This window comes from Metopolophium dirhodum, chromosome 6, assembly GCF_019925205.1.
Source record: "Metopolophium dirhodum isolate CAU chromosome 6, ASM1992520v1, whole genome shotgun sequence".
NCBI classification, from domain to species: Eukaryota; Metazoa; Arthropoda; class Insecta; order Hemiptera; family Aphididae; genus Metopolophium; species Metopolophium dirhodum.
Genome location: NC_083565.1, coordinates 35,349,533 through 35,421,621, shown reverse-complemented (window position 1 = coordinate 35,421,621; position 72,089 = coordinate 35,349,533). Strand labels below are relative to the sequence as shown.

The 72,089-nt window shown below is 30.2% G+C and overlaps 2 protein-coding genes and 2 long non-coding RNA genes across 4 annotated transcripts; 2 read left to right on the top strand and 2 right to left on the bottom strand.

Moving 5' to 3' along the window:
* Positions 1–28,492: 28,492 nt before the first annotated feature.
* LOC132947764 (uncharacterized protein DDB_G0283697-like) lies at positions 28,493–28,960 on the bottom strand. Its single transcript, XM_061018007.1, has one exon. The coding sequence runs from the start codon at positions 28,958–28,960 to the stop codon at positions 28,493–28,495; it is 468 nt and encodes a 155-aa protein (XP_060873990.1).
* A 6,577-nt stretch (positions 28,961–35,537) lies between these two features.
* On the top strand, positions 35,538–41,267 carry LOC132946325 (uncharacterized). Its single transcript, XR_009664697.1, has 4 exons — positions 35,538–35,617; positions 37,683–37,766; positions 40,172–40,299; positions 41,142–41,267. It is a non-coding gene; the product is annotated as an uncharacterized LOC132946325 (long non-coding RNA).
* Positions 41,268–56,642: 15,375 nt separating this feature from the next.
* On the bottom strand, positions 56,643–57,110 carry LOC132947762 (uncharacterized protein DDB_G0283697-like). Its single transcript, XM_061018006.1, has one exon. The coding sequence runs from the start codon at positions 57,108–57,110 to the stop codon at positions 56,643–56,645; it is 468 nt and encodes a 155-aa protein (XP_060873989.1).
* An 8,431-nt stretch (positions 57,111–65,541) lies between these two features.
* LOC132946348 (uncharacterized) lies at positions 65,542–69,056 on the top strand. Its single transcript, XR_009664701.1, has 3 exons — positions 65,542–65,616; positions 68,022–68,149; positions 68,992–69,056. It is a non-coding gene; the product is annotated as an uncharacterized LOC132946348 (long non-coding RNA).
* Positions 69,057–72,089: the final 3,033 nt, after the last annotated feature.

Sequence of the window (72,089 nt, the reverse complement as noted above, 5' to 3'; positions counted from 1 at the left end):
TATATTATTATGATTGTATTAGTTACAAACTCTCGAATTAAGAGTTATGTTTGAGGATTTAATTAATTTCCTAAAAGGAAATTCCTCAAGCATGCCTCAGTAAGTCGAGGGACCGTAGTTAAAGTGCCGTCCACCAATAAATGACCCTAAAAAAAAACGATTAATTCAAATATAGAAGGTACTTATATCATATACTTTTATCAAAGTAAGATTGTGTTAGCCACAGTCTTGTGTAAATTATATTATCTTATGTTTTCCCAATCTAATAATACAAAATACTGAAAATTAATGAAATCAAAAATATTAGTAGGTACAATAGAGAGACTGTGCATTGATTTACAATTTTGTCTTAAATGTATTTTTTGCATAGAGAATAATATGAAGGTGGGCTGGGCTTATCATTAATAGAGTCGCGTTGATCGCTTTTATGTGCTTCAAATCAGTGGCGTAGCCAGGATTTCTAAAGGGGGGGGGGGGCCAAAAAAAAATATTATAAAAATTAAATTTTTACTGTTTTCATTATAAAAAATAATTGAGATAATTCGTATACTTATTATGTGACCACATAAAACACTAAATACATCCGGCTGAAATTAACAAAATATTTAACAACTTTTTATTTATAATAATTTATTGCAAACAACTTAATAAATATAAGGTAAATATATTTAATACTATTATTATGTCCAATCTACAACTTTCATCCTCCTAGGAGATTTATTTATAAATGCAGTCATTATATCTTTTTCTACGTTTTCATATTCCAATTCATCTTTATTTATTGTAGCTAAGGCCAAACCACATAGCACTCACATATAACGACGCTTTGGTTGACGTTTCAGGATTTGTATCATATTTCTCAAGATGTTCTATAGTAGAAATTATATAAATGTACAGTTCTTTGAATGTTATAAGTGAATCATGTCGATCAACCCATCGTGTTTCACAAAGTTTTTTTAATTTTGTTTTTTTTTGTATTATGACCACTTTTATTAGAATTACTTGCATCAATGAAATGTTTTAATTTATCCATACGTTTCGCTGAATAAGAAAAAAATGTAGCAACTGTACCAATTATACCGTTCATATTTTTAATTGAAGATACCTCGCATGCCTTTGAGAGACAGAGGTTTAAAGAGTGACTAAAACAGTGGGTTACTGGGTAGCCGACGATATATAAAATTCACTGCTGATCGCCTAGACCAGTGGTGGCCAAACTTTTTTTACCTCGGGCCAGAAAAAAAAAAATTTTTTACCGCGGGCCATAAAAATTTTTTTTACTTTTAAGTAATCAGAATTTTAGGTATAGGTATATAATTTCATATTTAACGACGTTTTTATTGTACATAATAATTTTAATGTCTTTATTTAATACTTAACTTAATAATTACTACAAATGAAAAAAAATTAAATCAGCTTACATTTTCAAAAATTATTTTTTAATAAATTATTTTTTTTTTTTTTTTCTGTTTATTACCGACGGCACCGCGGGAACTGCTTTCGCATTACTGCCGCGGCGCCGCCATCGTTTATTATACATAAAGTTAATACAATTTATATAATGTTTTACACCTGTTTTTTTTTTTTTTTTTGGGTCCCCTCAGGGCGCACATTTAAATTAATTTTATTACATTTTATCGGGTGAGGAATAACATTTTGGCTGAAGGCTTGCTGATTTCATTTGTCTGTTCTCGACCCGGCTTCGCTGCCCGCCAGTCTTGACTTCTCGTTCGTCGCGTCTTCTCCTTGAGCTGTTGTGGAGTTCGCGTGTCGCCGTTGTTGATTTCCTAGTTTTCCTTCTGTTTCCTCCGTGTGTCTTGCTACTGCTGCTCGGTGCGTTGGGTCCCCGGTCGGCGGAGCCTTGAGGCGTTCGGCCCGAGCGCCTTTCCACATCAATCGCGATCACCCGGACGGTGACCAAGCCGTGCTGTGGGTGTCCTACTAATGCCCAAGGGCACAATTGCCGCTGTGGGCAGTTTCGGATGATGGTACTGTGGCGCTGGGCGATCTAACCGTTTGGTCCCCGCTTCCCGGTTGTCTTCGCATCGAGCCTTCGGTCTGTTGTCGGTGGTTGGAGGGCGATATTGGCCCTCTGGTCGCTGGTGTTGACCCGCCGGTGTTCGGTTTTATACAGTTTTCCTTCTGTTTCCTCCGTGTCTCTTGCTGCGTGCTGCTCGGTGCGTTGAGTCCCCGGTCGGCAGAGACTTGAGGCGTTCGACCCGAGCGCCCTTCCACATCAATCGCGATCACCCGGACGGTGACCAAGCCGTGTTGTGGGTGTCTTACTAATGCCCAAGGGCACAATTGCCGCTGTGGGCAGTTTCGGATGATGGTACTGAGGCGCTGGGCGATCTAACCGTTTGGTCCCCGCTTCCCGGTTGTCTTCGCGTCGAGCCTTCGGTCGGTTGTCGGTGGTTGGAGGGCGATGTTGGCCCTCTGGTCGCTGGTGTTGACCCGCCGGTGTTCGGTTTTATACAGTTTGCCTTCTGTGCCTCCCCCGTTGGCCGGAACCGGAATTCCGTTTCCAGTCGGCACCGCGTGGAGGTGGGGGTAGGACTCTGCCGACCTAAATAAATTATTAACTACACATATAAAAATAAATATAAAATAGGTATACAAAATATCGTTTTACACTTACAAAACATATTTTAAAATGTATTAATTTGACTGATCACGACTGATCACGATGGCTGTAGAAACTACAATGTATATAAATTTGGTCGCGCAACGAGCACATTAATATTACTCGTTGTAGGTACCTACATTGATGTTTCTACGAAAATAAGATAATATAAGATAATGCTATTTATAATATGTTTATAGAATATATACTGTATTTTTAATTTATCAATTTTTTTCGTAAATGTAAAATATTATGGTTCTTTCGCGGGCCAGATATTAAATGATGGCGGACCGGAGTTGGCCCGCGGGCCGTAGTTTGGCCACTACTGGCCTAGACAAAACGATTGGTAACATTAGACGTGTTAGTAAGTGGTGATACCACGACGTATCACCACACTCACGTTTGTAACCGAATAGGTACAACTACAGTGGCACAGATATATATAATAAACACGATTTAAGAAGACCATCATAAATCGTGATAATGAATAACATTTCTACTTTTTTAATACTATGGACGTACCAATATAAAAACAAAAATAATAAAAACCACGGTCGATGGGGGGGGGGGCATGGCCCCTCTGCCCTCCCCCTTGGCTACGCCACTGCTTCAAATTGTTTACACGAGTGAGCTGGGTATGGCTCCATCATAGATAATAAAGATAACATAATGGTCTTATCAGCGGTCTTCGAGGGGAACAATTGAGGCCAAATAAAGTATACCTATCTCGAGTATCGACTTTCAATATAAAGGAGCCTCAATTGCCTTCCGCGGGAACGCGGCCTAAAATGTATTTAACATAGGCGTGGACTATCCATATCTTTATTATCTATGGGATTCATCCATAGCATGGATTAAGGTGTCAACAATCTAAGGATCAACTTGATAATCAATCACTTAAGTTCAGCAACCTGCAAATCAGGATCTTTTTATTCAATGTGTCCTAATAAGTCATAAGAAGGTTAGTTAGGTAAATCTACGGTTAGTTGAAGCTATGGTAATGATAGACGACTACCATCACCGGTCGTGAGCTTTGCGATGATCTTTTCCTACTAACTATCAAGGTAGTCGATATTGTAAACATAACAATGAAAGGAAATATTTAAATATTATTAATTTAGTTAGGTTAAGATAGGGCAGGAGATTAGATGTTAACTAATTATCATAGTTTTTAACACGGTCTTAAAGACTGTCACCAAGAGTTGTACCAGTATAGTTATTAAAAACTTAAATACAGCCAACATCAAATAATGATTTTTTTACCACATCAAATTATAAAATGTTGTTTAAAATATAACAAAATATTATTTTATCAGGGTTCACAGGGTTCACAGGTGTTCAATACTTATGAGTTTTTGTAAATAGAAAATGTATAAAATCAATAGTTTTAATTTAATATATGGTTTTGTGTTTTAATATCCCATTGTCAAAGAATTCTCAGGGTTTCCTTTCCACATTTTTTTATATTGTACTAAATCCAATTTTTTCCGCACATATTTACAAAGACTAAAACAGATATCTGACTATGTTTTTATTTGCATTTAGACTTTATAGTTTGTAATTTAATATTGACTGTAGACCCACCAAACACAATATTATTTTAAATTAAACATTTTATGTCCTTCATAAATTACGATCACATAGTAGAGTCCGTGCAGCACCTTTTCTCATTTAATTTCTTTGCATCATTTATAATTTACATTCATTTTTATACATTTTCTAATACATATATTACCGTGATACACCTCTGATCATAATAACTGTTCGCATTATTATAATGTAAAGAACAGCTAGTTTTTGGATTGTAGTTAATGTGTATTGCAGTATTTAGCTTCCAGCGTATTCTTTTATTTAGTGTTATTTCACCCAGATTTCTCAAACAATTTTTTTTTCACTTCATTGAACTCTAATAGATTTTTTTGTATAAATATTTTTCAAGATTAACCGGCTATACTTGGGAGTACGCCGAGTACCTGTGTACATAATATATAATTTGAAAAGAGACTGGCTAGGTTCTCTCACGTTCCCCATTCAATTTATTTTTTTTTATATTTAACTTTTTTTGATTCTTTTATATATATCTTTTTTTAAAACACTAACAACCTGGTGCAATATGATTTTTTTTAAATTTTTTATCTGCTTCTTAAAATGCGTTTGCCTGCGGTAGCCCACGTTCCCCTTTCAATTTTTTTTCATAAAATTAAAATTTTTTCTGTTATTTAATTCCTATCTAGATCTTTCTATATACATTTTTTAAACACTGACAAGCCGGCGCCAACACCCTCCTTCAATTTTTTTTTATGATTTAACCTCTAGCCAAATTTTTTAAACATTGACAATCTGGTGCCATTTGATTAATCCTTGTTTAAAGAAATAAATATTTTAAATAGTTATTTCTGTTTAATATTCTGGGCATTTTAGTTTGTACTTTGTAATGTGTATTCCTAGAATTAAATTTTTTCAAAATTTTTTTTTTGGTTTCCTAAAATGCATTTGCCTGCGGGTGCTAATACCCTCCTTCAATTTTTTTTTTAGTAATGCAACTCTTGTTGAAAATTTTGTATTGACTTGAAAATTGAGAACTAGGTGCCCTGTGAATGATCATTCTTGAATGAACTAAATATTTTAAATAGTTTTTTTTGTTTAAGAAGCTGGGCATTTGAGTTTGTACTTTGTAATGTGTGATCATACAGTTAAATTTATTCAACATTTTTTTTTTGGTTTCCTAAAATGCATTTGCCTGCGGGCGCCAACACCATCCTTCATTTTTTCTTTTTGTAATGCAACTCTTGTTGAATATTTTGTATTGACTTGAAAAGTGAGAACTAGGTGCCCTGTGCATGATCATTCTTGAATAAACTAAATATTTTAAATAGTTTTTTTTGTTTAAGAAGCTGGGCATTTTAATATGTACTTTGTAATGTGTAATCATAAAGTTTATATTATTCAACATTTTTTTTTGGTTTCCTAAAATGCATTTGCCTGCGGGCGCCAACACCCTCCTTCAATTTTTTTTTTATGATTAAACATCTAGCCAAATTTTTTTAACATTGACAATCTGGTACCTTTAAATAATCCTTATCATTCATGAACTAAATATTTTGAATAGTTTTTTCTGTTTGAGAAAATGGGCATTTTAGTTTGTACTTTGTAATGTGTGATCATACAGTTAAATTTATTCAACATTTTTTTTTTGGTTTCCTAAAATGCATTTGCCTGCGGGCGCCAACACCATCCTTCATTTTTTCTTTTTGTAATGCAACTCTTGTTGAATATTTTGTATTGACTTGAAAAGTGAGAACTAGGTGCCCTGTGCATGATCATTCTTGAATAAACTAAATATTTTAAATAGTTTTTTTTGTTTAAGAAGCTGGGCATTTTAATATGTACTTTGTAATGTGTAATCATAAAGTTTATATTATTCAACATTTTTTTTTGGTTTACTAAAATGCATTTGCCTGCGGGCGCCAACACCCTCCTTCAATTTTTTTTTTATGATTAAACATCTAGCCAAATGTTTTAAACATTGACAATCCGGTACCATTTGATTAATCCTTGTGTAATGAAATAAATATTTGAAATAGTTTCTTCTGTTTAATATTCTGGGCATTTTAGTTTGTAATTTGTAATGTGTATTCCTAGAGTTAAATTTTTTAAATTTTTTTTTTTGGTTTCCTAAAATGAATTTGCCTGCGGGTGCTAACACCCTCCTTCAATTTTTTTTTTTGGAATGCAACTCTAGTTGAATATTTTGTATTGACTTGAAAATTGAGAACTTAGTGCCCTGTAAATAATCATTCTTGAATGAACTTAATATTTTAAATAGTTTATTTTGTTTAAGAAGCTGGGCATTTGAATTTGTACTTCCTAATGTGTAATCATAAAGTTAAATTTATTCAAAATTTATTTTCGGTTTCCTAAAATGCATTTGCCTGCGGGCGCTAACACCCTCCTTCAATTTTTTTTTTTTGGAATGCAACTCTAGTTGAATATTTTGTATTGACTTGAAAATTGAGAACTAGGTGCCCTATGAATGATCATTCTTGAATGAACTAAATATTTTAAATAGTTTATTTTGTTTAAGAAGCTGGCCATTTGAATTTGTACTTCCTAATGTGTAATCATAAAGTTAAATTTATTCAACATTTTTTTTTCGGTTTCCTAAAATGCATTTGCCTGTGGGCGCTAACACCCTCCTTCAATTTTTTTTTTTGGAATGCAACTCTTGTTGAATATTTTGTATTGACTTGAAAATTGAGAACTTGGTGCCCTGTGAATAATCATTCTTGAATTAACTAAATATTTGGAATATTTTTTTCTGTTAACGATTCTGGGCATTTTAGTTTGAAGTTTGTAATGTGTATTCCCACAATATAATTTATTTAATTTTTTTTTTCTATTTTAAAAAGCATTTGGTTGTAGGCGCCAACAGTCTCCTTCAATTTCTTTTTTTTGATATAACCTCAAACCAAATTTTTTAAACATTGACAATCTGGTACCCTTTGCATAATCCTTGTTTAAAGAATTAAATATTTGAAATAGATTTTTCTGTTAATATTCTGGGCATTTTAGTTTGTACTTTGTAATGTGTATTCCTAGAGTTAAATTTTTTCAACATTTTTTTTTTGGTTTCCTAAAATGCATTTGCCTGCGGGCGCCAACACCATCCTTCATTTTTTCTTTTTGTAATGCAACTCTTGTTGAATATTTTGTATTGACTTGAAAAGTGAGAACTAGGTGCCCTGTGCATGATCATTCTTGAATAAACTAAATATTTTAAATAGTTTTTTTTGTTTAAGAAGCTGGGCATTTTAATATGTACTTTGTAATGTGTAATCATAAAGTTTATATTATTCAACATTTTTTTTTGGTTTCCTAAAATGCATTTGCCTGCGGGCGCCAACACCCTCCTTCAATTTTTTTTTTATGATTAAACATCTAGCCAAATTTTTTTAACATTGACAATCTGGTACCTTTAAATAATCCTTATCATTCATGAACTAAATATTTTGAATAGTTTTTTCTGTTTGAGAAAATGGGCATTTTAGTTTGTACTTTGTAATGTGTGATCATACAGTTAAATTTATTCAACATTTTTTTTTTGGTTTCCTAAAATGCATTTGCCTGCGGGCGCCAACACCATCCTTCATTTTTTCTTTTTGTAATGCAACTCTTGTTGAATATTTTGTATTGACTTGAAAAGTGAGAACTAGGTGCCCTGTGCATGATCATTCTTGAATAAACTAAATATTTTAAATAGTTTTTTTTGTTTAAGAAGCTGGGCATTTTAATATGTACTTTGTAATGTGTAATCATAAAGTTTATATTATTCAACATTTTTTTTTGGTTTACTAAAATGCATTTGCCTGCGGGCGCCAACACCCTCCTTCAATTTTTTTTTTATGATTAAACATCTAGCCAAATGTTTTAAACATTGACAATCCGGTACCATTTGATTAATCCTTGTGTAATGAAATAAATATTTGAAATAGTTTCTTCTGTTTAATATTCTGGGCATTTTAGTTTGTAATTTGTAATGTGTATTCCTAGAGTTAAATTTTTTAAATTTTTTTTTTTGGTTTCCTAAAATGAATTTGCCTGCGGGTGCTAACACCCTCCTTCAATTTTTTTTTTTGGAATGCAACTCTAGTTGAATATTTTGTATTGACTTGAAAATTGAGAACTTAGTGCCCTGTAAATAATCATTCTTGAATGAACTTAATATTTTAAATAGTTTATTTTGTTTAAGAAGCTGGGCATTTGAATTTGTACTTCCTAATGTGTAATCATAAAGTTAAATTTATTCAAAATTTATTTTCGGTTTCCTAAAATGCATTTGCCTGCGGGCGCTAACACCCTCCTTCAATTTTTTTTTTTTGGAATGCAACTCTAGTTGAATATTTTGTATTGACTTGAAAATTGAGAACTAGGTGCCCTATGAATGATCATTCTTGAATGAACTAAATATTTTAAATAGTTTATTTTGTTTAAGAAGCTGGCCATTTGAATTTGTACTTCCTAATGTGTAATCATAAAGTTAAATTTATTCAACATTTTTTTTTCGGTTTCCTAAAATGCATTTGCCTGTGGGCGCTAACACCCTCCTTCAATTTTTTTTTTTGGAATGCAACTCTTGTTGAATATTTTGTATTGACTTGAAAATTGAGAACTTGGTGCCCTGTGAATAATCATTCTTGAATTAACTAAATATTTGGAATATTTTTTTCTGTTAACGATTCTGGGCATTTTAGTTTGAAGTTTGTAATGTGTATTCCCACAATATAATTTATTTAATTTTTTTTTTCTATTTTAAAAAGCATTTGGTTGTAGGCGCCAACAGTCTCCTTCAATTTCTTTTTTTTGATATAACCTCAAACCAAATTTTTTAAACATTGACAATCTGGTACCCTTTGCATAATCCTTGTTTAAAGAATTAAATATTTGAAATAGATTTTTCTGTTAATATTCTGGGCATTTTAGTTTGTACTTTGTAATGTGTATTCCTAGAGTTAAATTTTTTCAAAATTTTTTTTTTTGGTTTCCTAAAATGCATTTGCCTGCGGGCGCTAACACCCTCCTTCAAATTTTTTTTTTTGGAATGCAACTCTAGTTGAATATTTTGTATTGACTTGAAAAGTGAGAACTAGGTGCCCTGTGCATGATCATTCTTGAATAAACTAAATATTTTAAATAGTTTTTTTTGTTTAAGAAGCTGGGCATTTTAATATGTACTTTGTAATGTGTAATCATAAAGTTTATATTATTCAACATTTTTTTTTGGTTTCCTAAAATGCATTTGCCTGCGGGCGCAAACACCCTCCTTCAATTTTTTTTTTATGATTAAACATCTAGCCAAATGTTTTAAACATTGACAATCTGGTACCTTTAAATAATCCTTATCATTCATGAACTAAATATTTTGAATAGTTTTTTCTGTTTGAGAAAATGGGCATTTTAGTTTGTACTTTGTAATGTGTGATCATACAGTTAAATTTATTCAACATTTTTTTTTTGGTTTCCTAAAATGCATTTGCCTGCGGGCGCCAACACCATCCTTCATTTTTTCTTTTTGTAATGCAACTCTTGTTGAATATTTTGTATTGACTTGAAAAGTGAGAACTAGGTGCCCTGTGCATGATCATTCTTGAATAAACTAAATATTTTAAATAGTTTTTTTTGTTTAAGAAGCTGGGCATTTTAATATGTACTTTGTAATGTGTAATCATAAAGTTTATATTATTCAACATTTTTTTTTGGTTTACTAAAATGCATTTGCCTGCGGGCGCCAACACCCTCCTTCAATTTTTTTTTTATGATTAAACATCTAGCCAAATGTTTTAAACATTGACAATCCGGTACCATTTGATTAATCCTTGTGTAATGAAATAAATATTTGAAATAGTTTCTTCTGTTTAATATTCTGGGCATTTTAGTTTGTAATTTGTAATGTGTATTCCTAGAGTTAAATTTTTTAAATTTTTTTTTTTGGTTTCCTAAAATGAATTTGCCTGCGGGTGCTAACACCCTCCTTCAATTTTTTTTTTTGGAATGCAACTCTAGTTGAATATTTTGTATTGACTTGAAAATTGAGAACTTAGTGCCCTGTAAATAATCATTCTTGAATGAACTTAATATTTTAAATAGTTTATTTTGTTTAAGAAGCTGGGCATTTGAATTTGTACTTCCTAATGTGTAATCATAAAGTTAAATTTATTCAAAATTTATTTTCGGTTTCCTAAAATGCATTTGCCTGCGGGCGCTAACACCCTCCTTCAATTTTTTTTTTTTGGAATGCAACTCTAGTTGAATATTTTGTATTGACTTGAAAATTGAGAACTAGGTGCCCTATGAATGATCATTCTTGAATGAACTAAATATTTTAAATAGTTTATTTTGTTTAAGAAGCTGGCCATTTGAATTTGTACTTCCTAATGTGTAATCATAAAGTTAAATTTATTCAACATTTTTTTTTCGGTTTCCTAAAATGCATTTGCCTGTGGGCGCTAACACCCTCCTTCAATTTTTTTTTTTGGAATGCAACTCTTGTTGAATATTTTGTATTGACTTGAAAATTGAGAACTTGGTGCCCTGTGAATAATCATTCTTGAATTAACTAAATATTTGGAATATTTTTTTCTGTTAACGATTCTGGGCATTTTAGTTTGAAGTTTGTAATGTGTATTCCCACAATATAATTTATTTAATTTTTTTTTTCTATTTTAAAAAGCATTTGGTTGTAGGCGCCAACAGTCTCCTTCAATTTCTTTTTTTTGATATAACCTCAAACCAAATTTTTTAAACATTGACAATCTGGTACCCTTTGCATAATCCTTGTTTAAAGAATTAAATATTTGAAATAGATTTTTCTGTTAATATTCTGGGCATTTTAGTTTGTACTTTGTAATGTGTATTCCTAGAGTTAAATTTTTTCAAAATTTTTTTTTTTGGTTTCCTAAAATGCATTTGCCTGCGGGCGCTAACACCCTCCTTCAAATTTTTTTTTTTGGAATGCAACTCTAGTTGAATATTTTGTATTGACTTGAAAAGTGAGAACTAGGTGCCCTGTGCATGATCATTCTTGAATAAACTAAATATTTTAAATAGTTTTTTTTGTTTAAGAAGCTGGGCATTTTAATATGTACTTTGTAATGTGTAATCATAAAGTTTATATTATTCAACATTTTTTTTTGGTTTCCTAAAATGCATTTGCCTGCGGGCGCAAACACCCTCCTTCAATTTTTTTTTTATGATTAAACATCTAGCCAAATGTTTTAAACATTGACAATCTGGTACCTTTAAATAATCCTTATCATTCATGAACTAAATATTTTGAATAGTTTTTTCTGTTTGAGAAAATGGGCATTTTAGTTTGTACTTTGTAATGTGTGATCATACAGTTAAATTTATTCAACATTTTTTTTTTGGTTTCCTAAAATGCATTTGCCTGCGGGCGCCAACACCATCCTTCATTTTTTCTTTTTGTAATGCAACTCTTGTTGAATATTTTGTATTGACTTGAAAAGTGAGAACTAGGTGCCCTGTGCATGATCATTCTTGAATAAACTAAATATTTTAAATAGTTTTTTTTGTTTAAGAAGCTGGGCATTTTAATATGTACTTTGTAATGTGTAATCATAAAGTTTATATTATTCAACATTTTTTTTTGGTTTCCTAAAATGCATTTGCCTGCGGGCGCCAACACCCTCCTTCAATTTTTTTTTTATGATTAAACATCTAGCCAAATGTTTTAAACATTGACAATCCGGTACCATTTGATTAATCCTTGTGTAATGAAATAAATATTTGAAATAGTTTCTTCTGTTTAATATTCTGGGCATTTTAGTTTGTAATTTGTAATGTGTATTCCTAGAGTTAAATTTTTTAAATTTTTTTTTTGGTTTCCTAAAATGAATTTGCCTGCGGGTGCTAACACCCTCCTTCAATTTTTTTTTTTGGAATGCAACTCTAGTTGAATATTTTGTATTGACTTGAAAATTGATAACTTGGTGCCCTGTGAATAATTATTCTTGAATGAACTAAATATTTGGAATATTTTTTTCTGTTAACGATTCTGGGCATTTTAGTTTGAAGTTTGTAATTTGTATTCCCACAGTATAATTTATTTAATTTTTTTTTTTCTATTTTAAAAAGCATTTGGTTGTAGGCGCCAACAGTCTCCTTCAATTTCTTTTTTTTGATATAACCTCAAACCAAATTTTTTAAACATTGACAATCTGGTACCCTTTGAATAATCCTTGTTTAATGAATTAAATATTTGAAATAGTTCTTTCTGTTAATATGCTGGGCATTTTAGTTTGTACTTTGTAATGTGTATTCCTAGAGTTAAATTTTTTCAAAATTTTTTTTTTGGTTTCCTAAAATGCATTTGCCTGCGGGCGCTAACACCCTCCTTCAAATTTTTTTTTTTGGAATGCAACTCTAGTTGAATATTTTGTATTGACTTGAAAATTGAGAACTTAGTGCCCTGTAAATAATCATTCATGAATGAACTTAATATTTTAAATAGTTTATTTTGGTTTAAGAACCTGGGCATTTTAGTTTGTACTTTGTAATGTGTGATCATACAGTTAAATTTATTCAAAATTTATTTTTGGTTTCCTAAAATGCATTTGCCTGCGGGCGCCAACACCTCCTTCAATTTTTTTTATGATTAAACTTCTAGCTAAATTTTTTAAACATTGACAATCTGGTGCCATTTGATTAATCCTTGTTTAATGAAATAAATGTTTTAAATAGTTTTTTCTGTTTAATATTCTGGGCATTTTAGTTTGTACTTTGTTATGTGTATTCCTAGAATAAAATTTTTTCAAAATTTTTTTTTTGGTTTCCTAAAATACATTTGCCTGCGGGCGCTAACACCCTCCTTCAATTTTTTTTTTGGAATGCAACTCTAGTTGAATATTTTGTATTGACTTGAAAATTGATAATTTGGTGCCCTGTGAATAATTATTCTTGAATGAACTATATATTTGGAATATTTTTTTCTGTTAACGATTCTGGGCATTTTAGTTTGAAGTTTGTAATGTGTATTCCCACAATATAATTTATTTAATTTTTTTTTTCTATTTTAAAAAGCATTTGGTTGTAGGCGCCAACAGTCTCCTTCAATTTCTTTTTTTTGATATAACCTCAAACCAAATTTTTTAAACATTGACAATATGGTACCCTTTGCATAATCCTTGTTTAAAGAATTAAATATTTGAAATAGATTTTTCTGTTAATATTCTGGGCATTTTAGTTTGTACTTTGTAATGTGTATTCCTAGAGTTAAATTTTTTCAAAATTTTTTTTTTTGGTTTCCTAAAATGCATTTGCCTGCGGCCGCTAACACCCTCCTTCAAATTTTTTTTTTTGGAATGCAACTCTAGTTGAATATTTTGTATTGACTTGAAAATTGAGAACTTAGTGCCCTGTAAATAATCATTTTTGAATGAACTAAATATTTTAAATAGTTTATTTTGTTTAAGAAGCTGGGCATTTGAATTTGTACTTCCTAATGTGTAATCATAAAGTTAAATTTATTCAACATTTTTTTTTCGGTTTCCTAAAATGCATTTGCCTGTGGGCGCTAACACCCTCCTTCAATTTTTTTTTTTGGAATGCAACTCTTGTTGAATATTTTGTATTGACTTGAAAATTGAGAACTTGGTGCCCTGTGAATAATCATTCTTGAATTAACTAAATATTTGGAATATTTTTTTCTGTTAACGATTCTGGGCATTTTAGTTTGAAGTTTGTAATGTGTATTCCCACAATATAATTTATTTAATTTTTTTTTTCTATTTTAAAAAGCATTTGGTTGTAGGCGCCAACAGTCTCCTTCAATTTCTTTTTTTTGATATAACCTCAAACCAAATTTTTTAAACATTGACAATCTGGTACCCTTTGCATAATCCTTGTTTAAAGAATTAAATATTTGAAATAGATTTTTCTGTTAATATTCTGGGCATTTTAGTTTGTACTTTGTAATGTGTATTCCTAGAGTTAAATTTTTTCAAAATTTTTTTTTTTGGTTTCCTAAAATGCATTTGCCTGCGGGCGCTAACACCCTCCTTCAATTTTTTTTTTTTGGAATGCAACTCTAGTTGAATATTTTGTATTGACTTGAAAAGTGAGAACTAGGTGCCCTGTGCATGATCATTCTTGAATAAACTAAATATTTTAAATAGTTTTTTTTTGTTTAAGAAGCTGGGCATTTTAATATGTACTTTGTAATGTGTAATCATAAAGTTTATATTATTCAACATTTTTTTTTGGTTTCCTAAAATGCATTTGCCTGCGGGCGCCAACACCCTCCTTCAATTTTTTTTTTATGATTAAACATCTAGCCAAATGTTTTAAACATTGACAATCCGGTACCATTTGATTAATCCTTGTGTAATGAAATAAATATTTGAAATAGTTTCTTCTGTTTAATATTCTGGGCATTTTAGTTTGTAATTTGTAATGTGTATTCCTAGAGTTAAATTTTTTAAATTTTTTTTTTGGTTTCCTAAAATGAATTTGCCTGCGGGTGCTAACACCCTCCTTCAATTTTTTTTTTTGGAATGCAACTCTAGTTGAATATTTTGTATTGACTTGAAAATTGATAACTTGGTGCCCTGTGAATAATTATTCTTGAATGAACTAAATATTTGGAATATTTTTTTCTGTTAACGATTCTGGGCATTTTAGTTTGAAGTTTGTAATTTGTATTCCCACAGTATAATTTATTTAATTTTTTTTTTTCTATTTTAAAAAGCATTTGGTTGTAGGCGCCAACAGTCTCCTTCAATTTCTTTTTTTTGATATAACCTCAAACCAAATTTTTTAAACATTGACAATCTGGTACCCTTTGAATAATCCTTGTTTAATGAATTAAATATTTGAAATAGTTCTTTCTGTTAATATGCTGGGCATTTTAGTTTGTACTTTGTAATGTGTATTCCTAGAGTTAAATTTTTTCAAAATTTTTTTTTTGGTTTCCTAAAATGCATTTGCCTGCGGGCGCTAACACCCTCCTTCAAATTTTTTTTTTTGGAATGCAACTCTAGTTGAATATTTTGTATTGACTTGAAAATTGAGAACTTAGTGCCCTGTAAATAATCATTCTTGAATGAACTTAATATTTTAAATAGTTTATTTTGGTTTAAGAAGCTGGGCATTTTAGTTTGTACTTTGTAATGTGTGATCATACAGTTAAATTTATTCAAAATTTATTTTTGGTTTCCTAAAATGCATTTGCCTGCGGGCGCCAACACCTCCTTCAATTTTTTTTATGATTAAACTTCTAGCTAAATTTTTTAAACATTGACAATCTGGTGCCATTTGATTAATCCTTGTTTAAAGAATTAAATATTTGAAATAGATTTTTCTGTTAATATTCTGGGCATTTTAGTTTGTACTTTGTAATGTGTATTCCTAGAGTTAAATTTTTTCAAAATTTTTTTTTTTGGTTTCCTAAAATGCATTTGCCTGCGGCCGCTAACACCCTCCTTCAAATTTTTTTTTTTGGAATGCAACTCTAGTTGAATATTTTGTATTGACTTGAAAATTGAGAACTTAGTGCCCTGTAAATAATCATTTTTGAATGAACTAAATATTTTAAATAGTTTATTTTGTTTAAGAAGCTGGGCATTTGAATTTGTACTTCCTAATGTGTAATCATAAAGTTAAATTTATTCAACATTTTTTTTTCGGTTTTCTAAAATGCATTTGCCTGTGGGCGCTAACACCCTCCTTCAATTTTTTTTTTTGGAATGCAACTCTTGTTGAATATTTTGTATTGACTTGAAAATTGAGAACTTGGTGCCCTGTGAATAATCATTCTTGAATTAACTAAATATTTGGAATATTTTTTTCTGTTAACGATTCTGGGCATTTTAGTTTGAAGTTTGTAATGTGTATTCCCACAATATAATTTATTTAATTTTTTTTTTCTATTTTAAAAAGCATTTGGTTGTAGGCGCCAACAGTCTCCTTCAATTTCTTTTTTTTGATATAACCTCAAACCAAATTTTTTAAACATTGACAATCTGGTACCCTTTGCATAATCCTTGTTTAAAGAATTAAATATTTGAAATAGATTTTTCTGTTAATATTCTGGGCATTTTAGTTTGTACTTTGTAATGTGTATTCCTAGAGTTAAATTTTTTCAAAATTTTTTTTTTTGGTTTCCTAAAATGCATTTGCCTGCGGGCGCTAACACCCTCCTTCAATTTTTTTTTTTTGGAATGCAACTCTAGTTGAATATTTTGTATTGACTTGAAAAGTGAGAACTAGGTGCCCTGTGCATGATCATTCTTGAATAAACTAAATATTTTAAATAGTTTTTTTTGTTTAAGAAGCTGGGCATTTTAATATGTACTTTGTAATGTGTAATCATAAAGTTTATATTATTCAACATTTTTTTTTGGTTTCCTAAAATGCATTTGCCTGCGGGCGCCAACACCCTCCTTCAATTTTTTTTTTATGATTAAACATCTAGCCAAATGTTTTAAACATTGACAATCCGGTACCATTTGATTAATCCTTGTGTAATGAAATAAATATTTGAAATAGTTTCTTCTGTTTAATATTCTGGGCATTTTAGTTTGTAATTTGTAATGTGTATTCCTAGAGTTAAATTTTTTAAATTTTTTTTTTGGTTTCCTAAAATGAATTTGCCTGCGGGTGCTAACACCCTCCTTCAATTTTTTTTTTTGGAATGCAACTCTAGTTGAATATTTTGTATTGACTTGAAAATTGATAACTTGGTGCCCTGTGAATAATTATTCTTGAATGAACTAAATATTTGGAATATTTTTTTCTGTTAACGATTCTGGGCATTTTAGTTTGAAGTTTGTAATTTGTATTCCCACAGTATAATTTATTTAATTTTTTTTTTTCTATTTTAAAAAGCATTTGGTTGTAGGCGCCAACAGTCTCCTTCAATTTCTTTTTTTTGATATAACCTCAAACCAAATTTTTTAAACATTGACAATCTGGTACCCTTTGAATAATCCTTGTTTAATGAATTAAATATTTGAAATAGTTCTTTCTGTTAATATGCTGGGCATTTTAGTTTGTACTTTGTAATGTGTATTCCTAGAGTTAAATTTTTTCAAAATTTTTTTTTTGGTTTCCTAAAATGCATTTGCCTGCGGGCGCTAACACCCTCCTTCAAATTTTTTTTTTTGGAATGCAACTCTAGTTGAATATTTTGTATTGACTTGAAAATTGAGAACTTAGTGCCCTGTAAATAATCATTCTTGAATGAACTTAATATTTTAAATAGTTTATTTTGGTTTAAGAAGCTGGGCATTTTAGTTTGTACTTTGTAATGTGTGATCATACAGTTAAATTTATTCAAAATTTATTTTTGGTTTCCTAAAATGCATTTGCCTGCGGGCGCCAACACCTCCTTCAATTTTTTTTATGATTAAACTTCTAGCTAAATTTTTTAAACATTGACAATCTGGTGCCATTTGATTAATCCTTGTTTAAAGAATTAAATATTTGAAATAGATTTTTCTGTTAATATTCTGGGCATTTTAGTTTGTACTTTGTAATGTGTATTCCTAGAGTTAAATTTTTTCAAAATTTTTTTTTTTTGGTTTCCTAAAATGCATTTGCCTGCGGCCGCTAACACCCTCCTTCAAATTTTTTTTTTTGGAATGCAACTCTAGTTGAATATTTTGTATTGACTTGAAAATTGAGAACTTAGTGCCCTGTAAATAATCATTTTTGAATGAACTAAATATTTTAAATAGTTTATTTTGTTTAAGAAGCTGGGCATTTGAATTTGTACTTCCTAATGTGTAATCATAAAGTTAAATTTATTCAACATTTTTTTTTCGGTTTTCTAAAATGCATTTGCCTGTGGGCGCTAACACCCTCCTTCAATTTTTTTTTTTGGAATGCAACTCTTGTTGAATATTTTGTATTGACTTGAAAATTGAGAACTTGGTGCCCTGTGAATAATCATTCTTGAATTAACTAAATATTTGGAATATTTTTTTCTGTTAACGATTCTGGGCATTTTAGTTTGAAGTTTGTAATGTGTATTCCCACAATATAATTTATTTAATTTTTTTTTTCTATTTTAAAAAGCATTTGGTTGTAGGCGCCAACAGTCTCCTTCAATTTCTTTTTTTTGATATAACCTCAAACCAAATTTTTTAAACATTGACAATCTGGTACCCTTTGCATAATCCTTGTTTAAAGAATTAAATATTTGAAATAGATTTTTCTGTTAATATTCTGGGCATTTTAGTTTGTACTTTGTAATGTGTATTCCTAGAGTTAAATTTTTTCAAAATTTTTTTTTTTGGTTTCCTAAAATGCATTTGCCTGCGGGCGCTAACACCCTCCTTCAATTTTTTTTTTTTGGAATGCAACTCTAGTTGAATATTTTGTATTGACTTGAAAAGTGAGAACTAGGTGCCCTGTGCATGATCATTCTTGAATAAACTAAATATTTTAAATAGTTTTTTTTGTTTAAGAAGCTGGGCATTTTAATATGTACTTTGTAATGTGTAATCATAAAGTTTATATTATTCAACATTTTTTTTTGGTTTCCTAAAATGCATTTGCCTGCGGGCGCCAACACCCTCCTTCAATTTTTTTTTTATGATTAAACATCTAGCCAAATGTTTTAAACATTGACAATCCGGTACCATTTGATTAATCCTTGTGTAATGAAATAAATATTTGAAATAGTTTCTTCTGTTTAATATTCTGGGCATTTTAGTTTGTAATTTGTAATGTGTATTCCTAGAGTTAAATTTTTTAAATTTTTTTTTTGGTTTCCTAAAATGAATTTGCCTGCGGGTGCTAACACCCTCCTTCAATTTTTTTTTTTGGAATGCAACTCTAGTTGAATATTTTGTATTGACTTGAAAATTGATAACTTGGTGCCCTGTGAATAATTATTCTTGAATGAACTAAATATTTGGAATATTTTTTTCTGTTAACGATTCTGGGCATTTTAGTTTGAAGTTTGTAATTTGTATTCCCACAGTATAATTTATTTAATTTTTTTTTTTCTATTTTAAAAAGCATTTGGTTGTAGGCGCCAACAGTCTCCTTCAATTTCTTTTTTTTGATATAACCTCAAACCAAATTTTTTAAACATTGACAATCTGGTACCCTTTGAATAATCCTTGTTTAATGAATTAAATATTTGAAATAGTTCTTTCTGTTAATATGCTGGGCATTTTAGTTTGTACTTTGTAATGTGTATTCCTAGAGTTAAATTTTTTCAAAATTTTTTTTTTGGTTTCCTAAAATGCATTTGCCTGCGGGCGCTAACACCCTCCTTCAAATTTTTTTTTTTGGAATGCAACTCTAGTTGAATATTTTGTATTGACTTGAAAATTGAGAACTTAGTGCCCTGTAAATAATCATTCTTGAATGAACTTAATATTTTAAAGAGTTTATTTTGGTTTAAGAAGCTGGGCATTTTAGTTTGTACTTTGTAATGTGTGATCATACAGTTAAATTTATTCAAAATTTATTTTTGGTTTCCTAAAATGCATTAGCCTGCGGGCGCCAACACCTCCTTCAATTTTTTTTATGATTAAACTTCTAGCTAAATTTTTTAAACATTGACAATCTGGTGCCATTTGATTAATCCTTGTTTAATGAAATAAATGTTTTAAATAGTTTTTTCTGTTTAATATTCTGGGCATTTTAGTTTGTACTTTGTTATGTGTATTCCTAGAATAAAATTTTTTCAAAATTTTTTTTTTGGTTTCCTAAAATGCATTTGCCTGCGGGCGCTAACACCCTCCTTCAATTTTTTTTTTGGAATGCAACTCTAGTTGAATATTTTGTATTGACTTGAAAATTGATAATTTGGTGCCCTGTGAATAATTATTCTTGAATGAACTAAATATTTGGAATATTTTTTTCTGTTAACGATTCTGGGCATTTTAGTTTGAAGTTTGTAATGTGTATTCCCACAATATAATTTATTTAATTTTTTTTTTCTATTTTAAAAAGCATTTGGTTGTAGGCGCCAACAGTCTCCTTCAATTTCTTTTTTTTGATATAACCTCAAACCAATTTTTTTAAACATTGACAATCTGGTACCCTTTGCATAATCCTTGTTTAAAGAATTAAATATTTGAAATAGATTTTTCTGTTAATATTCTGGGCATTTTAGTTTGTACTTTGTAATGTGTATTCCTAGAGTTAAATTTTTTCAAAATTTTTTTTTTTGGTTTCCTAAAATGCATTTGCCTGCGGGCGCTAACACCCTCCTTCAATTTTTTTTTTTGGAATGCAACTCTAGTTGAATATTTTGTATTGACTTGAAAATTGAGAACTTAGTGCCCTGTAAATAATCATTCTTGAATGAACTTAATATTTTAAAGAGTTTATTTTGGTTTAAGAAGCTGGGCATTTTAGTTTGTACTTTGTAATGTGTGATCATACAGTTAAATTTATTCAAAATTTATTTTTGGTTTCCTAAAATGCATTAGCCTGCGGGCGCCAACACCTCCTTCAATTTTTTTTATGATTAAACTTCTAGCTAAATTTTTTAAACATTGACAATCTGGTGCCATTTGATTAATCCTTGTTTAATGAAATAAATGTTTTAAATAGTTTTTTCTGTTTAATATTCTGGGCATTTTAGTTTGTACTTTGTTATGTGTATTCCTAGAATAAAATTTTTTCAAAATTTTTTTTTTGGTTTCCTAAAATGCATTTGCCTGCGGGCGCTAACACCCTCCTTCAATTTTTTTTTTGGAATGCAACTCTAGTTGAATATTTTGTATTGACTTGAAAATTGATAATTTGGTGCCCTGTGAATAATTATTCTTGAATGAACTAAATATTTGGAATATTTTTTTCTGTTAACGATTCTGGGCATTTTAGTTTGAAGTTTGTAATGTGTATTCCCACAATATAATTTATTTAATTTTTTTTTTCTATTTTAAAAAGCATTTGGTTGTAGGCGCCAACAGTCTCCTTCAATTTCTTTTTTTTGATATAACCTCAAACCAATTTTTTTAAACATTGACAATCTGGTACCCTTTGCATAATCCTTGTTTAAAGAATTAAATATTTGAAATAGATTTTTCTGTTAATATTCTGGGCATTTTAGTTTGTACTTTGTAATGTGTATTCCTAGAGTTAAATTTTTTCAAAATTTTTTTTTTTGGTTTCCTAAAATGCATTTGCCTGCGGGCGCTAACACCCTCCTTCAAATTTTTTTTTTTGGAATGCAACTCTAGTTGAATATTTTGTATTGACTTGAAAATTGAGAACTTAGTGCCCTGTAAATAATCATTCTTGAATGAACTTAATATTTTAAATAGTTTTTTTTGGTTTAAGAAGCTGGGCATTTTAGTTTGTACTTTGTAATGTGTGATCATACAGTTAAATTTATTCAAAATTTATTTTTGGTTTCCTAAAATGCATTAGCCTGCGGGCGCCAACACCTCCTTCAATTTTTTTTATGATTAAACTTCTAGCTAAATTTTTTAAACATTGACAATCTGGTGCCATTTGATTAATCCTTGTTTAATGAAATAAATGTTTTAAATAGTTTTTTCTGTTTAATATTCTGGGCATTTTAGTTTTTACTTTGTTATGTGTATTCCTAGAATAAAATTTTTTCAAAATTTTTTTTTTGGTTTCCTAAAATGCATTTGCCTGCGGGCGCTAACACCCTCCTTCAATTTTTTTTTTGGAATGCAACTCTAGTTGAATATTTTGTATTGACTTGAAAATTGATAATTTGGTGCCCTGTGAATAATTATTCTTGAATGAACTAAATATTTGGAATATTTTTTTCTGTTAACGATTCTGGGCATTTTATTTTGAAGTTTGTAATGTGTATTCCCACAATATAATTTATTTAATTTTTTTTTTCTATTTTAAAAAGCATTTGGTCGTAGGCGCCAACAGTCTCCTTCAATTTCTTTTTTTTGATATAACCTCAAACCAAATTTTTTAAACATTGACAATCTGGTACCCTTTGCATAATCCTTGTTTAAAGAATTAAATATTTGAAATAGATTTTTCTGTTAATATTCTGGGCATTTTAGTTTGTACTTTGTAATGTGTATTCCTAGAGTTAAATTTTTTCAAAATTTTTTTTTTTGGTTTCCTAAAATGCATTTGCCTGCGGGCGCTAACACCCTCCTTCAAATTTTTTTTTTTGGAATGCAACTCTAGTTGAATATTTTGTATTGACTTGAAAATTGAGAACTTAGTGCCCTGTAAATAATCATTCTTGAATGAACTTAATATTTTAAATAGTTTATTTTGTTTAAGAAGCTGGGCATTTGAATTTGTACTTCCTAATGTGTGATCATAAAGTTAAATTTATTCAAAATTTATTTTCAGTTTCCTAAAATGCATTTGTCTGCGGGCGCTAACACCCACCTTCAATTTTTTTTTTTTGGAATGCAACTCTAGTTGAATATTTTGTATTGACTTGAAAATTGAGAACTAGGTGCCCTATGAATGATCATTCTTGAATGAACTAAATATTTTAAATAGTTTATTTTGTTTAAGAAGCTGGGCATTTGAATTTGTACTTCCTAATGTGTAATCATAAAGTTAAATTTATTCAACATTTTTTTTTCGGTTTCCTAAAATGCATTTGCCTGCGGGCGCTAACACCCTCCTTCAATTTTTTTTTTTGGAATGTAACTCTTGTTGAATATTTTGTATTGACTTGAAAATTGAGAACTAGGTGCCCTGTGAATAATCATTCTTGAATTAACTAAATATTTGGAATATTTTTTTCTGTTAACGATTCTGGGCATTTTAGTTTGAAGTTTGTAATGTGTATTCCCACAATATAATTTATTTAATTTTTTTTTTCTATTTTAAAAAGCATTTGGTTGTAGGCGCCAACAGTCTCCTTCAATTTCTTTTTTTTGATATAACCTCAAACCAATTTTTTTAAACATTGACAATCTGGTACCCTTTGCATAATCCTTGTTTAAAGAATTAAATATTTGAAATAGATTTTTCTGTTAATATTCTGGGCATTTTAGTTTGTACTTTGTAATGTGTATTCCTAGAGTTAAATTTTTTCAAAATTTTTTTTTTTGGTTTCCTAAAATGCATTTGCCTGCGGGCGCTAACACCCTCCTTCAAATTTTTTTTTTGGAATGCAACTCTAGTTGAATATTTTGTATTGACTTGAAAATTGAGAACTTAGTGCCCTGTAAATAATCATTCTTGAATGAACTTAATATTTTAAATAGTTTATTTTGGTTTAAGAAGCTGGGCATTTTAGTTTGTACTTTGTAATGTGTGATCATACAGTTAAATTTATTCAAAATTTATTTTTGGTTTCCTAAAATGCATTAGCCTGCGGGCGCCAACACCTCCTTCAATTTTTTTTATGATTAAACTTCTAGCTAAATTTTTTAAACATTGACAATCTGGTACCCTTTGCATAATCCTTGTTTAAAGAATTAAATATTTGAAATAGATTTTTCTGTTAATATTCTGGGCATTTTAGTTTGTACTTTGTAATGTGTATTCCTAGAGTTAAATTTATTCAACATTTTTTTTCGGTTTCCTAAAATGCATTTGCCTGTGGGCGCTAACACCCTCCTTCAATTTTTTTTTTTGGAATGCAACTCTAGTTGAATATTTTGTATTGACTTGAAAATTGAGAACTAGGTGCCCTATGAATGATCATTCTTGAATGAACTAAATATTTTAAATAGTTTATTTTGTTTAAGAAGCTGGGCATTTGAATTTGTACTTCCTAATGTGTAATCATAAAGTTAAATTTATTCAAAATTTTTTTTTGAATTTCTAAAATGCATTTGCCTGCGGGCTCTAACACCCTCCTTCAATTTTTTTTTTAGTAATGCAACTCTTATTGAATATTTTGTATTGACTTGAAAATTGAGAACTTGGTGCCCTATGAATAATTATTCTTGAATTAACTAAATATTTTAAATAGTTTTTTTTGTTTAAGAAGCTGGGCATTTTAATTTGTACTTTCTAATGTGTAATCATAAAGTTAAATTTATTCAACATTTTTTTTTTGGTTTCCTAAAATGAATTTGCTTGCGGGCGCTAACACCCTCCTTCAATTTTTTTTTTTGGAATGCAACTCTTGTTGAATATTTTGTATTGACTTGAAAATTGAGAACTTGGTGCCCTGTGAATAATCATTCTTGAATTAACTAAATATTTTAAATAGTTTTTTTTGTTTAAGAAGCTGGGCATTTTAGTTTGTACTTTGTAATATGTGATCATACAGTTAAATTTATTCAAAATTTATTTTTGGTTTCCTAAAATGCATTAGCCTGCGGGCGCCAACAATCTCCTTCAATTTCTTTTTTTTGGTATAACCTCTAACCAAATTTTTTAAACATTGACACCTTGTTTAATGAAATATATATTTTGAATATTTTTTTCTGTTTAAGATTCTGGGTATTTTAGATTGTAGATATATTATGCGACTGACAATTATATAAATATACAGACTTGGCAAAATTCTATTGTATTTTTAACACTTTGAACAGAACACGATAGTTGTGGTATCACCCGTATTAGACAATACGCGGTAAACCAACTATCGCCTTACCCTCGTATTCTCTAGTTAATGACACTCTCTAAAGTTAATTAGAATGGCACTGTTAACTCGTTGAGGTACGATGGTAGGCGCTTGTCAATTCTTAGTTCGTTCCTATCTAGTTGAAATGACTCAAAGATTACATATACCTTGGCACTATTCAGTTTAATAAAACTTCATTGACACATAGTACGTATATCCCGGCGCTGTTCATATAAAACGTAAGAACGTAAGAATGACTAAAATAATGTTTAACTCGGGTTTTCAGGTCAGAAACACTTTTATTGTATTTAAATAAACATAAATAAAACACTTAGCAAATTCAGATCGCCTAGCCCGTACTACGATCGGCGTTTCACACGCACGTCGTAGCTACGTCCTCGCCGAATCACTCAGCTACAACGGGGGGGGGGGGGGGCGTGCCTGCGCGTACGGCGGTGTTATATAGAAAATATTATTGTCGCCTCATCACATATTGCTTTGCTGGCCTGACCTATGTCAATAATTTACAATTTGAAATATTCCCACCTATATTACATAAATATTAAATAATATTATTTTGACGACTGTCTGCAATATACGACAGTCCCCGTTGTTTTTTGGAAAAAATGCCCTCATTTTTTAATGCTATTGCTACATAAAAATGTCTTATTACTAAATTAAATACTAAACTTATATTATTACTAGGTTACTGTCTCGGCTTATTCGCGTCGTTGACTATAAAATTATGCTTAAATGATAATTTAATCTTACTACTTTAATAGTTAATTATATAATGCGTGCCTAAAAAAAAATAAATATAAATATAAGGTTATAAAAATGTATTGATTGGTCCTTTTGTGGAAAAATGTTTTCTTTGAGATTGTTCACAGTTTGAAGTATAATATTTTTATTTCGAAAAATAGCAATAATTTTCGTTGTTTTTCTTTGATTCTGTGGTAGTTAATTCTTCTTCTCTTCTTGTATTTCATAAGGTAAGTATTTGAATATTATCTTACTTGTTTTCGTTTTGTCGAATTTGATTTGTAATTTTTATTCTTATATCTATATTTCTGCTTTTCAAATTTCTGTTTGGACTGTGTCTTTTTCGTGTCTTCGTATGGAACAATTTTATTTGCTATTGTTTCTATAAATTTTGGTTTAATGCTTATTGTCTACTTTGAAAATATTATATTCGCCCTTTGTCTCAGAAGATTGTTGCTACTCGTTGACTCGTGAATTTTTGATTATGCTGAAAATACATTCTATTCTTTTGTTTTTTTACATTTGTAACATGTTTTTAATATTTTATTATTTTTCCTTAAATGTAATTTGTTTTATTATAATATTACAATAGTTTAGTTAGTATAAAATCTGCTAATGTCTTGCTATTGATTTTACTAATCTGGTGCTAAATTACATATTTGTTCTTAAAAGGGTATTACATATTATAAAATTCTGGAGGAATATTAAAGGTAGAAATATTAAATATTTAAGGTAGTTAAATTAAATTTGTTCGTTGATTTAAAATCATTATATAATGCATATATATAAACAATATATTATATAACGATAACGTGGGTGACAGCCGGCTTGAGAAGTTGACTTAAAGTGGTAGTGTGTACAGTGGATTGGCCCTTCGGCCATCGGTGGCCCATGGCGGTGTCCTCATCATATAGTCGTACACAACAACCGAAAAGAAAATTCAGTGTCGTGAAAACGAATAAAAGATGATACTAAACATGAGGTTGGTGAGGTTGCGTGAAAAATTTTCGTCGTGGACAGTGTTGCATTTTGCAGGTCCGGGGCGTAATGGAAAATGATGGTTGATGATGAATCCGTAGAAATCGAATGAAAGAACGTTGGCGGCCGGAGCGGTCTGCTGGTCTCCGACGGTGGCTTGTTGAGTGGTAGGTAAAAGGTATTACATGTTATAAAATCTTGAGGAAAGTTAAATTTGTACAGTTATATTAAATCTTGTGTTTTTGTTTAATGTAATATTCAGAAAAATTATTCAAGGGACTTGATAAAATTTATAAGTTTTTCGAAACCTTCCCGGATTTCTTTAATTAATTACGGTGGTTGAAATGTCGATTTGTCTGTTTTAAATTTAATTTCACATGGTTCTACTTGTGCGCATCCTAAGTCTAAAGGGTCTGAGGTGAATAAACGCTTGAATTTGTTTATTGGTGTTTGTGTCTTTATACGTTGTTCATAGCTAAGTTCGTTAGGTATTTGTATTATTGTACCTTGTTTATCCGTTACTTCTGTTATTTTTGTTACTATTATTTTTTCTTTATTAATAATTTTATTGTCTGAATTAATATTTTTTATTTCGTATTTATCGCGTTTAATCGTATTTAATTCAGTGGCAATTGCTATAACCAAACATAACGTTTCCCCCCTCGCTCCAATACTGTTCTCTGTCATCTTGGTCGTCTAGTATGTCCTTGGATGTGGACAAATATTCGCAGTCTTAACAAAATTTTGAGTACCATACCATATTGTGGATTTGTCTGTTTTAAAATTATTGTCGGTTTTATTTTTCTCTATAGGGTTTTGTTGGGATAATTTTAAGCGATCGAAACATTCGTGTAAGAAATGGTCTACATTTTCTTCTATAGTATTAAAGTCAGGAAAAACTGTGTTTATTGTTATGTTATTGAAATGACGAGGGTTATATGTTTCTGTTATGATTCCTGGTGTCCAATGGCAATTTTTATTGAATATCCCTATATTTTTCCTATTTAATTTCCAGTAAATTATTGCATTTGTATATTCGGAATTTTCATGTATTAAATATAAGTTGAAATTGAATTGGTCACAGATAAACGCTAGATCGTCATCTTTAAGATAGTAGCCAGATTTGCAATTAGGAATGCCGAGCATATTTAATAATTCTACTGTCTTTCTATATATACCATGTTGTTTAAGGCATATTCGTAGTGCGTGGGCGCCACAGTCACCGTCTCCGGGTACATTTTCCGTTTTTATGAATGAACCCGCGATTTGTGAGATTTCATTTTTTAATTTATCGTTAATTGTGTCATTGAAATTTTTCCCTAACGTGATTATATTACTAGTTTGTGAACCATTGTTTTTAAATTATTTATTTTGTTTTTCATCGTCATTGTTTGGTAGTAGGCATATTAAAATTTTTATTTGCGTGTCTTGAAAAATAAACTTAATCATAGTGGAAATAATGTTCCAATTCTTTTTGTCTCGTCCAGTGCAAATTTTGGGTAATGCTAAAGTAGTAATATTATTCTCAATACAAAATTTCCTAGTGTTAGCTAGTGTTCTAAAAATGTTAGTGTACGCTGGTTTGTCGTAATATTCATTTTTTGTTATGAGATATAGAACCCATTGTCTTCCGTTTTTCAAATAAGCAATTTCGGTTATTTTTTTTCTTTGGTCTATTAAATTTTGAACGTTGTTAAATTTATTTCTAAATTGTAATGCGATCCCCTTCGACATAGTAAGGCATTGACTTGTGCAATGGCCGATTGCGATATCATTTCGTAATGATAAAATATTTACCGTCTGTTCACTGTAATCGCATAGGAAGTCGGTTCTATCGTTATTGCTGAGTAGGAATTTTTGAAATTCGTTTAGTGGGTTCAAACTACTTATTGTTACGATGTTTTCTACAGCTTTTTCGTCATCGTCGTTTACTTCATTAGTTATTAGTTTATTTGAATTTTTTGATTTGTACCAATTTTCTACAAAATGAATATAATTATTTTTTTCAATTTTTTTTTCTCTGTTAAATTTAGAGGTGTCGATTTTTAAATTAATATTATTTGTTCCCCGAGGTAGATATTCCGATTTTTCTCTTAACTCGGGTGCTATTCGTTTTTTGAAAAATTGCAATCGTTTGTATAATGTCCTTTTTCAATGCATTTGTAGCATATTATGTTTTCTCTTCCATTAAATTTTTCCGGTGTTGAGTATCTTTCTCTGCTGTTGTCCCTACTGTGCTGTTTTCTATTTGCGTCATCTCCACGATTTCTGTTGTTATATCTATTTCTGCTTGTATCTCTGGACCTGTCGTAGGAGTTTTTCCTATCCCTAGAATAAGACCTATCTCTATTATTGCTAATTTCTCTGCTGTTATCTCTGTATTTATGGTTATTATATCTATCTTTACTACTTTCTCTGAACTTATAGTCGTTGTACCTATCGGGATAAGGACTTTTTTCCCTATAATTGTTCTTGCCTTTGTAATCTGATTTGTGTGGATATGGACTTTTGTCTCTGTTGCGTGATCTATCTTCAAAATTTACTGGATTGTCGTATTTTTTTAAATTGTTCATTTCGGTACATAGTTGATCAATTTTGTTTTTGTAATAACTGTCTATTCCTTCTAATTTTGTATTTAAACGTTTAATTTCTTGGTTGCTGTCTTTTGTTTCGGTATTTGATTGCATTACTTGTTTGTTCAAAATTTCTGTGTATTCGCTAAGTCCTGAGCTTCTTGAATTAATTCTAAATTGCATAAGTTCATATTTTTTTAAATTTTCTTTTAACTTTTTTAAGTTACTGTTGTCGTGAAGTGAAATTGCGTGTAATATAGGTTCCCTTATACCTTTTAGTATGTAAACACAAATATCTTCCTCTTTCATATCCTTGTCTACTTGACTACATAAATATTCTATTTCCGTAACAAAACTAGAAATTGACTCTAAGTCGTTTTGTTTCCTATTTTCTAATTTGTCTTTCAGTATTATAGAGTATCCTATTGGTTGAAATTCGTTTATGAACTCGCTTTTTAGATTTTCCCATGACCAGTTTCTTCCTTTGTTTTCCAAGTTTTGTAAAAATTTGTTGGCAGTATCTTTCAGAAATATTGATAAGAATTTCATTTTTTCATTGTCGTCCCAATTGTTTATTTGTGCTGCTTTTTCGTACTGTCTAAGAAATGTTTTGATGTCTCCTTGTCCGGAAAAACTATCTAGTTTAATTATCATTTTTTCCATTTTGTGTTTTGGATTTTTTTTTGAACTTCGTGTTTTTGTAATTCGTTTAAGGTTTCTTCAATGTCGTCTAATTCTGTGATCCCTTTATAATATTTTGATAATCTAGCCCTTAGATTATCTACGGTTCCTACGCTTTTTAATTGTTTAGATTTGCATACTTCAATAAGTTCTGATTTTTTGTGTGAATAAATATCTGTTAATTTAGTAATTTTTGAACCTAAGGCTATAAGCTCTTCGTCATTCATATCATATTAAGATTTAATTGAATTAAAGAAAAATTTTGTAATGAAAGAAGTTGATTTTTATTAATATATTTATACTTAACAATAACTACTTAATTTTTGAATAATTTAAGAATTAAAATTAAAATATATTTTTTTTTTTTTTTGAAATAAACTAAATACAATTTTGAAGGGCGAACGAAAATTAAACTAATAAAAAATTATTTAAATTATTAAAAAAACTAATCTACAATCCTAATATTAATATTTAAGTATATTACAAAACGTTGCTCACCTTGGCGTATATGTGTAGACGCACGGTTAGCAAAATTGTACTCACGCGGCACAAACGTTGTCTTGTCGGTAAGACAAAAATCGAACGCGTATTTGTTAGTTAATCGGTATACACGCACACAATTGCGTTCTGGATTTCTACTGTACCCAAAACTCTTATAACTGTTATTTTAACTTGTAAAGCACTAAAAATTTGCTCCCGGTTACACTACCAGAAATGTACAATTAATCGCACTTCACTTGTACAAAAAAAAAAACAAAAATTATATATTGGTGTACTCACGAGGTACAAGCGTTACTTTTTCCGTAAGAAAAATTTATCGAACGCGCATGTGTTACTCACTCGGTATACACACGCACAAAATTGCGTTCTGGGTTACTACTGCACCCCAAAACACACACAAAAAGTATATTTTACTTTAACAGGTAAAAATACTAAACTTGCTCCGGGTTTTACTACCCAAAACGTACACAATTGTCGTACTTCATTTGTACAAAAAAAAAATTGGTGTGCCAAGGGAATTTTTCCCAGACCACACGTAAAAACTGTTGTACTTCTCGTACATAAACACTTCGAAAAATTAAACGTGCCAAGGTTGAGGTACCAGGGCACACGCACAAAAAAAAAAAAAATGTCTCCGCCCGTGAATAAGAACCCCGTTGGGCGCCACTCTGTGGTAACACCCGTATTAGACAATACGCGGTAAACCAGCTATCGCCTTACCCTCGTATTCTCTAGTTAATGACACTCTCTAAAGTTAATTAGAATGGCACTGTTAACTCGTTGAGGTACGATGGTAGGCACTTGTCAATTCTTAGTTCGTTCCTATCTAGTTGAAATGACTCAAAGATTACATATACCTTGGCACTATTCAGTTTAATAAAACTTCATTGACACATAGTACGTATATCCCGGCGCTGTTCCTATAAAACGTAAGAACGTAAGAATGACTAAAATAATGTTTAACTCGGGTTTTCAGGTCGGAAACACTTTTATTCCATTTAAATAAACATAAATAAAACACTTAGCAAATTCAGATCGCCTAGCCCGTACTACGATCGGCGTTTCACACGCACGTCGTAGCTACGTCCTCGCCGAATCACCCAGCGACAACGGGGGGGGGGGCGTGCCTGCGCGTACGGCGGTGTTATATAGAAAATATTATTGTCGCCCCATCACATATTGCTTCGCTGGCCTGACCTATGTCAATAATTTACAATTTGAAATATTCCCACCTATATTACATATATATTAAATAATATTATTTTGACGACTGTCTGCAATATACGACAATAGTTCAATTAATCGTCCTCCGGTCTACGACAGATCTCGCCCACTAACTGGTAATCTATACGTACTGTTGTATATTGCAGACAGTCGTCAATATAATATTATTTAATATATATGTAATATAGGTGGGAATATTTTAAATTGTAAACTATTGACATAGGTCAGGCCAGCGAAGCAATATGTGATGGGGCGACAATAATATTTTCTATATAACACCACCGTACACGCAGGCACGGGGCCCCCGTTGTCAGGTCCATTTCAATGGCCCCCCCACTTTCTAAATTTGAACTTCTGACCACGCCAAACGTTTGTGCATCTTTTGTGCAGAAATGTGCACCAAGTCCAATCGTTTGTGCACAAAAACTGAAAGCTCTTTCCCTGAAACAAAATGGGGAGGCATTGAAACGGTAGCCCCCCCCCCCCACATTGAATATTTGGATTTTTGAATGTGCCAAACGTTTGTGCATCGTTTGTGCAGAAATGTGCACCAGGTCCCGACGTTTGTGCACAAAAACTCCCAGCGCTATCCAAAAAACAAAGTGAGGGGTATTGACACGAGGGTCCCCCTTTTTTGAAATTTTAAATATTTGTCATATTAATAAATGTTGTTTACGTACCTAATAGGTTTAATAGAATTTTACTATTGCCATGTAAACGTATGACAAATAAAATCTTCAAATATTTTTAATTTATCAAGAAAGCATTATCTTGTTCTGATGTTTTTGATTTCAAAATAGTATGAATAAATACAGTTTTTTCTTTATGCATTTCTTTACTTTATATTTTATATTATATTTAGCTGATGAAAATGTGTTTATGGACAGGTACCTCAACTCGACGTTGCTGTATGTCCGGTCCAATAATGTAAGTTATAAGTCATTGTGTATATTTTAATATAATAAAATTATAGTAAAAAAATAATTAATAGACTATATTAATATAGTACCTACTTAATTAATTTAATATACCTAACCGTACCTACCTATATACATATAAAAATATTATAATAATATTATATTATTTATGTTTGAATTCATTAGAACAATGGCGTATCAGACGTCGCTCCCAAACCGGTCGACATCCATCTGCATAACTGTGAGTTGAAAACGTCTATATTTAAAAATTGTTATAGTATAATATTTATCTAATAAATTAATTTTCTTTAGCATTCCGCAAGAATGAGCGGTATAGTTTGAAAACTTACCAAAGTTATCTGGTGGATGTCGATACGTTGTTGAGCAGCCGTCGCACATAGGTCTGATATACCTATGGAAAGTTATTAGTGGATCGGTCATAATATTACGTTGAGAAGTTATCTGTCCATAAACTTATTTTCAGATTTGTAGGCCGATTCCGTTGCCATTTTTTAATCATTCTTTGTTTTTATTAAGGTTGAGGTGTAACAGCATTTTAGGGGCTATTGTAATTCCCACTTCCAGGACTTTATCATACATACAGCCGACAGCCCAATGACCTACATTTTTGTGTATTCTGGTCTACCCTATGATGGCCGCGAAGTAACGATCACGTCACCGTTTATCAGATTGCCCAGTTTGAAAAAGTCTCCAACAATTTCATCGGATAAGTACGCCATAAACCATGGCATAGCGTTGGGCCAGCATCATTTTGTCCGGATCAATATCTACAAAAATGATGTCCCAATTATTAGAAGCTAATAATATAGGTACTTAATATTTATTGTAATATAATATAATATTAAACTCATTATACCCAGTTATTACGATTAAGTAGAAATAATATTTTTCAAATAATATTACAGTGTCTTTGTCGAACAGTCAGCTGTACGAAGTTTCCGCTGTGCCACAAGACGGGTCGACGCCGGTCGCTGAACATGGGAAGTCCTCAAGTCCACCCAGCATCGTATTGATGAATCAACAATACATCTTACATCTTACATCTATCATTGCAATCTTATAATTATTCACCTGAATGCATGTAATCCTGAATGTACAGTTAATTTATTACTACCCATCTACAAAGTCAACACTGTATTAATAAAAGTATTTATTGTTAAAATAAAATTGAGTTCTATATTATTTGTAGGTACTTAAAAATTATTTGGGTATAAAGGAAACATATTTTAATCATAGAAAATTAGATAAACTAAAAGACAAAAATAATAAGTAAATACGTCGTGTTAAAAATAGTTTTTAATTAATATAGGTAGGACAGGTACCTATTATGTAGGTAGGTACTTATCCAAAACTCGTTTATCAGGAATTAAATAAAAAGGGAGGTCGATTAAAAAAAGGTGGGTAAGTGGATGTCGCTCTGCTGTACAGTAGGGTCACTGTAATGGATGGTGTTAAATTTGAATTCAATGATATAATATCATTGTATAAGAAAAACGATTCTGAGCGAAAACGGTCAGTCAGCCTATGATTTTACCAAGTATATTTGATGATATTATTGTGAATAAAGTAATTTATCTATAACCTATTTACGTGGAGCCTTGTTTTAAATTTTCAATCCTTAGCCATAAAAGTTAAACATTTTATATATTTTTAACTACAAAATAATTTATAAATTATAAATTTGATAAATGTTGTCGAAATTTGAACTTTAAATGCTTATAAAAAGAAATTGTGCATAATATGTATTTTTAATATTTTTCAACTGCTATTAGAACGATATATCAGGAGCCTCATATTAAATTTTCACGCTTTTTTACCCAACAAATAAAAATTTATTGTTATTTATAGAAAAAAAAAACTAAAAAAATTGAAAACTGACTATGTCCGTATACAGCTCAAAAAGAATCAAATTATTTTCAAAATTTTATCGTGTATAGAAAATTCTAATATAAACATTCAGTGAAATTTTCAAGTATCTACAGTCATACGTTTTTTAATTACAACAAAATAAGAAAATCGTTACATGAGAAATCGAGTGAATATCAAATGTTGTAAAAATATGAATTTCAAACGTTCATAAAAATTTAATTTGACTTTCTTGTAGACATTTTTTTTTTGATATAGGTAGGTAAACTTATGGATAATCTTGTATTACATTTTCGAATCTTAGATTGAAAAAGAAAAATTTTTATGAATTCTCAACTCAAAATAATTTGATAATTTTCGTGATTTTTCCGTATTTTGTCAATATTTGAACTTTAAATGCTTATAAATAAAAACCGTGACTAAGGATTTTTAATTTTTTTCATCTGCCTTTGAAACAATAACCTTGGAACCTTCTATTAAATTTTCAAGCTTTTTTAACCAACAAATAACATTTTATTGATATTTATAGAAAAAAAAACTAAAATAAAATGGAAACTGAAAATGTCCGTAAACAGCTCAAAATAAGTCAAAATATTTGGAAAATGTTATGGTGTATAGAAAATGCTAATATAAGCATTCAGTCAAAATTTAATGTACCTACGGTCATTTGTTTTAGAGTTGCACCAAAAACCAAAATCGATTTTCTCGAAAACGGACTCTGCTGAACAGTAGGTTACAAGTGGGTGACTGTTATGGATAGTGTTAAATTTGAATTCAATGATATAATATCATAGTACCTATACGAAAAACGATTTTAAGTGGAGACGATTGGTCAGCCTAGGATATTGTATACTATATTTATATTGATATTATTAAATATTATTAATACCGTAGCCGGTTAAGTTGAATTATTATTATTTGTTTATTATCGTATTTGTATATGATAAATGATAATATATTTTAGACGTTTCAATTACCCACGAATAATATTTTTAAAATAGTGTAACTTTATATTCGTTTACTTTTGTTGGTAAATAATATATTTTATAATATCTATGGCATAATATATATTATAATATCTATGGCATAATATATTTTATAATATCTATGGCAGTCGTCAATTGTCGAAATTCGTCGGCGACGGTTAACAATTCTAATAGTTTCAGAAATACTATTGTATTATAAATATAATATATTGTATATTTTGATTTCAGTGAACAAAAAAATAATAGGCTACAAATATAAACGGACAGTTCGTTAAACCGGATAAGTTGTAACACAAACTCGCAAATTTCGTTTGATCAGGTTATTTTCATAAAATATTTCGATACTTTCAAGTTTTAGCTCATCGGAGTGAGATGATTAGATGAAGATGGATGAAGATAGCTGTTTCTTCGGCGATGGCGGCACTCTAGCTACGTTTCACCGGAAGAGTAGATGTTTACGAGTAAGTTTGTTTTCATATTATTACCTACTGTTTTACATTTACTTTTTAGACTTAAATTAAATATTCATTGCCACGGACAATCTGTTAACTAGGTGACGTAGAAGCATTTATAAGTTTAATCCCAATAGCGCAATGTATAAAATACGCGAGACCGTCTTCGTTTTTACCACGCCAAGTTTAACACGCACCTTTTTGCATGTTATACTATACACCGGGTATCACCTTAGGTTTGCGCGAAGTATTTAAAACAATATAATGTTATTAATCTTTATATCTTATATTTTTATATACATAAATACATTCTACCCCTCATATATTTTATTAGCATTCTCACACCTTTTTTAGTGTAGTTTATACCCTAGATGGCTATAGATATAGGTATTAAATGTCTTGCAATTATATATTTTACTATAATTATTAATTTCATTATAATATAATATAACAATACACTCTAAATTAAATTAGTTGTTATCAAGACAGACAGTCTTAAAACAAACTCTTTTCTGCACGTTTTCAAAACGTAATATGCTTAAAAAAAATTGCACAGTTGTCGTAGCAGTCAGTTGCTAGTTCAACCCGTGTGACATAAAATAGGAATTATTCTTGTTTTTTTAAATAGTTTTTCGAAAAATATATGTAAAATGTATAGCTCATACAATTATGAATTTATAGTTTATAGAAATGCGGATGTTTATACTTCATGGATATTTTTTTAGTTAATAATCGTGTAAATAATTTGATTAAACAATACGGTACTTACCTACTCATCACTAGTATCAATTTTATTATATTACGTGTAAAATCACCAACACAAGGTGCAGACTGCGTTGAAAAAATTAAAAACATAAAATAAAATATAAAATAATGTTGTAGTAGAAGCTGGAAACTGTAGTTTATTTTAATTTATAATCCAATTAATATAACCGAGAATGTAACTATTAAATTCATCATTGAATGATTATGCAGAGATCACTTTGGGATAAATGTAAATTAAATTAAAAATAATTAAAAAACATTTTGTGATAGGATCAAGATTACTGCTCATATTTAAGTCTTAATTATTAACAAATAAATACAAATAATATATTTTTTAATAGCTTTTTACTATTAACATTCAGTGTAAATATAGTTTCTGATCGACTTACCAATATGTAATAAACCTATATGTAATAAAATAATTATTCATATCAAATAATCCTAACAATTTAATGCAAGGATTCTCATAAATTGATCTTACAGCAGCCTTAAAACACCAAAAATACATTTGTACATCATTTACAAAATTTTAGTTCCCTATTATGGTGTAGGTATTAATACAAACAATAAATTGCTATTCGAAAACACAATTTCGTATACCTATTATTATTTACTAAATACCTACAATTAAATTAAACTAAAAATAAACATATGATTACATACTGAGTGCCTATAATATAATATTATATATGAAAATTGAATCTTTATTACGAATACTTATCGTTTACACAAACCACAAGAAAAAATAATTAAAAATATTAAAAAAAAAACACACACATCATTGTAAAAATATAGTTGGTATTATAGTATTTGATGAATTTACTGTATACGTTTATGTTAACTCTAAAATCCAGTAATCACATTTTTATTTAATAATTCATAAAATACAATATGCTCTTATAAAAATATTCTCGTGCTTCTGATATCTATTCACCACCTTAATCAATAATTAAATTGATAAACGAAAATAATAATTTAAATAATACCTATATCATATTATTATAATTCAAATTCAAAATTATAAACTATTTTGGTTTATGTCATATCAAATTTCAATGAACAAATTGTTCCTTAACACAGAACTCTTTGATATAAAAATTTGCATTATATTATATCCGTGGATTCGTCATATTGACGTACCTAGTATAATATCTATCATTTATTTATTTAATCTATGGCAAATCTCAAAGTCGTTGCAGAAGACACAGTCGATTAAAAATTCTAAAATTTCAATAAGCAAAGAAGATATGAGCAAAAAACTTACTGCGTTTCGTATAATTTTATTTTTCATAAATCACAATATTCGAAGTTCTGGCTGTATTCTGGAGCGTTTCCTCATGGGCGTCGCAGTTCACACACGTCACGGATTCCGCCGAAGGAGTCGATAATTAAAGTAAGTTTGTTCTTATATTCTTTTGGGGCTTAAATTTAATTTTAAGACTTAAAACAAATATTTAATGTCACGAAAAATGTGCTATCCAAGTGTTGTAGGCGCATATTTTAGTTCCGGACTAGAAATGTATAAAACACGCGAGATATAAACGCCGTCGTCGTTTTTCCAGTCCCTGTTTGTAGAATAATTATAATTAATAGGTGCATACCTATACAGGGTACTTAATTTAAATATATAAATATTTTGGTTTAATTTATAGAAATATATGTTATGACTTATAACTGATAATAGTCATAAGATACAATTTTAATTAATAACTGGTAATTTTTTTTCCAAATACAACGTTATAAGTTATAGGTAACTATTAATTTAGTGTCACATACTTAACTTCTAATGTTCACTTAATATCTATATTCTATATCATAGGGATTAGGGATGTATAACCATGTACACATAAAAGTATATTCACGGAATGGTCAACTGCCTATCCTGACGTGTGCGCACTTATGAATAATATACCTACTCATATACTCGTATAGGTCTATAAATATATACCTATATAAATAGTGTAATACTACATACACGAATGTGTTACCAATTATGTCCCTAAAAGTTCAACAGTTATTATTATATTTATTTATTTTTTAAATATAGGTAGGTACATTACAAGACTCTAATTAAAATCACATTTTTTTTTCATTTTTTTTGAACACAATGTTTTAAAAATTATTAATTAATATATAATTTATTGGTATAGTACTAAATAAATTAAGGAAATAAAACAAACACAACTACTATAATCATTAGTAATAATAATATATCCACGTATAAATTATTAAAATACAAAACGAACAAACGAAAAACGATTCTGAGCAAAGATATCGTTGACTAATAAATAATATTGAGATTAAAGTAATTTATTTTTTCGGCAGAAAATCGGTATAAATATTTTTTTATTTTCATACCATGACGCGTGTGTGAAAAATTGTTTATATTAAGTGTTTAAGATGTTAGATTTCGGTTCGGCTGATTGTCCACCCCCTCACTCTTCCGCATCAATGCATCAGAAATTATTATTTATAATATTTAAATATAAACTGCATTTTCTGAATTTTCTAAAACATTGCTTTCCAAGCAAAGAATTCGTTTCATATATTATCGACGAATTGAAAAATTAAATAAGAACATTTATATGGGATAAAGTCAATTTTATAAAAACTTATTAGAAAAAAATTAAATACAATTAAATAAAGGTAATTTTTTTTTTTATATTTCTATTTTTTTACGTACCCATTGTGTTCGATACTATAACTTCAGTCTTCAGTTACAGAAAACAACACTTGCCAATATGGAATTACTGTCGAATTTTTTTATTTTAAAATAATAAATAGCATCTGATCGACTGATGTGCTATAATGAAACTCAAAATATAACGAATACACTACCTATACACTTATATAAATTCTATTTTATATTCGTTTAAATTGGACTTTTAATTTTTCTGGCCATTTTATTAAGCTTTGTAATATAAGTGCATTAAATCGTGTTTTTAAGGCATTTTTCTTATTTTTAATGCATTTAAATCCACGTCCTATTTATAACTTAACGTTATTTTGTATATACCAATCGATTAGTGTACACAATAAAAAATATAATATTATTGATGGGTTAATAGGTTGATAACTATTATGTAGGTAGGTACAGTTTTGTACGTTCAATGTATCGTTCTTAATTCATAAAGAAGCTAAATGAGTCAAATGATTTTGTCAAGGGGAGGGGGGGGGGAGGTTATGGCTGATTTTTTAACATGCACTATTTCAAGGGCTCTTGACCTAAGGGGCGCACCACTCTAAGGAGGTGTGACAACATTTCGTAAGGGAGGGGGGACGTGAAAATGTTTAAAAAAAAACACGAATTTATTTAGTTATTTTGTTATTTAGGTAATACATATTACTTAATAGGTATTTCTTAAATTTTTTTTATTATTTTATTTGAAACATTATTTTTAAATATTGGGATCAATAAAACTATTTTTATATAATTACTATTTTATATCAATTAGAATTTGTTTATAAACCAAGTAATAAATAAATAGTTACCAAGTAAAAAAACCGTTATCTATATTATAAATTTGAATTCAATTTACTGCATTTGCGTCTAGTAGAAACAAATAAATGTTTTTTTGAAGATAATGTAAAAATATCCATCATCCATCGGTTAGGACCATATATATATTTTCTATGATTGGGACGGTTAGGTTATAATTATAAATAATCTATGGCAAATGACAATCGTTTGAGACGAACACCGATTCCAATACGTACTCACATATTTCGTTAGGTGCTATTAAGCATATTAAGCTAGGTGCCTATTTTAATAAATGTCATTAATCTCAATACTTCCAGACTGAACTTTTGGATCGGATATATGAAGACGCGCGCTGCATTTTCCTTGACGGAGACGCACAGCTCTGACACTAGACAATATTATACACTCAAAGGGACCGCGTTTCGCCGGAAGAATAAATAATTACGTAAGTTTTGTCCTACTACTCTGTTGACGCGGTAGACCTAATGTAAATATTTATTGTCAGACAAACGTATATACCCGCTAGACGTAGAGTAGTTTTTAAAATCCAGTTGTTATAGGTGTACAAAAATTAGGATATTATGAAAAATACCTTAAATTATAATACTTTGCCTACAACTGTTAATTTATTGTTATAGTAGAATAATTTTTAAAATTTTAAATCAATGATTAGGTAATGCTTTTATAAGTAGGAAGGTAGGTTTTTATACCTACCTAACAAAATAAGAAAATACATAATGATTAATGTTATTTAATATGATTTGTAAGTACATAGCAGATTATACCTATCACTTGGTGACGATTATTTTTGTTTTATACGTTCTTCGTAATTCAGTTCCGTCACGATAGTTTTAGTTTTCGTTAAATGTGAAACATACATTTTATATGCATACGGGATACGGGCATTAAATATTTGGGTTTTAAGAGAACACCTCAAACGAAAATCTGTTAACTAAGTAACGTAGAAGCATATACGTTTACTACTGCCTACCAAAGGCGCAATGTATAATAATAATAAATTATACGCCAGTCCGAACAATCCAAACGCTGTCTTACTCGTAGTCGAGTTCTAGTTGATAACTGACTTGTGAATAAATGTAATTTTTGTTAGGTATACAAATAAAACTAATAAATCCTTGAATACAACATTTAAAAATACAAACTCTGTGTAATAAAAATTAATATTAGGTATTTATTGGTAGGTTTATATAATATCTGTAGACTGTAACGCATAGGTCATTAGAATATTGTAGAACATTTTACTGCATAAGATGCGTGTTATTTCAGAAATGGTATTCGTCAGTGAACATTTTCAAACTGGGAATAATATATCATAAGCAGATTGAAATGTGTGAACGTTTCAGTGTTTCGAAGGCTAAGTTTCGTAGCAGATTTTGATTCCGTCACGGGGTATGTATTTTCTTATTTCTCAGTAGGTTTTTTTTTATTATAGTTAATTGATCAGGGGATGTATTGCCCGAAAATTTTCAATATTTGTATTGTAACTATACTGGTATAACACTATTCGGGCTATCAATAAAGTCGTGTTCAAAATCAGAAAATTGGTGAGGTATGATATATTTTTAAGCAATTCTTTCGAGTAGGGAATTCACTCAATGATATTTAAATATTTTCACCGATAATCAAGTACGATGACTTGTAGGTAACTAGAGACTGAGTGAATAGGAATTAGGAAGTGTGTGATATGGCGAAGATAAGGAAATGGGTCAACAGGATTTCAGAATGTTTGGTGTATGAAAGGGAAAGATGAAAAAGAAATGTAAGGTTAGGGTAGGTAAGTGGAGTGAGAGTAGCAGATATGAGAATAATAAGTAAGGTGTTAAGGTACAAAAGAGGATAGAATAAGAAATTAATTAATTAAGGGTAGTGTACATATTGTAGTGAAAACAAGAGAGAATAGGTTTAGGTGGTTCGGTCACTGTATGATAAGAGATAGTGAGAGTGGCTATAGAAGTTAATTTAGGGGAGAAATGATGGACGAGAAGACTGAAGAAGAGATGGATAGACAGAATACCGATCATATGGAGGTGTGGAATGAGAGTGGCTGAACCTGTATATAGCTGTGAGAGACGGCGGAAGAAAAAGTGTAAAGGTAGAATAGTTATGTTAACAATGCCGAATACGTAGGAAAAGATCTTGAATTGCAAAGGCCTTATTGACTCTTTGGCTTCGACTAACCATAAGTTTACCTAATTAACCTTCTTATGACTCATTAGGACACTTTGAATAATAAGATCCTGAGATGCAGGTTGCCAAACTTAAGTGTTTGATTATCAAGTTGATCCTTTGATTGTTGACACCTTAATCCATGCTATGGATGAAGCCCATAGATAATAAAGATATGGATAGTCCATGCCTATGTTAAATACATTTGAGGCCGCGTTCCCGGACGGGAAGGCAATTGAGGCTTCTTTATATTGATAGTCGATAGTCGATACTCGATATAAGTATACTTTATTTGGCCTCAATTTATTGTTCCCCTCGAAGACCGCTAATAAGACCATTATGTCCTATCCATATCTTTATTATCTATGATGGAGCCATACCCAGCTCACTCGTGTAAACTTGTTCCCGGTTGGGATGTCAGCGCACTATTTGTTTCCCATCTTTGACCCACGCGTAGCATACCAAATGTACGATTAAGAAAACACTAAAATGTTTGGGTCAGAGAGAGAAATAAATGGTGCGCTAAAAATCTGACATCCTCTTAGTGTTATCAAGTAGAAGAAGCAGTTGATTGTTGACAATTTGACATTTAACATTAACTGTGGTAGGTATTATGATTGGAAGTAAAAGTAATTAGCAGGGCTGTGAATTTAATGCAATGAAAAAGTGTTAAATATTTGCCTGCATGTATGCACTAAAAACAGACAAATATATGCACTGAAATATTCAAAAGTATGCACTTAAAATTCAAAAAAATACTGAATGAAAACGTTTTTATTAACATTTTTTTAAATTAATAAATTATAATTCAAATTGGTTTACAAAAAAAATTCTTTATTTACACACTTGGTAGGTAAAACGCATATTGGTAACGGTGTTGTAATAATAGGCCAAAAAAAATACGTACTAATAGTTCAAACAAATCATAAAGGCTAACTGTAATAAATATTGATTTATGAAAAAGTATATTAAAAAGAATTATTATTATAAATGAAACAAAACTATGAACTATGGACCGTGACATAATATAGGTATTTCTATATTTTTAGCTCCATAATTTCTGTTAAAATATTAGGAAAATGTATTAAGCACCGTAAAAATGCTAAATTTCAGCTATTACTTAAAATATTATATTCATAACAAATTATCATAGAAAGTTAGGTACTGTTCTTCCACATACTTATTATAGTTTAATTTAACTACAACATTCTAGTAGAGTCTGATAAAATTCTGATTAAAATACTAAACTATGGGTCTGAAATTTAGTTTATATACCTAGATCTAAATAATCCAAAACATATATTGCTTCAAAATATAAAAATAAAATGTCTTGTACTACTACAGTAGTAGGTAGGTAACTTTCAAAAAAAAAATTTAAAAAATCATACTTGAAATCTATGTATAATATACGTATATTGTAATAAATTATCAAATGTTTACTGTAGTGCATTATAAAAAATTAACTTAAGTTCAATATAACACATCATAACAGGTGTTCAAATAACCATTTCATACTAAAAATGTTGTTAATTCACACAGTCTCTCTTCAATTTTAAATTTTTTTTCAAATCATCTATAAAATATAAATGTTTAGTAAATTGGAAGACTTGATTAAGTATTTAACCATTTATCTAAAAGAGATGTGCCGGGTCGCCACATTACTATATCGAGGGGCCATGGTGCAAGTGTCGTCCATAAATATCATAAAATATATTATATTAGAAATACAAACTTAATATTTCACTAACAGTAAATATTATAAAAAAATATTACGAAATGTACTATACTCATATTATATTATTATGATTGTATTAGTTACAAACTCTCGAATTAAGAGTTATGTTTGAGGATTTAATTAATTTCCTAAAAGGAAATTCCTCAAGCATGCCTCAGTAAGTCGAGGGACCGTAGTTAAAGTGCCGTCCACCAATAAATGACCCTAAAAAAAAACGATTAATTCAAATATAGAAGGTACTTATATCATATACTTTTATCAAAGTAAGATTGTGTTAGCCACAGTCTTGTGTAAATTATATTATCTTATGTTTTCCCAATCTAATAATACAAAATACTGAAAATTAATGAAATCAAAAATATTAGTAGGTACAATAGAGAGACTGTGCATTGATTTACAATTTTGTCTTAAATGTATTTTTTGCATAGAGAATAATATGAAGGTGGGCTGGGCTTATCATTAATAGAGTCGCGTTGATCGCTTTTATGTGCTTCAAATCAGTGGCGTAGCCAGGATTTCTAAAGGGGGGGGGGGGCCAAAAAAAAATATTATAAAAATTAAATTTTTACTGTTTTCATTATAAAAAATAATTGAGATAATTCGTATACTTATTATGTGACCACATAAAACACTAAATACATCCGGCTGAAATTAACAAAATATTTAACAACTTTTTATTTATAATAATTTATTGCAAACAACTTAATAAATATAAGGTAAATATATTTAATACTATTATTATGTCCAATCTACAACTTTCATCCTCCTAGGAGATTTATTTATAAATGCAGTCATTATATCTTTTTCTACGTTTTCATATTCCAATTCATCTTTATTTATTGTAGCTAAGGCCAAACCACATAGCACTCACATATAACGACGCTTTGGTTGACGTTTCAGGATTTGTATCATATTTCTCAAGATGTTCTATAGTAGAAATTATATAAATGTACAGTTCTTTGAATGTTATAAGTGAATCATGTCGATCAACCCATCGTGTTTCACAAAGTTTTTTTAATTTTGTTTTTTTTTGTATTATGACCACTTTTATTAGAATTACTTGCATCAATGAAATGTTTTAATTTATCCATACGTTTCGCTGAATAAGAAAAAAATGTAGCAACTGTACCAATTATACCGTTCATATTTTTAATTGAAGATACCTCGCATGCCTTTGAGAGACAGAGGTTTAAAGAGTGACTAAAACAGTGGGTTACTGGGTAGCCGACGATATATAAAATTCACTGCTGATCGCCTAGACCAGTGGTGGCCAAACTTTTTTTACCTCGGGCCAGAAAAAAAAAAATTTTTTACCGCGGGCCATAAAAATTTTTTTTACTTTTAAGTAATCAGAATTTTAGGTATAGGTATATAATTTCATATTTAACGACGTTTTTATTGTACATAATAATTTTAATGTCTTTATTTAATACTTAACTTAATAATTACTACAAATGAAAAAAAATTAAATCAGCTTACATTTTCAAAAATTATTTTTTAATAAATTATTTTTTTTTTTTTTTTCTGTTTATTACCGACGGCACCGCGGGAACTGCTTTCGCATTACTGCCGCGGCGCCGCCATCGTTTATTATACATAAAGTTAATACAATTTATATAATGTTTTACACCTGTTTTTTTTTTTTTTTTTGGGTCCCCTCAGGGCGCACATTTAAATTAATTTTATTACATTTTATCGGGTGAGGAATAACATTTTGGCTGAAGGCTTGCTGATTTCATTTGTCTGTTCTCGACCCGGCTTCGCTGCCCGCCAGTCTTGACTTCTCGTTCGTCGCGTCTTCTCCTTGAGCTGTTGTGGAGTTCGCGTGTCGCCGTTGTTGATTTCCTAGTTTTCCTTCTGTTTCCTCCGTGTGTCTTGCTACTGCTGCTCGGTGCGTTGGGTCCCCGGTCGGCGGAGCCTTGAGGCGTTCGGCCCGAGCGCCTTTCCACATCAATCGCGATCACCCGGACGGTGACCAAGCCGTGCTGTGGGTGTCCTACTAATGCCCAAGGGCACAATTGCCGCTGTGGGCAGTTTCGGATGATGGTACTGTGGCGCTGGGCGATCTAACCGTTTGGTCCCCGCTTCCCGGTTGTCTTCGCATCGAGCCTTCGGTCTGTTGTCGGTGGTTGGAGGGCGATATTGGCCCTCTGGTCGCTGGTGTTGACCCGCCGGTGTTCGGTTTTATACAGTTTTCCTTCTGTTTCCTCCGTGTCTCTTGCTGCGTGCTGCTCGGTGCGTTGAGTCCCCGGTCGGCAGAGACTTGAGGCGTTCGACCCGAGCGCCCTTCCACATCAATCGCGATCACCCGGACGGTGACCAAGCCGTGTTGTGGGTGTCTTACTAATGCCCAAGGGCACAATTGCCGCTGTGGGCAGTTTCGGATGATGGTACTGAGGCGCTGGGCGATCTAACCGTTTGGTCCCCGCTTCCCGGTTGTCTTCGCGTCGAGCCTTCGGTCGGTTGTCGGTGGTTGGAGGGCGATGTTGGCCCTCTGGTCGCTGGTGTTGACCCGCCGGTGTTCGGTTTTATACAGTTTGCCTTCTGTGCCTCCCCCGTTGGCCGGAACCGGAATTCCGTTTCCAGTCGGCACCGCGTGGAGGTGGGGGTAGGACTCTGCCGACCTAAATAAATTATTAACTACACATATAAAAATAAATATAAAATAGGTATACAAAATATCGTTTTACACTTACAAAACATATTTTAAAATGTATTAATTTGACTGATCACGACTGATCACGATGGCTGTAGAAACTACAATGTATATAAATTTGGTCGCGCAACGAGCACATTAATATTACTCGTTGTAGGTACCTACATTGATGTTTCTACGAAAATAAGATAATATAAGATAATGCTATTTATAATATGTTTATAGAATATATACTGTATTTTTAATTTATCAATTTATTTCGTAAATGTAAGATATTATGGTTCTTTCGCGGGCCAGATATTAAATGATGGCGGACCGGAGTTGGCCCGCGGGCCGTAGTTTGGCCACTACTGGCCTAGACAAAACGATTGGTAACATTAGACGTGTTAGTAAGTGGTGATACCACGACGTATCACCACACTCACGTTTGTAACCGAATAGGTACAACTACAGTGGCACAGATATATATAATAAACACGATTTAAGAAGACCATCATAAATCGTGATAATGAATAACATTTCTACTTTTTTAATACTATGGACGTACCAATATAAAAACAAAAATAATAAAAACCACGGTCGATGGGGGGGGGGGGGCATGGCTCCTCTGCCCTCCCCCTTGGCTACGCCACTGCTTCAAATTGTTTACACGAGTGAGCTGGGTATGGCTCCATCATAGATAATAAAGATAACATAATGGTCTTATCAGCGGTCTTCGAGGGGAACAATTGAGGCCAAATAAAGTACACCTATCTCGAGTATCGACTTTCAATATAAATGTGCCTCAATTGCCTTCCGCGGGAACGCGGCCTAAAATGTATTTAACATAGGCGTGGACTATCCATATCTTTATTATCTATGGGATTCATCCATAGCATGGATTAAGGTGTCAACAATCTAAGGATCAACTTGATAATCAATCACTTAAGTTCAGCAACCTGCAAATCAGGATCTTTTTATTCAATGTGTCCTAATAAGTCATAAGAAGGTTAGTTAGGTAAACCTACGGTTAGTTAGAGCTATGGTAATGATAGACGACTACCATCACCGGTCGTGAGCTTTGCGATGATCTTTTCCTACTAACTATCAAGGTAGTCGATATTGTAAACATAACAATGAAAGGAAATATTTAAATATTATTAATTTAGTTAGGTTAAGATAGGGCAGGAGATTAGATGTTAACTAATTATCATAGTTTTTAACACGGTCTTAAAGACTGTCACCAAGAGTTGTACCAGTATAGTTATTAAAAACTTAAATACAGCCAACATCAAATAATGATTTTTTTACCACATCAAATTATAAAATGTTGTTTAAAATATAACAAAATATTATTTTATCAGGGTTCACAGGGTTTACAGGTGTTCAATACTTATGAGTTTTTGTAAATAGAAAATGTATAAAATCAATAGTTTTAATTTAATATATGGTTTTGTGTTTTAATATCCCATTGTCAAAGAATTCTCAGGGTTTCCTTTCCACATTTTTTTATATTGCACTAAATCCAATTTTTTCCGCACATATTTACAAAGACTAAAACAGATATCTGACTATGTTTTTATTTGCATTTAGACTTTATAGTTTGTAATTTAATATTGACTGTAGACCCACCAAACACAATATTATTTTAAATTAAACATTTTATGTCCTTCATAAATTACGATCACATAGTAGAGTCCGTGCAGCACCTTTTCTCATTTAATTTCTTTGCATCATTTATAATTTACATTCATTTTTATACATTTTCTAATACATATATTACCGTGATACACCTCTGATCATAATAACTGTTCGCATTATTATAATGTAAAGAACAGCTAGTTTTTGGATTGTAGTTAATGTGTATTGCAGTATTTAGCTTCCAGCGTATTCTTTTATTTAGTGTTATTTCACCCAGATTTCTCAAACAATTTTTTTTTCACTTCATTGAACTCTAATAGATTTTTTTGTATAAATATTTTTCAAGATTAACCGGCTATACTTGGGAGTACGCCGAGTACCTGTGTACATAATATATAATTTGAAAAGAGACTGGCTAGGTTCTCTCACGTTCCCCATTCAATTTATTTTTTTTTATATTTAACTTTTTTTGATTCTTTTATATATATCTTTTTTTAAAACACTAACAACCTGGTGCAATATGATTTTTTTTAAATTTTTTATCTGCTTCTTAAAATGCGTTTGCCTGCGGTAGCCCACGTTCCCCTTTCAATTTTTTTTCATAAAATTAAAATTTTTTCTGTTATTTAATTCCTATCTAGATCTTTCTATATACATTTTTTAAACACTGACAAGCCGGCGCCAACACCCTCCTTCAATTTTTTTTTATGATTTAACCTCTAGCCAAATTTTTTAAACATTGACAATCTGGTGCCATTTGATTAATCCTTGTTTAAAGAAATAAATATTTTAAATAGTTATTTCTGTTTAATATTCTGGGCATTTTAGTTTGTACTTTGTAATGTGTATTCCTAGAATTAAATTTTTTCAAAATTTTTTTTTGGTTTCCTAAAATGCATTTGCCTGCGGGTGCTAATACCCTCCTTCAATTTTTTTTTTAGTAATGCAAATCTTGTTGAATATTTTGTATTGACTTGAGAATTGAGAACTAGGTGCCCTGTGAATGATCATTCTTGAATGAACTAAATATTTTAAATAGTTTTTTTTGTTTAAGAAGCTGGGCATTTGAGTTTGTACTTTGTAATGTGTGATCATACAGTTAAATTTATTTAACATTTTTTTTTTGGTTTCCTAAAATGCATTTGCCTGCAGGCGCCAACACCCTCCTTCAATTTTTTTTTATGATTTAACCTCTAGCCAAATTTTTTTAACATTGACAATCTGGTACCTTTAAATAATCCTTATCATTCATGAACTAAATATTTTGAATAGTTTTTTCTGTTTGAGAAAATGGGCATTTTAGTTTGTACTTTGTAATTTGTGATCATACAGTTAAATTTATTCAACATTTTTTTTTTGGTTTCCTAAAATGCATTTGCCTGCGGGCGCCAACACCATCCTTCATTTTTTCTTTTTGTAATGCAACTCTTGTTGAATATTTTGTATTGACTTGAAAAGTGAGAACTAGGTGCCCTGTGCATGATCATTCTTGAATAAACTAAATATTTTAAATAGTTTTTTTTGTTTAAGAAGCTGGGCATTTTAATATGTACTTTGTAATGTGTAATCATAAAGTTTATATTATTCAACATTTTTTTTTGGTTTCCTAAAATGCATTTGCCTGCGGGCGCCAACACCCTCCTTCAATTTTTTTTTTATGATTAAACATCTAGCCAAATGTTTTAAACATTGACAATCCGGTACCATTTGATTAATCCTTGTGTAATGAAATAAATATTTGAAATAGTTTCTTCTGTTTAATATTCTGGGCATTTGAATTTGTACTTCCTAATGTGTAATCATAAAGTTAAATTTATTCAAAATTTATTTTCGGTTTCCTAAAATGCATTTGCCTGCGGGCGCTAACACCCTCCTTCAATTTTTTTTTTTGTGGAATGCAACTCTAGTTGAATATTTTGTATTGACTTGAAAATTGAGAACTAGGTGCCCTATGAATGATCATTCTTGAATGAACTAAATATTTTAAATAGTTTATTTTGTTTAAGAAGCTGGCCATTTGAATTTGTACTTCCTAATGTGTAATCATAAAGTTAAATTTATTCAACATTTTTTTTTCGGTTTCCTAAAATGCATTTGCCTGTGGGCGCTAACACCCTCCTTCAATTTTTTTTTTTGGAATGCAACTCTTGTTGAATATTTTGTATTGACTTGAAAATTGAGAACTTGGTGCCCTGTGAATAATCATTCTTGAATTAACTAAATATTTGGAATATTTTTTTCTGTTAACGATTCTGGGCATTTTAGTTTGAAGTTTGTAATGTGTATTCCCACAATATAATTTATTTAATTTTTTTTTTCTATTTTAAAAAGCATTTGGTTGTAGGCGCCAACAGTCTCCTTCAATTTCTTTTTTTTGATATAACCTCAAACCAAATTTTTTAAACATTGACAATCTGGTACCCTTTGCATAATCCTTGTTTAAAGAATTAAATATTTGAAATAGATTTTTCTGTTAATATTCTGGGCATTTTAGTTTGTACTTTGTAATGTGTATTCCTAGAGTTAAATTTTTTCAAAATTTTTTTTTTTGGTTTCCTAAAATGCATTTGCCTGCGGGCGCTAACACCCTCCTTCAAATTTTTTTTTTTGGAATGCAACTCTAGTTGAATATTTTGTATTGACTTGAAAATTGAGAACTTAGTGCCCTGTAAATAATCATTCTTGAATGAACTTAATATTTTAAATAGTTTATTTTGTTTAAGAAGCTGGGCATTTGAATTTGTACTTCCTAATGTGTAATCATAAAGTTAAATTTATTCAACATTTTTTTTTCGGTTTCCTAAAATGCATTTGCCTGCGGGCGCTAACACCCTCCTTCAATTTTTTTTTTTTGGAATGCAACTCTTGTTGAATATTTTGTATTGACTTGAAAATTGAGAACTAGGTGCCCTGTGAATAATCATTCTTGAATTAACTAAATATTTGGAATATTTTTTTCTGTTAACGATTCTGGGCATTTTAGTTTGAAGTTTGTAATGTGTATTCCCATAATATAATTTATTTAATTTTTTTTTTCTATTTTAAAAAGCATTTGGTTGTAGGCGCCAACAGTCTCCTTCAATTTCTTTTTTTTGATATAACCTCAAACCATATTTTTTAAACATTGACAATCTGGTACCCTTTGAATAATCCTTGTTTAATGAATTAAATATTTGAAATAGTTTTTTCTGTTAATATTCTGGGCATTTTAGTTTGTACTTTGTAATGTGTATTCCTAGAATTAAATTTATTCAAAATTTTTTTTTGGTTTCCTAAAATGCATTTGCCTGCGGGCGCTAACACCCTCCTTCAATTTTTTTTTTTTGGAATGCAACTCTAGTTGAATATTTTGTATTGACTTGAAAATTGAGAACTAGGTGCCCTATGAATGATCATTCTTGAATGAACTAAATATTTTAAATAGTTTATTTTGCCTAAGAAGCTGGGCATTTGAATTTGTACTTCCTAATGTGTAATCATAAAGTTAAATTTATTCAAAATTTTTTTTTGGTTTCCTAAAATGCATTTGCCTGCGGGCTCTAACACCCTCCTTCAATTTTTTTTTTTAGTAATGCAACTCTAGTTGAATATTTTGTATTGACTTGAAAATTGAGAACTAGGTGCCCTATGAATGATCATTCTTGAATGAACTAAATATTTGAAATAGTTTATTTTGTTTAAGAAGCTGGGCATTAGAAATTGTACTTCCTAATGTGTAATCATAAAGTTAAATTTATTCAACATTTTTTTTTCGGTTTCCTAAAATGCATTTGCCTGCGGGCGCTAACACCCTCCTTCAATTTTTTTTTTTTGGAATGCAACTCTAGTTGAATATTTTGTATTGACTTGAAAATTGAGAACTAGGTGCCCTATGAATGATCATTCTTGAATGAACTAAATATTTTAAATAGTTTATTTTGTTTAAGAAGCTGGGCATTTGAATTTGTACTTCCTAATGTGTAATCATAAAGTTAAATTTATTCAAAATTTTTTTTTGAATTTCTAAAATGCATTTGCCTGCGGGCTCTAACACCCTCCTTCAATTTTTTTTTTAGTAATGCAACTCTTGTTGAATATTTTGTATTGACTTGAAAATTGAGAACTTGGTGCCCTATGAATAATTATTCTTGAATTAACTAAATATTTTAAATAGTTTTTTTTGTTTAAGAAGCTGGGCATTTTAATTTGTACTTTCTAATGTGTAATCATAAAGTTAAATTTATTCAACATTTTTTTTTTGGTTTCCTAAAATGAATTTGCTTGCGGGCGCTAACACCCTCCTTCAATTTTTTTTTTTGGAATGCAACTCTTGTTGAATATTTTGTATTGACTTGAAAATTGAGAACTTGGTGCCCTGTGAATAATCATTCTTGAATTAACTAAATATTTTAAATAGTTTTTTTTGTTTAAGAAGCTGGGCATTTTAGTTTGTACTTTGTAATATGTGATCATACAGTTAAATTTATTCAAAATTTATTTTTGGTTTCCTAAAATGCATTAGCCTGCGGGCGCCAACAATCTCCTTCAATTTCTTTTTTTTGGTATAACCTCTAACCAAACTTTTTAAACATTGACACCTTGTTTAATGAAATATATATTTTGAATATTTTTTTCTGTTTAAGATTCTGGGTATTTTAGATTGTAGATATATTATGCGACTGACAATTATATAAATATACAGACTTGGCAAAATTCTATTGTATTTTTAACACTTTGAACAGAACACGATAGTTGTGGTATCACCCGTATTAGACAATACGCGGTAAACCAACTATCGCCTTACCCTCGTATTCTCTAGTTAATGACACTCTCTAAAGTTAATTAGAATGGCACTGTTAACTCGTTGAGGTACGATGGTAGGCGCTTGTCAATTCTTAGTTCGTTCCTATCTAGTTGAAATGACTCAAAGATTACATATACCTTGGCACTATTCAGTTTAATAAAACTTCATTGACGTATATCCCGGCGCTGTTCATATAAAACGTAAGAACGTAAGAATGACTAAAATAATGTTTAACTCGGGTTTTCAGGTCAGAAACACTTTTATTGTATTTAAATAAACATAAATAAAACACTTAGCAAATTCAGATCGCCTAGCCCGTACTACGATCGGCGTTTCACACGCACGTCGTAGCTACGTCCTCGCCGAATCACTCAGCTACAACGGGGGGGGGGGGGGGGCGTGCCTGCGCGTACGGCGGTGTTATATAGAAAATATTATTGTCACCTCAGCACATATTGCTTCGCTGGCCTGACCTATGTCAATAATTTACAATTTGAAATATTCCCACCTATATTACATAAATATTAAATAATATTATTTTGACGACTGTCTGCAATATACGACAGTCCCCGTTGTTTTTTGGAAAAAATGCCCTCATTTTTTAATGCTATTGCTACATAAAAATGTCTTATTACTAAATTAAATACTAAACTTATATTATTACTAGGTTACTGTCTCGGCTTATTCGCGTCGTTGACTATAAAATTATGCTTAAATGATAATTTAATCTTACTACTTTAATAGTTAATTATATAATGCGTGCCTAAAAAAAAATAAATATAAATATAAGGTTATAAAAATGTATTGATTGGTCCTTTTGTGGAAAAATGTTTTCTTTGAGATTGTTCACAGTTTGAAGTATAATATTTTTATTTCGAAAAATAGCAATAATTTTCGTTGTTTTTCTTTGATTCTGTGGTAGTTAATTCTTCTTCTCTTCTTGTATTTCATAAGGTAAGTATTTGAATATTATCTTACTTGTTTTCGTTTTGTCGAATTTGATTTGTAATTTTTATTCTTATATCTATATTTCTGCTTTTCAAATTTCTGTTTGGACTGTGTCTTTTTCGTGTCTTCGTATGGAACAATTTTATTTGCTATTGTTTCTATAAATTTTGGTTTAATGCTTATTGTCTACTTTGAAAATATTATATTCGCCCTTTGTCTCAGAAGATTGTTGCTACTCGTTGACTCGTGAATTTTTGATTATGCTGAAAATACATTCTATTCTTTTGTTTTTTTACATTTGTAACATGTTTTTAATATTTTATTATTTTTCCTTAAATGTAATTTGTTTTATTATAATATTACAATAGTTTAGTTAGTATAAAATCTGCTAATGTCTTGCTATTGATTTTACTAATCTGGTGCTAAATTACATATTTGTTCTTAAAAGGGTATTACATATTATAAAATTCTGGAGGAATATTAAAGGTAGAAATATTAAATATTTAAGGTAGTTAAATTAAATTTGTTCGTTGATTTAAAATCATTATATAATGCATATATATAAACAATATATTATATAACGATAACGTGGGTGACAGCCGGCTTGAGAAGTTGACTTAAAGTGGTAGTGTGTACAGTGGATTGGCCCTTCGGCCATCGGTGGCCCATGGCGGTGTCCTCATCATATAGTCGTACACAACAACCGAAAAGAAAATTCAGTGTCGTGAAAACGAATAAAAGATGATACTAAACATGAGGTTGGTGAGGTTGCGTGAAAAATTTTCGTCGTGGACAGTGTTGCATTTTGCAGGTCCGGGGCGTAATGGAAAATGATGGTTGATGATGAATCCGTAGAAATCGAATGAAAGAACGTTGGCGGCCGGAGCGGTCTGCTGGTCTCCGACGGTGGCTTGTTGAGTGGTAGGTAAAAGGTATTACATGTTATAAAATCTTGAGGAAAGTTAAATTTGTACAGTTATATTAAATCTTGTGTTTTTGTTTAATGTAATATTCAGAAAAATTATTCAAGGGACTTGATAAAATTTATAAGATTTTCGAAACCTTCCCGGATTTCTTTAATTAATTACGGTGGTTGAAATGTCGATTTGTCTGTTTTAAATTTAATTTCACATGGTTCTACTTGTGCGCATCCTAAGTCTAAAGGGTCTGAGGTGAATAAACGCTTGAATTTGTTTATTGGTGTTTGTGTCTTTATACGTTGTTCATAGCTAAGTTCGTTAGGTATTTGTATTATTGTACCTTGTTTATCCGTTACTTCTGTTATTTTTGTTACTATTATTTTTTCTTTATTAATAATTTTATTGTCTGAATTAATATTTTTTATTTCGTATTTATCGCGTTTAATCGTATTTAATTCAGTGGCAATTGCTATAACCAAACATAACGTTTCCCCCCTCGCTCCAATACTGTTCTCTGTCATCTTGGTCGTCTAGTATGTCCTTGGATGTGGACAAATATTCGCAGTCTTAACAAAATTTTGAGTACCATACCATATTGTGGATTTGTCTGTTTTAAAATTATTGTCGGTTTTATTTTTCTCTATAGGGTTTTGTTGGGATAATTTTAAGCGATCGAAACATTCGTGTAAGAAATGGTCTACATTTTCTTCTATAGTATTAAAGTCAGGAAAAACTGTGTTTATTGTTATGTTATTGAAATGACGAGGGTTATATGTTTCTGTTATGATTCCTGGTGTCCAATGGCAATTTTTATTGAATATCCCTATATTTTTCCTATTTAATTTCCAGTAAATTATTGCATTTGTATATTCGGAATTTTCATGTATTAAATATAAGTTGAAATTGAATTGGTCACAGATAAACGCTAGATCGTCATCTTTAAGATAGTAGCCAGATTTGCAATTAGGAATGCCGAGCATATTTAATAATTCTACTGTCTTTCTATATATACCATGTTGTTTAAGGCATATTCGTAGTGCGTGGGCGCCACAGTCACCGTCTCCGGGTACATTTTCCGTTTTTATGAATGAACCCGCGATTTGTGAGATTTCATTTTTTAATTTATCGTTAATTGTGTCATTGAAATTTTTCCCTAACGTGATTATATTACTAGTTTGTGAACCATTGTTTTTAAATTATTTATTTTGTTTTTCATCGTCATTGTTTGGTAGTAGGCATATTAAAATTTTTATTTGCGTGTCTTGAAAAATAAACTTAATCATAGTGGAAATAATGTTCCAATTCTTTTTGTCTCGTCCAGTGCAAATTTTGGGTAATGCTAAAGTAGTAATATTATTCTCAATACAAAATTTCCTAGTGTTAGCTAGTGTTCTAAAAATGTTAGTGTACGCTGGTTTGTCGTAATATTCATTTTTTGTTATGAGATATAGAACCCATTGTCTTCCGTTTTTCAAATAAGCAATTTCGGTTATTTTTTTTCTTTGGTCTATTAAATTTTGAACGTTGTTAAATTTATTTCTAAATTGTAATGCGATCCCCTTCGACATAGTAAGGCATTGACTTGTGCAATGGCCGATTGCGATATCATTTCGTAATGATAAAATATTTACCGTCTGTTCACTGTAATCGCATAGGAAGTCGGTTCTATCGTTATTGCTGAGTAGGAATTTTTGAAATTCGTTTAGTGGGTTCAAACTACTTATTGTTACGATGTTTTCTACAGCTTTTTCGTCATCGTCGTTTACTTCATTAGTTATTAGTTTATTTGAATTTTTTGATTTGTACCAATTTTCTACAAAATGAATATAATTATTTTTTTCAATTTTTTTTTCTCTGTTAAATTTAGAGGTGTCGATTTTTAAATTAATATTATTTGTTCCCCGAGGTAGATATTCCGATTTTTCTCTTAACTCGGGTGCTATTCGTTTTTTGAAAAATTGCAATCGTTTGTATAATGTCCTTTTTCAATGCATTTGTAGCATATTATGTTTTCTCTTCCATTAAATTTTTCCGGTGTTGAGTATCTTTCTCTGCTGTTGTCCCTACTGTGCTGTTTTCTATTTGCGTCATCTCCACGATTTCTGTTGTTATATCTATTTCTGCTTGTATCTCTGGACCTGTCGTAGGAGTTTTTCCTATCCCTAGAATAAGACCTATCTCTATTATTGCTAATTTCTCTGCTGTTATCTCTGTATTTATGGTTATTATATCTATCTTTACTACTTTCTCTGAACTTATAGTCGTTGTACCTATCGGGATAAGGACTTTTTTCCCTATAATTGTTCTTGCCTTTGTAATCTGATTTGTGTGGATATGGACTTTTGTCTCTGTTGCGTGATCTATCTTCAAAATTTACTGGATTGTCGTATTTTTTTAAATTGTTCATTTCGGTACATAGTTGATCAATTTTGTTTTTGTAATAACTGTCTATTCCTTCTAATTTTGTATTTAAACGTTTAATTTCTTGGTTGCTGTCTTTTGTTTCGGTATTTGATTGCATTACTTGTTTGTTCAAAATTTCTGTGTATTCGCTAAGTCCTGAGCTTCTTGAATTAATTCTAAATTGCATAAGTTCATATTTTTTTAAATTTTCTTTTAACTTTTTTAAGTTACTGTTGTCGTGAAGTGAAATTGCGTGTAATATAGGTTCCCTTATACCTTTTAGTATGTAAACACAAATATCTTCCTCTTTCATATCCTTGTCTACTTGACTACATAAATATTCTATTTCCGTAACAAAACTAGAAATTGACTCTAAGTCGTTTTGTTTCCTATTTTCTAATTTGTCTTTCAGTATTATAGAGTATCCTATTGGTTGAAATTCGTTTATGAACTCGCTTTTTAGATTTTCCCATGACCAGTTTCTTCCTTTGTTTTCCAAGTTTTGTAAAAATTTGTTGGCAGTATCTTTCAGAAATATTGATAAGAATTTCATTTTTTCATTGTCGTCCCAATTGTTTATTTGTGCTGCTTTTTCGTACTGTCTAAGAAATGTTTTGATGTCTCCTTGTCCGGAAAAACTATCTAGTTTAATTATCATTTTTTCCATTTTGTGTTTTGGATTTTTTTTTGAACTTCGTGTTTTTGTAATTCGTTTAAGGTTTCTTCAATGTCGTCTAATTCTGTGATCCCTTTATAATATTTTGATAATCTAGCCCTTAGATTATCTACGGTTCCTACGCTTTTTAATTGTTTAGATTTGCATACTTCAATAAGTTCTGATTTTTTGTGTGAATAAATATCTGTTAATTTAGTAATTTTTGAACCTAAGGCTATAAGCTCTTCGTCATTCATATCATATTAAGATTTAATTGAATTAAAGAAAAATTTTGTAATGAAAGAAGTTGATTTTTATTAATATATTTATACTTAACAATAACTACTTAATTTTTGAATAATTTAAGAATTAAAATTAAAATATATTTTTTTTTTTTTTTGAAATAAACTAAATACAATTTTGAAGGGCGAACGAAAATTAAACTAATAAAAAATTATTTAAATTATTAAAAAAACTAATCTACAATCCTAATATTAATATTTAAGTATATTACAAAACGTTGCTCACCTTGGCGTATATGTGTAGACGCACGGTTAGCAAAATTGTACTCACGCGGCACAAACGTTGTCTTGTCGGTAAGACAAAAATCGAACGCGTATTTGTTAGTTAATCGGTATACACGCACACAATTGCGTTCTGGATTTCTACTGTACCCAAAACTCTTATAACTGTTATTTTAACTTGTAAAGCACTAAAAATTTGCTCCCGGTTACACTACCAGAAATGTACAATTAATCGCACTTCACTTGTACAAAAAAAAAACAAAAATTATATATTGGTGTACTCACGAGGTACAAGCGTTACTTTTTCCGTAAGAAAAATTTATCGAACGCGTATGTGTTACTCACTCGGTATACACATGCACAAAATTGCGTTCTGGGTTACTACTGCACCCCAAAACACACACAAAAAGTATATATTACTTTAACAGGTAAAAATACTAAACTTGCTCCGGGTTTTACTACCCAAAACGTACACAATTGTCGTACTTCATTTGTACAAAAAAAAAATTGGTGTGCCAAGGGAATTTTTCCCAGACCACACGTAAAAACTGTTGTACTTCTCGTACATAAACACTTCGAAAAATTAAACGTGCCAAGGTTGAGGTACCAGGGCACACGCACAAAAAAAAAAAAAAATGTCTCCGCCCGTGAATAAGAACCCCGTTGGGCGCCACTCTGTGGTAACACCCGTATTAGACAATACGCGGTAAACCAGCTATCGCCTTGCAAATTCAGATCGCCTAGCCCGTACTACGATCGGCGTTTCACACGCACGTCGTAGCTACGTCCTCGCCGAATCACCCAGCGACAACGGGGGGGGGGGGGGGGGGCGTGCCTGCGCGTACGGCGGTGTTATATAGAAAATATTATTGTCGCCCCATCACATATTGCTTCGCTGGCCTGACCTATGTCAATAATTTACAATTTGAAATATTCCCACCTATATTACATATATATTAAATAATATTATTTTGACGACTGTCTGCAATATACGACAATAGTTCAATTAATCGTCCACCGGTCTACGACAGATCTCGCCCACTAACTGGTAATCTATACGTACTGTTGTATATTGCAGACAGTCGTCAATATAATATTATTTAATATATATGTAATATAGGTGGGAATATTTTAAATTGTAAACTATTGACATAGGTCAGGCCAGCGAAGCAATATGTGATGGGGCGACAATAATATTTTCTATATAACACCACCGTACACGCAGGCACGGGGCCCCCGTTGTCAGGTCCATTTCAATGGCCCCCCCACTTTCTAAATTTGAACTTCTGACCACGCCAAACGTTTGTGCATCTTTTGTGCAGAAATGTGCACCAAGTCCAATCGTTTGTGCACAAAAACTGAAAGCTCTTTCCCTGAAACAAAATGGGGAGGCATTGAAACGGTAGCCCCCCCCCCACATTGAATATTTGGATTTTTGAATGTGCCAAACGTTTGTGCATCGTTTGTGCAGAAATGTGCACCAGGTCCCGACGTTTGTGCACAAAAACTCCCAGCGCTATCCAAAAAACAAAGTGAGGGGTATTGACACGAGGGTCCCCCTTTTTTGAAATTTTAAATATTTGTCATATTAATAAATGTTGTTTACGTACCTAATAGGTTTAATAGAATTTTACTATTGCCATGTAAACGTATGACAAATAAAATCTTCAAATATTTTTAATTTATCAAGAAAGCATTATCTTGTTCTGATGTTTTTGATTTCAAAATAGTATGAATAAATACAGTTTTTTCTTTATGCATTTCTTTACTTTATATTTTATATTATATTTAGCTGATGAAAATGTGTTTATGGACAGGTACCTCAACTCGACGTTGCTGTATGTCCGGTCCAATAATGTAAGTTATAAGTCATTGTGTATATTTTAATATAATAAAATTATAGTAAAAAAATAATTAATAGACTATATTAATATAGTACCTACTTAATTAATTTAATATACCTAACCGTACCTACCTATATACATATAAAAATATTATAATAATATTATATTATTTATGTTTGAATTCATTAGAACAATGGCGTATCAGACGTCGCTCCCAAACCGGTCGACATCCATCTGCATAACTGTGAGTTGAAAACGTCTATATTTAAAAATTGTTATAGTATAATATTTATCTAATAAATTAATTTTCTTTAGCATTCCGCAAGAATGAGCGGTATAGTTTGAAAACTTACCAAAGTTATCTGGTGGATGTCGATACGTTGGTGAGCAGCCGTCGCACATAGGTCTGATATACCTATGGAAAGTTATTAGTGGATCGGTCATAATATTACGTTGAGAAGTTATCTGTCCATAAACTTATTTTCAGATTTGTAGGCCGATTCCGTTGCCATTTTTTAATCATTCTTTGTTTTTATTAAGGTTGAGGTGTAACAGCATTTTAGGGGCTATTGTAATTCCCACTTCCAGGACTTTATCATACATACAGCCGACAGCCCAATGACCTACATTTTTGTGTATTCTGGTCTACCCTATGATGGCCGCGAAGTAACGATCACGTCACCGTTTATCAGATTGCCCAGTTTGAAAAAGTCTCCAACAATTTCATCGGATAAGTACGCCATAAACCATGGCATAGCATTGGGCCAGCATCATTTTGTCCGGATCAATATCTACAAAAATGACGTCCCAATTATTAGAAGCTAATAATATAGGTACTTAATATTTATTGTAATATAATATAATATTAAACTCATTATACCCAGTTATTACGATTAAGTAGAAATAATATTTTTCAAATAATATTACAGTGTCTTTGTCGAACAGTCAGCTGTACGAAGTTTCCGCTGTGCCACAAGACGGGTCGACGCCGGTCGCTGAACATGGGAAGTCCTCAAGTCCACCCAGCATCGTATTGATGAATCAACAATACATCTTACATCTTACATCTATCATTGCAATCTTATAATTATTCACCTGAATGCATGTAATCCTGAATGTACAGTTAATTTATTACTACCCATCTACAAAGTCAACACTGTATTAATAAAAGTATTTATTGTTAAAATAAAATTGAGTTCTATATTATTTGTAGGTACTTAAAAATTATTTGGGTATAAAGGAAACATATTTTAATCATAGAAAATTAGATAAACTAAAAGACAAAAATAATAAGTAAATACGTCGTGTTAAAAATAGTTTTTAATTAATATAGGTAGGACAGGTACCTATTATGTAGGTAGGTACTTATCCAAAACTCGTTTATCAGGAATTAAATAAAAAGGGAGGTCGATTAAAAAAAGGTGGGTAAGTGGATGTCGCTCTGCTGTACAGTAGGGTCACTGTAATGGATGGTGTTAAATTTGAATTCAATGATATAATATCATTGTATAAGAAAAACGATTCTGAGCGAAAACGGTCAGTCAGCCTATGATTTTACCAAGTATATTTGATGATATTATTGTGAATAAAGTAATTTATCTATAACCTATTTACGTGGAGCCTTGTTTTAAATTTTCAATCCTTAGCCATAAAAGTTAAACATTTTATATATTTTTAACTACAAAATAATTTATAAATTATAAATTTGATAAATGTTGTCGAAATTTGAACTTTAAATGCTTATAAAAAGAAATTGTGCATAATATGTATTTTTAATATTTTTCAACTGCTATTAGAACGATATATCAGGAGCCTCATATTAAATTTTCACGCTTTTTTACCCAACAAATAAAAATTTATTGTTATTTATAGAAAAAAAAAACTAAAAAAATTGAAAACTGACTATGTCCGTATACAGCTCAAAAAGAATCAAATTATTTTCAAAATTTTATCGTGTATAGAAAATTCTAATATAAACATTCAGTGAAATTTTCAAGTATCTACAGTCATACGTTTTTTAATTACAACAAAATAAGAAAATCGTTACATGAGAAATCGAGTGAATATCAAATGTTGTAAAAATATGAATTTCAAACGTTCATAAAAATTTAATTTGACTTTCTTGTAGACATTTTTTTTTTGATATAGGTAGGTAAACTTATGGATAATCTTGTATTACATTTTCGAATCTTAGATTGAAAAAGAAAAATTTTTATGAATTCTCAACTCAAAATAATTTGATAATTTTCGTGATTTTTCCGTATTTTGTCAATATTTGAACTTTAAATGCTTATAAATAAAAACCGTGACTAAGGATTTTTAATTTTTTTCATCTGCCTTTGAAACAATAACCTTGGAACCTTCTATTAAATTTTCAAGCTTTTTTAACCAACAAATAACATTTTATTGATATTTATAGAAAAAAAAACTAAAATAAAATGGAAACTGAAAATGTCCGTAAACAGCTCAAAATAAGTCAAAATATTTGGAAAATGTTATGGTGTATAGAAAATGCTAATATAAGCATTCAGTCAAAATTTAATGTACCTACGGTCATTTGTTTTAGAGTTGCACCAAAAACCAAAATCGATTTTCTCGAAAACGGACTCTGCTGAACAGTAGGTTACAAGTGGGTGACTGTTATGGATAGTGTTAAATTTGAATTCAATGATATAATATCATAGTACCTATACGAAAAACGATTTTAAGTGGAGACGATTGGTCAGCCTAGGATATTGTATACTATATTTATATTGATATTATTAAATATTATTAATACCGTAGCCGGTTAAGTTGAATTATTATTATTTGTTTATTATCGTATTTGTATATGATAAATGATAATATATTTTAGACGTTTCAATTACCCACGAATAATATTTTTAAAATAGTGTAACTTTATATTCGTTTACTTTTGTTGGTAAATAATATATTTTATAATATCTATGGCATAATATATATTATAATATCTATGGCATAATATATTTTATAATATCTATGGCAGTCGTCAATTGTCGAAATTCGTCGGCGACGGTTAACAATTCTAATAGTTTCAGAAATACTATTGTATTATAAATATAATATATTGTATATTTTGATTTCAGTGAACAAAAAAATAATAGGCTACAAATATAAACGGACAGTTCGTTAAACCGGATAAGTTGTAACACAAACTCGCAAATTTCGTTTGATCAGGTTATTTTCATAAAATATTTCGATACTTTCAAGTTTTAGCTCATCGGAGTGAGATGATTAGATGAAGATGGATGAAGATAGCTGTTTCTTCGGCGATGGCGGCACTCTAGCTACGTTTCACCGGAAGAGTAGATGTTTACGAGTAAGTTTGTTTTCATATTATTACCTACTGTTTTACATTTACTTTTTAGACTTAAATTAAATATTCATTGCCACGGACAATCTGTTAACTAGGTGACGTAGAAGCATTTATAAGTTTAATCCCAATAGCGCAATGTATAAAATACGCGAGACCGTCTTCGTTTTTACCACGCCAAGTTTAACACGCACCTTTTTGCATGTTATACTATACACCGGGTATCACCTTAGGTTTGCGCGAAGTATTTAAAACAATATAATGTTATTAATCTTTATATCTTATATTTTTATATACATAAATACATTCTACCCCTCATATATTTTATTAGCATTCTCACACCTTTTTTAGTGTAGTTTATACCCTAGATGGCTATAGATATAGGTATTAAATGTCTTGCAATTATATATTTTACTATAATTATTAATTTCATTATAATATAATATAACAATACACTCTAAATTAAATTAGTTGTTATCAAGACAGACAGTCTTAAAACAAACTCTTTTCTGCACGTTTTCAAAACGTAATATGCTTAAAAAAAATTGCACAGTTGTCGTAGCAGTCAGTTGCTAGTTCAACCCGCGTGACATAAAATAGGAATTATTCTTGTTTTTTTAAATAGTTTTTTCGAAAAATATATGTAAAATGTATAGCTCATACAATTATGAATTTATAGTTTATAGAAATGTGGATGTTTATACTTCATGGATATTTTTTTAGTTAATAATCGTGTAAATAATTTGATTAAACAATACGGTACTTACCTACTCATCACTAGTATCAATTTTATTATATTACGTGTAAAATCACCAACACAAGGTGCAGACTGCGTTGAAAAAATTAAAAACATAAAATAAAATATAAAATAATGTTGTAGTAGAAGCTGGAAACTGTAGTTTATTTTAATTTATAATCCAATTAATATAACCGAGAATGTAACTATTAAATTCATCATTGAATGATTATGCAGAGATCACTTTGGGATAAATGTAAATTAAATTAAAAATAATTAAAAAACATTTTGTGATAGGATCAAGATTACTGCTCATATTTAAGTCTTAATTATTAACAAATAAATACAAATAATATATTTTTTAATAGCTTTTTACTATTAACATTCAGTGTAAATATAGTTTCTGATCGACTTACCAATATGTAATAAACCTATATGTAATAAAATAATTATTCATATCAAATAATCCTAACAATTTAATGCAAGGATTCTCATAAATTGATCTTACAGCAGCCTTAAAACACCAAAAATACATTTGTACATCATTTACAAAATTTTAGTTCCCTATTATGGTGTAGGTATTAATACAAACAATAAATTGCTATTCGAAAACACAATTTCGTATACCTATTATTATTTACTAAATACCTACAATTAAATTAAACTAAAAATAAACATATGATTACATACTGAGTGCCTATAATATAATATTATATATGAAAATTGAATCTTTATTACGAATACTTATCGTTTACACAAACCACAAGAAAAAATAATTAAAAATATTAAAAAAAAAACACACACATCATTGTAAAAATATAGTTGGTATTATAGTATTTGATGAATTTACTGTATACGTTTATGTTAACTCTAAAATCCAGTAATCACATTTTTATTTAATAATTCATAAAATACAATATGCTCTTATAAAAATATTCTCGTGCTTCTGATATCTATTCACCACCTTAATCAATAATTAAATTGATAAACGAAAATAATAATTTAAATAATACCTATATCATATTATTATAATTCAAATTCAAAATTATAAACTATTTTGGTTTATGTCATATCAAATTTCAATGAACAAATTGTTCCTTAACACAGAACTCTTTGATATAAAAATTTGCATTATATTATATCCGTGGATTCGTCATATTGACGTACCTAGTATAATATCTATCATTTATTTATTTAATCTATGGCAAATCTCAAAGTCGTTGCAGAAGACACAGTCGATTAAAAATTCTAAAATTTCAATAAGCAAAGAAGATATGAGCAAAAAACTTACTGCGTTTCGTATAATTTTATTTTTCATAAATCACAATATTCGAAGTTCTGGCTGTATTCTGGAGCGTTTCCTCATGGGCGTCGCAGTTCACACACGTCACGGATTCCGCCGAAGGAGTCGATAATTAAAGTAAGTTTGTTCTTATATTCTTTTGGGGCTTAAATTTAATTTTAAGACTTAAAACAAATATTTAATGTCACGAAAAATGTGCTATCCAAGTGTTGTAGGCGCATATTTTAGTTCCGGACTAGAAATGTATAAAACACGCGAGATATAAACGCCGTCGTCGTTTTTCCAGTCCCTGTTTGTAGAATAATTATAATTAATAGGTGCATACCTATACAGGGTACTTAATTTAAATATATAAATATTTTGGTTTAATTTATAGAAATATATGTTATGACTTATAACTGATAATAGTCATAAGATACAATTTTAATTAATAACTGGTAATTTTTTTTCCAAATACAACGTTATAAGTTATAGGTAACTATTAATTTAGTGTCACATACTTAACTTCTAATGTTCACTTAATATCTATATTCTATATCATAGGGATTAGGGATGTATAACCATGTACACATAAAAGTATATTCACGGAATGGTCAACTGCCTATCCTGACGTGTGCGCACTTATGAATAATATACCTACTCATATACTCGTATAGGTCTATAAATATATACCTATATAAATAGTGTAATACTACATACACGAATGTGTTACCAATTATGTCCCTAAAAGTTCAACAGTTATTATTATATTTATTTATTTTTTAAATATAGGTAGGTACATTACAAGACTCTAATTAAAATCACATTTTTTTTTCATTTTTTTTGAACACAATGTTTTAAAAATTATTAATTAATATATAATTTATTGGTATAGTACTAAATAAATTAAGGAAATAAAACAAACACAACTACTATAATTATTAGTAATAATAATATATCCACGTATAAATTATTAAAATACAAAACGAACAAACGAAAAACGATTCTGAGCAAAGATATCGTTGACTAATAAATAATATTGAGATTAAAGTAATTTATTTTTTCGGCAGAAAATCGGTATAAATATTTTTTTATTTTCATACCATGACGCGTGTGTGAAAAATTGTTTATATTAAGTGTTTAAGATGTTAGATTTCGGTTCGGCTGATTGTCCACCCCCTCACTCTTCCGCATCAATGCATCAGAAATTATTATTTATAATATTTAAATATAAACTGCATTTTCTGAATTTTCTAAAACATTGCTTTCCAAGCAAAGAATTCGTTTCATATATTATCGACGAATTGAAAAATTAAATAAGAACATTTATATGGGATAAAGTCAATTTTATAAAAACTTATTAGAAAAAAATTAAATACAATTAAATAAAGGTAATTTTTTTTTTTATATTTCTATTTTTTTACGTACCCATTGTGTTCGATACTATAACTTCAGTCTTCAGTTACAGAAAACAACACTTGCCAATATGGAATTACTGTCGAATTTTTTTATTTTAAAATAATAAATAGCATCTGATCGACTGATGTGCTATAATGAAACTCAAAATATAACGAATACACTACCTATACACTTATATAAATTCTATTTTATATTCGTTTAAATTGGACTTTTAATTTTTCTGGCCATTTTATTAAGCTTTGTAATATAAGTGCATTAAATCGTGTTTTTAAGGCATTTTTCTTATTTTTAATGCATTTAAATCCACGTCCTATTTATAACTTAACGTTATTTTGTATATACCAATCGATTAGTGTACACAATAAAAAATATAATATTATTGATGGGTTAATAGGTTGATAACTATTATGTAGGTAGGTACAGTTTTGTACGTTCAATGTATCGTTCTTAATTCATAAAGAAGCTAAATGAGTCAAATGATTTTGTCAAGGGGAGGGGGGGGGGAGGTTATGGCTGATTTTTTAACATGCACTATTTCAAGGGCTCTTGACCTAAGGGGCGCACCACTCTAAGGAGGTGTGACAACATTTCGTAAGGGAGGGGGGACGTGAAAATGTTTAAAAAAAAACACGAATTTATTTAGTTATTTTGTTATTTAGGTAATACATATTACTTAATAGGTATTTCTTAAATTTTTTTTATTATTTTATTTGAAACATTATTTTTAAATATTGGGATCAATAAAACTATTTTTATATAATTACTATTTTATATCAATTAGAATTTGTTTATAAACCAAGTAATAAATAAATAGTTACCAAGTAAAAAAACCGTTATCTATATTATAAATTTGAATTCAATTTACTGCATTTGCGTCTAGTAGAAACAAATAAATGTTTTTTTGAAGATAATGTAAAAATATCCATCATCCATCGGTTAGGACCATATATATATTTTCTATGATTGGGACGGTTAGGTTATAATTATAAATAATCTATGGCAAATGACAATCGTTTGAGACGAACACCGATTCCAATACGTACTCACATATTTCGTTAGGTGCTATTAAGCATATTAAGCTAGGTGCCTATTTTAATAAATGTCATTAATCTCAATACTTCCAGACTGAACTTTTGGATCGGATATATGAAGACGCGCGCTGCATTTTCCTTGACGGAGACGCACAGCTCTGACACTAGACAATATTATACACTCAAAGGGACCGCGTTTCGCCGGAAGAATAAATAATTACGTAAGTTTTGTCCTACTACTCTGTTGACGCGGTAGACCTAATGTAAATATTTATTGTCAGACAAACGTATATACCCGCTAGACGTAGAGTAGTTTTTAAAATCCAGTTGTTATAGGTGTACAAAAATTAGGATATTATGAAAAATACCTTAAATTATAATACTTTGCCTACAACTGTTAATTTATTGTTATAGTAGAATAATTTTTAAAATTTTAAATCAATGATTAGGTAATGCTTTTATAAGTAGGAAGGTAGGTTTTTATACCTACCTAACAAAATAAGAAAATACATAATGATTAATGTTATTTAATATGATTTGTAAGTACATAGCAGATTATACCTATCACTTGGTGACGATTATTTTTGTTTTATACGTTCTTCGTAATTCAGTTCCGTCACGATAGTTTTAGTTTTCGTTAAATGTGAAACATACATTTTATATGCATACGGGATACGGGCATTAAATATTTGGGTTTTAAGAGAACACCTCAAACGAAAATCTGTTAACTAAGTAACGTAGAAGCATATACGTTTACTACTGCCTACCAAAGGCGCAATGTATAATAATAATAAATTATACGCCAGTCCGAACAATCCAAACGCTGTCTTACTCGTAGTCGAGTTCTAGTTGATAACTGACTTGTGAATAAATGTAATTTTTGTTAGGTATACAAATAAAACTAATAAATCCTTGAATACAACATTTAAAAATACAAACTCTGTGTAATAAAAATTAATATTAGGTATTTATTGGTAGGTTTATATAATATCTGTAGACTGTAACGCATAGGTCATTAGAATATTGTAGAACATTTTACTGCATAAGATGCGTGTTATTTCAGAAATGGTATTCGTCAGTGAACATTTTCAAACTGGGAATAATATATCATAAGCAGATTGAAATGTGTGAACGTTTCAGTGTTTCGAAGGCTAAGTTTCGTAGCAGATTTTGATTCCGTCACGGGGTATGTATTTTCTTATTTCTCAGTAGGTTTTTTTTTATTATAGTTAATTGATCAGGGGATGTATTGCCCGAAAATTTTCAATATTTGTATTGTAACTATACTGGTATAACACTATTCGGGCTATCAATAAAGTCGTGTTCAAAATCAGAAAATTGGTGAGGTATGATATATTTTTAAGCAATTCTTTCGAGTAGGGAATTCACTCAATGATATTTAAATATTTTCACCGATAATCAAGTACGATGACTTGTAGGTAACTAGAGACTGAGTGAATAGGAATTAGGAAGTGTGTGATATGGCGAAGATAAGGAAATGGGTCAACAGGATTTCAGAATGTTTGGTGTATGAAAGGGAAAGATGAAAAAGAAATGTAAGGTTAGGGTAGGTAAGTGGAGTGAGAGTAGCAGATATGAGAATAATAAGTAAGGTGTTAAGGTACAAAAGAGGATAGAATAAGAAATTAATTAATTAAGGGTAGTGTACATATTGTAGTGAAAACAAGAGAGAATAGGTTTAGGTGGTTCGGTCACTGTATGATAAGAGATAGTGAGAGTGGCTATAGAAGTTAATTTAGGGGAGAAATGATGGACGAGAAGACTGAAGAAGAGATGGATAGACAGAATACCGATCATATGGAGGTGTGGAATGAGAGTGGCTGAACCTGTATATAGCTGTGAGAGACGGCGGAAGAAAAAGTGTAAAGGTAGAATAGTTATGTTAACAATGCCGAATACGTAGGAAAAGATCTTGAATTGCAAAGGCCTTATTGACTCTTTGGCTTCGACTAACCATAAGTTTACCTAATTAACCTTCTTATGACTCATTAGGACACTTTGAATAATAAGATCCTGAGATGCAGGTTGCCAAACTTAAGTGTTTGATTATCAAGTTGATCCTTTGATTGTTGACACCTTAATCCATGCTATGGATGAAGCCCATAGATAATAAAGATATGGATAGTCCATGCCTATGTTAAATACATTTGAGGCCGCGTTCCCGGACGGGAAGGCAATTGAGGCTTCTTTATATTGATAGTCGATAGTCGATACTCGATATAAGTATACTTTATTTGGCCTCAATTTATTGTTCCCCTCGAAGACCGCTAATAAGACCATTATGTCCTATCCATATCTTTATTATCTATGATGGAGCCATACCCAGCTCACTCGTGTAAACTTGTTCCCGGTTGGGATGTCAGCGCACTATTTGTTTCCCATCTTTGACCCACGCGTAGCATACCAAATGTACGATTAAGAAAACACTAAAATGTTTGGGTCAGAGAGAGAAATAAATGGTGCGCTAAAAATCTGACATCCTCTTAGTGTTATCAAGTAGAAGAAGCAGTTGATTGTTGACAATTTGACATTTAACATTAACTGTGGTAGGTATTATGATTGGAAGTAAAAGTAATTAGCAGGGCTGTGAATTTAATGCAATGAAAAAGTGTTAAATATTTGCCTGCATGTATGCACTAAAAACAGACAAATATATGCACTGAAATATTCAAAAGTATGCACTTAAAATTCAAAAAAATACTGAATGAAAACGTTTTTATTAACATTTTTTTAAATTAATAAATTATAATTCAAATTGGTTTACAAAAAAAATTCTTTATTTACACACTTGGTAGGTAAAACGCATATTGGTAACGGTGTTGTAATAATAGGCCAAAAAAAAATACGTACTAATAGTTCAAACAAATCATAAAGGCTAACTGTAATAAATATTGATTTATGAAAAAGTATATTAAAAAGAATTATTATTATAAATGAAACAAAACTATGAACTATGGACCGTGACATAATATAGGTATTTCTATATTTTTAGCTCCATAATTTCTGTTAAAATATTAGGAAAATGTATTAAGCACCGTAAAAATGCTAAATTTCATCTATTACTTAAAATATTATATTCATAACAAATTATCATAGAAAGTTAGGTACTGTTCTTCCACATACTTATTATAGTTTAATTTAACTACAACATTCTAGTAGAGTCTGATAAAATTCTGATTAAAATACTAAACTATGGGTCTGAAATTTAGTTTATATACCTAGATCTAAATAATCCAAAACATATATTGCTTCAAAATATAAAAATAAAATGTCTTGTACTACTACAGTAGTAGGTAGGTAACTTTCAAAAAAAAAATTTAAAAAATCATACTTGAAATCTATGTATAATATACGTATATTGTAATAAATTATCAAATGTTTACTGTAGTGCATTATAAAAAATTAACTTAAGTTCAATATAACACATCATAACAGGTGTTCAAATAACCATTTCATACTAAAAATGTTGTTAATTCACACAGTCTCTCTTCAGTTTTAAATTTTTTTTCAAATCATCTATAAAATATAAATGTTTAGTAAATTGGAAGACTTGATTAAGTATTTAACCATTTATCTAAAAGAGATGTGCCGGGTCGCCACATTACTATATCGAGGGGCCATGGTGCAAGTGTCGTCCATAAATATCATAAAATATATTATATTAGAAATACAAACTTAATATTTCACTAACAGTAAATATTATAAAAAAATATTACGAAATGTACTATACTCATATTATATTATTATGATTGTATTAGTTACAAACTCTCGAATTAAGAGTTATGTTTGAATTAACAAAATATTTAACAACTTTTTATTTATAATAATTTATTGCAAACAACTTAATAAATATAAGGTAAATATATTTAATACTATTATTATGTCCAATCTACAACTTTCATCCTCCTAGGAGATTTATTTATAAATGCAGTCATTATATCTTTTTCTACGTTTTCATATTCCAATTCATCTTTATTTATTGTAGCTAAGGCCAAACCACATAGCACTCACATATAACGACGCTTTGGTTGACGTTTCAGGATTTGTATCATATTTCTCAAGATGTTCTATAGTAGAAATTATATAAATGTACAGTTCTTTGAATGTTATAAGTGAATCATGTCGATCAACCCATCGTGT

What these genes read in the sequence shown, in the direction of transcription:
- LOC132947764 (XM_061018007.1), bottom strand. Translation starts at nt 28,960, where the DNA reads ATGAACAATTTAAAAAAATACGACAATCCAGTAAATTTTGAAGATAGA.
- LOC132947762 (XM_061018006.1), bottom strand. Translation starts at nt 57,110, where the DNA reads ATGAACAATTTAAAAAAATACGACAATCCAGTAAATTTTGAAGATAGA.